Source organism: Arvicola amphibius, chromosome 3 (genome assembly GCF_903992535.2).
Source record: "Arvicola amphibius chromosome 3, mArvAmp1.2, whole genome shotgun sequence".
Taxonomy (NCBI): Eukaryota; Metazoa; Chordata; class Mammalia; order Rodentia; family Cricetidae; genus Arvicola; species Arvicola amphibius.
The window spans coordinates 148,989,775-149,061,863 of NC_052049.1; positions in this window are offsets into that span (position 1 = coordinate 148,989,775).

Here is a 72,089-nt window from a genome sequence, read left to right on the forward strand (position 1 = left end):
GGGTGGAGTCAGGAAGAGACACCATGGAGCCACCAGAATCAGATGCAGAGCATTGCTGGTAAGCCACTGCCATGTGGTGATATGTAGATTAATAGAAATGGGTTAAATTAATATGAGTTAGCCAATAAGAAGCTAGAGCTAATGGGCCAAGCAGTGTTTTAATGAATATGGTTTCTGTGTGATTATTTTGGGTGTAAGTCAGGAGGCTGGGAAGAACAAGCAGCCTTCCTGTTACATACACATACACATACATATGTATATGTATATATATATATTTCCTTAGAAATTTTATGTTTAAATAAAATATAATATACACCCCTGTTTCTCTCCCACTCCCTTGTATCTGAACCCTCTTCCTTATAACTTTGTTTTCTTCTGGTTTTCCTATTTTTCCTCTTTATAAGCCACTATGTCAAATTATTGCTGCCCATATTTACAAGACTGTGGGGCCCCCACAGGAATCTGGGAAATAGTAGTGGACAAAGTTATCAACTCCCAATTGCTCATCAGTGAGGCCCAGGCCTAGAGATCATCTCCTTCATCTCTGCAGGAATTCTGACTTGATATTATGTAAGTCTTGTATAGATAACATGGCATGCTGTGAGCCATGAGTGTCATAGACATCCCAGGCACAGAAGACAACATTTCACAGAATTTCTCTCATCTCCAGCTGCCTCCTCACCTGTTGTGTTCCTTGTGCTTTGATGTAGATGCAGTTAATGGAGATGCCCTGTTGAGAGACTGAACACTGACTCTTCAGAGCCCAGAACTCTGTCCAGTTATGTCTTTGCACTGACCATTACTCACTGCAAATAAAGATTCACTGACAAAAGTTGAGAGCTATCTATGGCTGTGAGTAGAAACTTAATATTTATTCATGAGTCTATTTGGCCATTTAGCAATATAACAATAACAAATTCTACACTATGATCTATAACCTCTCAGCTTTGGCATTTTGACCAAAGTTAATTCTTTCCTGTGGAATAGATCTCAAATTTCACTAGATTAGCTACTCTGTCTGAGACTAGCTACCATGTACCAGGGTAGAGACATGGGGATTATAAAAGTAAGTAAAAAGAATGAAGGCGTGATAAAAATAATAAAACAGTGAGTTTTATAAATAAAATAGAATAGTACCAGGAGGGAGTGCCAGTGAATATTGAAATCCACTGCATTTAATTTTCCATACACTTTTATACCTCAATACAACAAGGGGTAAGAAAAAGGACTTCCTTAACATGATTCTAAGGACAACTGGTACAGTTGCTTTCTTCAGTACTTGAGATATCAAGTCATTAATCCTTGAGAAAAGTATTCTGTTATTTAGGCAGTTAATTCACCTTAGACCAAGTAACCTGAAGGCAGCCACTCTAGGTTAAAACTCTTCATTCCAAAGAAGGAACAGAAGAATGCTAGAATTCCTTGACCTTTGGACAGGGTGGAGTGGATCTACCTGTATGGGCCATCTTAATGTTCAATACATCAAGTAACCACACCTTACTTATGGTGTGTAGCCATACCTGTTAACAACTTTGAGCAACCTCAAACTCTTTGGTCTTCAGAAAAGGTGGAAATAGGCTCACATTTTTGGGCCTCCACACTACTCCATGACAGTCATGGCACTATTACTCTAGTGGGTGTAACTTGCCTGTCAAATATATAGTCAAACATGCAAGGTCCAGCCTTAGGTAAGACAACTGATGTATTTTCTTCCCCAGTAGCATGTTTAGTACCTTCTGGTACCATGGAAGCTAGACAGAGTCATGGAAGTTTTCTTATTGCTTTGAGACTTATTTCTCTATGTCCTGAAGTTAAAATTTGGGATGATTCTAACTATAGAGTTTTACCATGTGTTTGAACATGAAAAATCTTGGTGTGTATTTTCACTTTTCTTTAAATGACTTTTAGATAAATTTCTTGGGTGTTTATTAACATCCTTAAGACTTCATTTGTTGGAATCATGTAAATGATGACTATGACATCATTGCCATGTTCCACAAACTTTACTTCAGCATTGTGAGATTGACTGACAGGATGCAAAAATCTTAAGTACCACATAGGGAAATTCCCAACCATGGTGGTCTAGAGAGAGGAGGGATGGTAAAATGGTATTTGGAAGTGGCTTTAGAATATAAAAATAATCAGGTCTGGGAGAAATGATGAGAAGTTTAATATAGAATGAAAGGATCCAATCTTTGATGTTTTTATTTTATGAATTTGGAAACAGAGCAGGCAAAGCCTGAGAGGAGGAATACAAGGCTCACATGGCAAAGGTCTTAGGTTTTACCTCGTATTCTCCGGAAGGCATCTGAGGCTCACACTGTTGACTACTTATGTAAAATTATTTCTCTTTTTAGTTGAGTCAGGATTATGAAATGGAGTGGTATATTATTTGTGTTTTGATAAATAAGTCTTTCCTGAAGACCAGAGGCAAAGCTAAAGCCACTAGCAGTTAGATAATGGTGACACACACCTTTAATCTCAGCATTTTGAAGGCACAGTCAGATAGATCTCTGTGAGTTCAAGGCTACTCTGAGGAACACAAGATCAGTGCAGATATAAATCCAGCTGGTGGAAGCCTACGCATTTAAGCACTAGAGAGAATATAGAATGAGAGGAGAGCGAGGCTCTCTGCTTAGTTTGTGGTCTCCCAACCTTGGTAGAGGTAAGACTTCTCTAGTTGCTTGGCCTTGCCTCTTATCTTCAGGCTAGATTTATTTGTCAAAATACAAATAATATGTCAGTACAATGATATTACTCATTACTGTCAACAAAAGGTTGAACACTTTTTAGTTCAGGCCAACTAAATGATTCCTCTGTTCTTTCCATTAACTTGTTTAGGAATAGATATTATATAAAACCCTGGTCAGCAGGTGTAAGGAGACATCCATGGAGACTTCTGGAAAAGGGAGCCAAGACAAGTTGACTTTTGATTCTGTAATGTGGTGTTATTTTCCAAATTGAAATATCCCTCCTGGAAAGAAGAGGGAGACTCAGGAGGCTGAAGAAGTAAACAACTTATAAGTCCTGGAGAGCTGAAATCTACTAGATCACAGAGCCCTTGCAAAAGGCCATAGACATAGCAAACAGTTGCTGTTGAGCTGCCCTCAGTATCTGCAGAGAGGTCACTAGGATTGCAAATTTCATGAGATGACGTCTAGGCAGGATGTTGTTACCTTTGGGACATCCTACTTCTCCACATAGCTGAAAGTCATTGGTTTGCATGATTGGCCTTTTAGAGAACCATAACTTTGGTCTATTGTTGGTTATCTATTTGTAATGAATAGATGTTTGTAGTATATCTCTCCAGAAAAAAATGTCTCATGCAGCATAGTGGATGAACATTATCCTGGGGAGGAGTTGCTTGGACAAATGGTCATTAATCTTTGTCTGAGTTGGCAGAGAAACCAATGTGAACATTTCTCTGCCCTGAGCTGGAGAGGTGGCAAACTTGAAATCATTTACCTGGATACCTGTAAGGGGAGATGACATTTATGTGTCCCTTATGGCTCTTCTCTTGACATCCTGACTTGTGATAGCATTGACTTGGAGTCAAAAACTGAGCTCTTCTTCTCTGACCTAATACTGACATATCCTTCAATACTCCGTAGGAAAGGAAATGCTTACACTTTTGTTTGATGCTCTGTGCAGAAAGCCTTTCCTTATTAATCAGAATTACCTTTCTAATAATATTCAGTGACATACTTCCTCCAACAAGGCCATACCCATTCTAACAAAGTCATTGCTCCTAATAGTTCTACTACCTATGGGGGCCATTTTCTTTCAAACTACCACAAATATATAAAAGCACCAATGATACAGAGTATAATTTTAATGATTTTTCAACTCAATGTAATTATGAGCAAATGATAGTCTTATATCCTTGGATAGTTTTACTTTAATACATGTTTAGCTAGGCCTTCAAGCTGGTTATGATGACTTTCTCTTTCAAACTTTTACATTCACTATATTGATCTGTAACTTACCTGAATCATTTTAAATGATAATGCCAGGTGGTGAGTTTTGTTTGTGCTTTTACAAATAAAGCTTGCCTTAAGATCAGAGGAAAGAACTAGCCATACTAGTTAGCCATACAGGCCAGGCAGTGATGGTGCACACTTTTCCTCCCAGCACTTGGGGGACAGAGACAGATGGAGCTCTGGCTCCGTAACTTTTTGCTTTTCCATGTTCTTCCGTTACTTTTTGTATCCTCTTTCTCCCAACCGTCTATGTCCCCTGCACACATTTTCTAAATTCTTGGCTAAACATACGGTGTTTATGTTGTAATGCCTATATGAATACGATTTAGCTGGTTGTATAGGATATGAAAATATTTTTTCTTACCTGAAATTCTGTTATGAAGTTTTATATTGTTTTAAAATTCATTGATCTTAACAAACTTTTACTAGTTCATATCAAGCCTTTTCAACATGATTGTAAGTTTTACAGTACATTTAGATGCTCATGAAACCATTTTATTCTATCCTTTCCCTCCTGGTGTTCCTATTGTTTGAATCCAGTGGAAGCTAGATCTCTTAGTATGTAACACGGTTATCTTTCTAGACTTGTCCTCCTTGCCTCTCTTTGAGGTTTCTTGTTTCCCAGTCTCACAGTTCTTTGTTTTGCCTACTCCCAGGTTCACCAAGACATGTACTCCCAGGAGTTAACTGAAAAAGAATATAGTGAACTCAGAGTTTGAGAGCTTGTGTATCTGAAAACGCTGTTGTCCTTCCTTCAACCCCAGTTGATAATCTGAATATACAGTGCTAGGCTGGAAATCACTTCACTTTAGAATCCAGAAACTTTGTTCTGTTCAGGTACCTCGCTGCTATGTACAAGTCTGACCAAGTCTGAGGTCTCTGCTCAGTACCTATGTGTGTCCTCATTGCTTTTCAAAGCATGTTCCCCTCTGGAATTCTTATCTCGTCATGATGTTCCATGGCAAAGTCTTGCTTGGCAGTTCCTTTCAATCTGTATGTTCACAAACAGTCTGGAAAACCTGTTTGTGTGATTTATTTCAGTGTTTATCCTGACAATTCTCTTCTCTCAGGCTAGAATTCCCCTTACTTGAAAGTTAAGCACCATTAACTGCCATCCATTTTCTTCTCTCTTTGATTTTACTTTTATCTGCTTTAAAAAATTTCTGAGTGATTTTACAAGCCTTTCAAAATAGACTCTGCAGTAATATTTTTAACACCAAACAACTCTTATTTTCTGGATGCTTTATAAAATAATGTTCTCTTGAAATTGATAAATTAGATAATCATAATTGTTCTTTTACTATTATATTTAATATATAATTGATGCATATATAGTAATCTGTGTGCATATGGAATATATGCATGTGTAAAATTTTATCTCTAGTATAATTATATATTAAGTAAAATATGATATACAGTGTGCTCAAAGGTGTCTTTTGCTTCCTGCACAGTCTCTATTTTAACTAGCTTATTTTAAAATCTAGATTTCATGTTATCGTCTTTTCAGCTGTCCAGAGATTCTTAGCTGTCATTTCATGTTTTGGAGTAATACTCTAAATTCTGGCTGTGCACTGTCTGGCAGGATCGAGGCATGCTGCACCCAGGCTTTTCTGATGAGTTGGGGAGTGGCCGTCTTATTACAGCCTCCGCAGAAGTCAACACCTTCTGACCTTCTCTCATAGTCTGCTTCTCCTAAGAGGTCATCATTGATCTCATACCTATAGATATAAACCAGATTCCCAGCAGCCCCAGGGGCTCTCCACTTTCATCTGTCATCCTTTCCTCAACCTCCCTGTTGCTAGGCGTAGAGCTTCTTCATGGCTCATATCATCAGCCCAGAGACAGTTTAGGTTCACTAAAGAGCAACTGTCACCGTCTTTAGTGGAAAAGAGTTACATGGCTATTACAAATGAGCCAAGAGTTCAACTGCACCCCATAAAGCTGTGCAGGCCGTCTTTTTGCTTTGAAACTACACAATATTTCTGGTTTCTGGAGGACTCTAACGCGTGTGTTCCTTGGATCACTGCCGGATTTGGAAACGCATATTTTCTAATTCTTGTTTGCAAACACACTTTAGCTCTTATGTAACATCTATTCTGCTTTACAGAGTCAGTTAGCCATGTACTATAACTTCTCATTTTTAAGAATGTTTTTGCCTTTGCGTGTGTGTGTGTGTGTGTGTGTGTGTGTGTGTGCGTGAGAGAGAGGGGGGAGGGAGAGATTATTTATTATTATTATTCTTGGCTTTATAGAGTGAGGTCTCATTAATTCTTTCACTGTAACTGTGGCAGGATTTAAGGGAAGGTAAGTGATAAATGTTTTTATCTAGACTATTGTTTCAACAGAAAAGCTTAGTCTTTATGACAGTATTTATTAAAACTAGGTCTATCTAGTCTTTCCACGTTTACCATAAAATAGAGAGAAACATCCTTGCACTTCTCTTTATGAGTATGTTAGCTATCCGCCATCATTCTCAGACCAATGTGAATCTATTAAATCTTAGAGTTTTGATGATAAATATTAAAAACAGCCTTTCTTTAATAATAGACAGCTATATATTACTGTTCACTAAAATACTGACTCTCACTGAAAGCTAATTGGCAAATTCTTTCAGTATGTTTGGATTTAAATGCTGTAGGAGGGGCGATGACACAAACATACAGAGAGAGGCAAAGCACCAGATTTCACCCCAACTACATTTACTTCTTTTTTATTAATAAAATTTACTTATTCTATGTGTTTTTCACATCATGTATCTTGATTCCATTCCCTGTCTCTTCGCATCCATGCTCCATCCCTGCACATTCCCCACAATAAAACAAAGTTTTTTAAAAATGAAGAAAACAAAATGATAAAAAATTAAAAAATGGAAAGAATTAAAAATCTCATCATTGAAGCTTCAGTGTGACCCAACAAGTCACACCATATACTCCTTGGTCCATACATCTCTACTTGTAAGTGTTCATTGCAAAGAGTCATTGGCCTGGGTTGGGGTCACTGGTTTCTATTACATGTCTGATGCTGGTGGCCTTGGGTTTGCGGGTCAGATCCCTTCACGTACTCCAGCAGACCATAGATGGGGTGGATGTTGAGGCAGGTGAAGTCATAACCCTGGGTCTGGGCCTGGGCAACTGTACGATTGATCTACCAGATGGTAACCAGGGACAATTGGCCCATACTTACGATTTGGGGAGTGGCTCACCCACAACTCGGCTAACAGGGTTGGATCTGTTGTGCTGCCCTGGTCGGGTGCAGAGCCTGTTCTCCCGAGTGTTGTAGTTGGTAGGGATCAGGGCCAGCCCTCCCACTCTTACAACCACAGGGCCAGTTCTTCCACTTCTTCCAGGTGTGGTTTCACATTTCTTACAACTGCTGTCTTGTTTGTCCTTAAGATCATTCATAGACTTTAACTTGGGTGGAAACTTTGCAGAACTTTATTAGTATTCATTTTATAACTTCACAGGAAAACTCAAATGTATTGGCTTTCATTCATAGCTACCGATTAGAGAATTTCACATTGTAATTTGGCCCTTGCACAGCAATGCTTAAGGATGATTTTAATGGCGAATTTTACTAGAAATAACCTGTGTTATCTCTTTTGCAAATCATTATTGATAAAAAGAAAAATACTTCATAAATATTTATGTTAGTAAGATCCTTGAACATTTCATAAATATGCAAATGTGAAAACAATCCCAGAGTCACTAAAATATGATAATTTATGTATATATTAACTACCCTATATGAATGATTAGTTCTGCTATCAAATAAGTGTGGCATGTTTTCATTTTATGCTTCCTAATAATTAATGACAGTGTTGACTTCTGTAAATCTGAAAAATAACTTTCAAATGTTTTAAATAACTGACTTTTTTATTAATATACTACCTTTAAGTTCTAATTGCTATTCACTTGTGTGTATATGTTTACATTGTTTGTGCACGTGTGTGCACATTTGTGTATATGTACACACAATTGTTTGTGCATGTAGAGGGGAGAAGTAGTTGATTTTGTCAACTAGACTGTGTCTGCCTCTCTAGCACTGGGGTCATGTGTTCATTTACCACATGAAGCTCTTTTATGTATCTTCTAAATTGAACTTAGGTCATCATACTTGCAAGACAAGGATGGACTGAGCTGTTTCCTAGCCTGCACCCTTGCAAAATGTATCATTTATACATTTAAGTACCTTACATTTTGAGTCTTGCCTTGCCTTGCCTTCCCTACCATTCCATTTCCCTTCCTTCCTTCCTTCCTTCCTTCCTTCCTTCCTTCCTTCCTTCCTTCTTCCCTTCCATCAATTGTTTGCTTACTTGTTTGTCTCCTTTTTGGTTGTTTTGAGACAGCTCCTCAACTATTGATAGCCTGGGTTCTTGAATACACTTTGAAGTCAAGCTGGTCTTGAACTTGCAGTTGTCTTCCTGCCTCAGCCTTCTTAGTACTGGGATTACAGGTGTGCATCTCAGTGCCTTGCTCTTTTTGATTACTTCTCATAAGAACAGACAAATCTCCTCACTCCGCTGCAGCTCTTTCTTGCAGTGTGACTAGGAAAACAGTAAGTATTTAGCTCTTCAAGGGTAGCGTCTTTATAAATTCAGACATCTTTATAGTAGTAAAGTGAATGCTTTGGAGGTATCTGGAAAGTAATCAGAATTCACAATCATTCTAGAATTTTGGAGATTTCCCTCAATATTTATGTGTTTCTTTTGTATTTAATTTCATGACATTTCTATTTTAATAACTTAACCAAAGAATTCAATTTAGTTTTTATAGGAACTGCTACATTTAGCACTTGTATTTATTCATGTCATGTTATAATTAGAATAATGTGTGTAACTGCCACAAGCTTGTTTGTGTGAAAACATAATCGGTTTCAAGAGTGGTGGAAATAGAAAAAAAGGGGCTGAAGAGATATGAGTATGTAATCTGCCACTGTGATCATCTGCTGCATTTACTGAAAGCACAGGGACTTTTGCCTGGGCTGATGAGTCCAGTGTTCAGAGATCTTCAGGCAGATCTGCCAATGGAAGTTTCTGTCCCACCTGGCCCCACAGCCATTCAGTCCCAAATAAACACACAGAAGTTTATATTAATTATAAATGGTTTGACCTACCACTCAGGCTTATTATTAACTAGCTCTTACAACTTAAATTATCCCATAATTCTTATCTTTGTTTAGTTATTTGGCTTGGTTCCTTTTCTCAGTAAGGCATTCTCATCTTACTTCCTTTCTGCCTGGCTTGCAACTCTGCCTTTCCTCTTGGCTGAATTCTCCTAGTCTGGTCATCCTGCCTGTACTTCCTGCTTGGCTACTGGCTAATCAATGTTTTTTTTTTTTTAACAAATATGAGTGACAAATCTTACAGTGTACAAGAGCATTATCCCAAAGCAGAGATCTGCTGCTGTGCCAGGACTCTTGAGCATCTTTTAAGAGCTGACAGAAGTAGAACTCTTGATTCTGCATAAGCAAGGATACTTTCATTCTTATGCAAATCTTACATAAATTTAGGCTTATGGATAATTTAAATTTTCCAATTAAAACAGGCTAGACAAAAATCATTTTATTTAAATTATGTCACATGCTACAATCACTTATAAAGTGTCATGAAGTCGAAGAATTTGAAAGGAATGTTTCCCGTGTGCTCACATGCACTGTGCAATCGCCTGTGTGTGCCTTTTGTCTGCTTAACTGTTGTAAGTGGGATTGCAACAGCTGAATGGAAACTTTCTGCACATTCAAATTGTGCTTATATCACAAATATATTGCTTACAAAATGATGTGGGAAAGGGGATATGAAAAAGGGATACTTTGTTCTTGGAGATTTACTATTCTTTTTGAAATTTGTCTTTATTTCCTCCCTAGTCTGGTCTTTACTGAGATATAGGATCTCTTTAGTGTCCTTAGTCCATTTGGTCCAGATTATCCATGGAAACAAAGGAAAGGGAAACCCAGAGGATAGAAACCCACCCTACCAATGTTCTTCTTAGTTAAGTGGCATTAGTAGCATTTTAATACATATTTATTAGAATGATTAACTGATGTACATATAAGCACCAAGAGCTATATCTTGCACATAGTAAACACTGTGTCTGCTGCCTTATCAAAAGTGTTCTTAATGATTATTACAGAATGTGCCATCCCTGTACTCACTGAGGCTCTGCTACTAGACCTGTTCTCGACAGACCAGGTCTGGAGAATGGACAGCACATCCTTTGGAGTCAGAGCTGACTGCGAATCTGGACTTCAGCTCTTGTGTTTATGTGCTTTTTGTAGAGCTATTGTAATTCTCTGTACTTAAAGGTCTTAGTCTGGAAAAGAACAGTCATTTAATAAGTACCTAAGTATCAACTGAGTTTTATGAAGATTGTATATGGTGGTCAGGAATACACAAGAGATCAGTAATGCTTGCTTCTCTCTCAGTAATGCTTGTTCCTCACACCTATTAGACTCAACATCATTTCCGGCTTTTCTCTACATGATTAATTAACCCAATTTTCCCTCTTCATTTCTTCATTGTCTCCCTTTCTTTTTTGTTTTTCCCCTTCTCTCTCTCTTTCTTTCTCTCTCCCTCCCTCCCTCCCTCCCTCCCTCCCCCCTCTCTCTCTCCCTCTCTCTTTTTCTCTCTCTCCCCTTCTTTCTCTTTCCCAGTTGGAGTCTAGATGTCACCCCTCAGCATTTGATTTGCATGATTCATTCTCAAATACATAACAAACACCTTAAACAACAGTTGTGATGAAATCCTCCATTGTGATCATTACGAAATCTGAGCTTCTAACTATAGAGAACAAACATCCAGAACTATTTCATTTTGTTCTTGCCTGATCTTTATAGATGCAAAATTAGAGCACGACTTTAATTATTCATTTCTGCTTTGATTGTTCTATTCATTTTTTATGATTTTTGGGGAATCATTTAGGAGAGCTAATTCACTTGTACCCAAACGAGATTTCTGTTGCTGTTATACCACTAACAACCTTCACTTGAGTGACACATCTCAGTGTTGTTTTCACTTGTGAAAATGCCTAGAATTCTTCATATTATCTAAATGTTTTTTGGCTTATTATTAAATAATATAAAAGATAACCTAAAATGGAATTTAGGAAAAATTGATACAATTAATAGAATTTTATATATAAGCTTCAGCTATCAACATGCCTAAACCAGATATGTCTACATTTTTTATCCCATGTAAAAGTCTTCTTAATATCAATGTCATGTGAATCTAATAATATCATGTATAGAGATGCCCCCAGTTTTTCATAGCTTGGCCTCAAATGTTATCTTATTTCACAGGTGGAAGGAGAGCCCAGCTTTGCCTTGCTTACGGAACATTTACTTGTTTAAGGCCTCTTAATAAAAGAAAATTTTAAATGCAAAATAAAAATATGATGCAAAGGTGAACTGATATAGACTAAGAAAGTAAAAATTTAAAATTAAATGACTTTCATATCATACAAATAGTTTAAAAACCCTAGAAAGTAATTTGCTACATCAAATAATTGTCTCACAACTTTCTCTTGCATGCGGTTCAATGACCTCAGTATAAGACAAATTGCTCTCCCATAGCCACTATACAGATTCCAGAGAGACAACCTAACTTTTCTCTGGTATGATGATTGAAACTTGTTTGTTAATAGCTAGAGTGTGTTCATGTGAGGTTTTGCTATAAGATATATCTATGGTTTTGTATGTGCTGAATAGTTTTATGTCAGTTGGACACAAACTAAAGTCATCTGACAGAAGGGAACCCCAATGAAGAACATGCCTCCCACAGTGTTGTAGGGATGGCTCAGGAGTGAAGAGCACTGGCTGCTCTTCCGGAGGTCCTAAGTTCCCTCTAAGGTGCCAGCACCCATCTGGCAGCACACAACTGTCTATAACTCTGTAGTCCCATGGGATCTGATTCACTCCTTGAGTGTGCTGATTATATGCAGACAAGACACACAAATGAATGAATATTTAAAGGAAACTAAAAGAAAACGCCTGCATAATATCAGGCTGTAGGCAAGCTTGCCTCTAGGACCTTTCCTTAATTAGTGATTGATGTGGGAGAGTCTTCTGTTTGAGTTGATTTCATTGGCTAATAAAGAAACTGCCTGGCCCATTTGATAGACTGCCCCTTAGGTGGGTGGAGTAGACAGAACAGGAAGAGGAAGTGAGGTAGAAGGATCAGTAAGATGCCACGCCTCTCCTAAGTTAGGCAGACCACTGTGCCTCTCCTCAGAGAAGACAGACGCGCAATGAAGGTCCAGCCCAAGATGGACATAAGCTAGAAACTTCCCGGTAAGGCACCACTTTGTGGTGCTACACAGATTATTAGATATGGGTTAGTCAAGACGTGAGTAAGAGGCTGGAAATAATGGGCCAGGCAGTCTTTAAAAGAATACAGTTTGTGTGTTGTTATTTCACGTGTAAAGCTAAGCATGCGGGAGCAGGGCAGCCGGAAGCCGGCCTGCAACCCCACACTACAAGTGATTACTGTTGAGAGGGCCCAACCAATTGTAGATGGAGCCATCCATGAACTTAAGTAGTCCTTGGTTTTATAAAAAAGAAGAACAAAGAAAAAAACAGGCTGAGTAAGTCAGAGTAGCAAGCCGGTAACCCCTCCATGTCCTCTGCATCAGCTCCTGCCTCTAGATTCCTGCCCTGTTTGAGTTTCTGTCCAGACTTCCTCCAGTGACAGACTGCAGATCTGGGTGTCTAAGTCAGACAAACCTTTTCTTCCCCAGTTTGCTTTTGTTCATGGTATTTTATCATAGTAATAGTATTACTAACTAAGATAGTGTACAAATACAGAAATTCTAATAAATTATACTTGGAAGGATTCTTATAAACTATTATGTTGTGATGATAATTATATGTATAAAATTGTAAAATATATTCCTGAGAGACAGATTGTGCATTTTAAGAAGACTTATTTGTATTATTATTTTTGGTTATGTATATTATGTATGTGCGTATGCATGTATGTGTGTGTGTATTATGTATGTGCACATCAGTGCATGTGCTGTGGAGGCTAGCACCATCTGATCCTGCTGGAGCTGGAGATGCTGACTAGTGTTTCCCACATGCTATAGGAACTGAACATCTTAAGGAACAGTGTGCACTCTGTGGAGCATCTCTAACCTGCACTGTAATTGGCATCAGTGAGAACAGAACTCTCAGCTTGTAGTTTTACATGTATGATAGCTAGCAGATTCCTCCATTGATCCGTTTCTCATTTCGTTCATTTCAAACCTTATTACCTCTCTGTTAGGAATGGTAAGGTCTGCACATCTTCTTTTTCACACCAGTGATGACAATTTAATAGATGTAAAAGATGAATCATAAATCTGTTATACCCAAAGTAATACATACCATAACAGCTTTCCTCTAACCAGATTCTGAAATGTCTATGGCCACTTCATTGCTCCCTAACTCCAGATGATTTGTGATCAGGGGGAAGTCAGAAAGGAAAGAGGCAGTAGCTTGCCTACTTAATTAACAATAATATACATTGTTTCTAAAAAAAATCGGGAAAAGGTATCTCCACTAATGCTTTGCAAGGGGGAAGACTAGATTACTACAGGGTCTGTCTGAGTAAGCACCCAAGAGTCAAGTTTCCAGCCAGTCAAGTTTCCTTCCATTAATTATAGTAACCTTTCAGGGTCACCTTTCCCTAAACTTGGAAGTTTCACAACTGACTGTGCTTGTATACATGTACACACTTAAATGCACACATCTAAACGTGAGCGTGTATGTGTATGTGCATTCTTCCTCTGCCTTTTCTTAAAATCAAGTAAGTTCTAAACTGTATTATTTGTGTCCTAAGGATTGTTGTATCTCTAAAGCATCAGTTCTTTGTGGAGTACTGAAATCTGAATGCTCTCAGTAATTTAGACAACAGGGGAGTTGAAAGAACATGCTTTGATCTAAGAAACAAAATGGTGAACTAGTCCAAACTGCTGAAGGAAGAAAACTGAGTGGTGCAAAGCCCAGGACAAGTATGCATGTGAATATCTTATCATTTTAACATGTTTTAATAAGAGGCCTTCTGTAAGTAAACAGTTGTACAGAATATTGATCTACTGGGTCAGGAGACATCTTGTTTCATAGTCACACGGGGTTGAATGGATGAAGCAATCAACTTATAATAACTAGAGTCTCAAGAGACTGAAATATAATTCTAAATGTTTTATGATCAACAACATAAAACAACACTCTTCAGCCAGAGTACTTGTGTTAGGATGGCAAGGCTTCTCTTCCTCTAGATGAGCATGAAGGGCAAGAAAGTGTGATTGTGAAGGGGCCTGGTGCGTGTGAATGAGAGCATGGAGCACAGTTTCTCAGCTGGTAGATGCTGAACTGTCCTTTGCCATGTCTGTTGCCTAAGGGTTGCTCTGCTGGATATAGTGATGCCTTTGTCATGTATTTTCCTTCTGATTAACACAGTTGTTCATGTATATTCACAACAAAGATATGGCTTAAAACACTGCACTAGGTTGGAAAAAAGCTTTTAATCCTTTAGATTATACAAAATACATACTTTATGTTTAAAATTTTAAATTGTTTTAATTAAATAGTAACACTATACAGTTGACCTGGCAGAAGACTTAGTCAAAAAGAACAGGCCACTGGATTCTTCATTTGCATTCTCAAGTCCTTTTACCCACATATCTATAAGTAGCAAAACTAGTGGGATTTCTTTTTTTTTCTGTTTGTTTGTTTTTTGAGACAGGGTTTCTCTGTGTAACAGCCCTGGCTGTCCTGAAATTCACTCTGTAGACCAGAAGCTAGCCTGAAACTCACAGAGATCCACCTGCCTCTGCCTCCTGAGTGCTGGGATTAAACATGTGTGCCACCACTGCCCAGCAGAATATCTTGATTATAGATATTTAGATATTTTCTATTACATTTTTACCAAGATAAAGATTTAGCTTGTCACTGCCCAGTGTTCCTCAATGTTCCTTTCTTCCTAACTAACATGCAATTCTGCTCCTAAAGACTTTTATTCAGAACATTAAATAGTAATCTTGCATCTTTTTGTTTTGCAAATTCTGAGTGAGAATTCTATTCCCTGATTTATACAATCAGATACTATTACTTCTTACTTCTCTTTTGAGCTCGTCTCTCTTCTAGCTCCTATTATTTTTGTAATAATTTTTACACTGCCAAGGTTGGGCAGTTATCTACTATGTAGTATATAGTAGAAAAATTCATTAAACCCTAGGTTAACAGTTTTCACATTTTGTTGTGGGTTGACTATTAAGAAGAGATCAGGGGGCTGGAGAGATGGATCAATGCTTAGAATCCCTTGCTGCTTTTGCAGAGGATCTTGATTCAGTTCTCAGAATTCACCTGACAAAGCACAACTGTCTGTCACTCCAATTCCCCAGAAATAGTAGTCCTTCTCTGGCCTCTGAGTATATTAGGCATGCAGTCAAAATACATAGATAAGATTGATTTCTTTTTTAAGATTAAAAGATAGACAAAAATAAAGTTTTGTGCCCAGAGACCATGACCTTTCGAAACCTGTATGTCTCTTTGTTCACAAACTCCTGGAAAGATTTCTCAAAATGTTCAATTTGAGATGTACTTAAGAACTATTTTACATATGCATTGCATCATTCAGCTTTGTGCACAAATGCAAAAGCCTGCTAGGTCAAGATAACCCATGCTACTGTGATTTTGGTGACAGTGTGATGTTATTATAGTTGAAAACACATCTTCACTGACTTCAGTATAGGCATAAATAATTCCATGCCAAAATGAAACTAGAGAAAAACATGATTTGGATAATGTTTTTTCTTTAACTGTGCAAATTATGAAATCTAACAAAAAAGTCACTATGGTTTTGTAATTACACTTCACTGAGTGCTGTCTTTTCCCCTTCCAGTTCAATGCTTTGTCTTCTTGCTGCGTCCCATTTTCCATGTGGTTTGTTCTTATCAATAACGTCTCTTTTTCCTTGCCTCATTTGTAAACTGTGATTGAGTTAACAAAGGAAGATGACTATAGGAATAAAACTTATTTCTGAGTGAGTCACAGGAACTCTAAGTCCAACATGTTAAAAGTTAAAGTCAGAAAGCATCCCAAGATCCTTCCTTTCCTCTCCTTCTTCTGCCCACTATAAAGTCATTCTCTGTTGGATACCTTAGAGAGCAGTGGGTTAGGGCGGTTTTCTCTGTCTTTGTGATGGCTGAGTTATTCTAAACCCTCTGATTGAGAAATTGCTGACATTTAACTGTGTAGGCCTAACAGAGTCCTATTTTGAGATAGAATAAACTTTTTTATATTCAGACTCGATTAAATAAGTTTTTGCTTATTTGTTTGCTTGTGTGTGTGTGTGTGTGTGTGTGTGTGTGTGTGTGTGTAAAGCCCTATTGCCTTTTCAGTTCATACTTGGAAATGTCTCAAATACCAGCCATTGATCTTTCATTGTATCATTGTATATAATTGTTTAACTCACCGTGGCACTGCCTTTATACTTACCTGTACTGGTCATTTTCCTGAACCAGGTACAAAACTGTGTCACATAGTAGGAAGAAACATACCTTGTCTCCTTCAGATTGGATTGCAAGCAATTCTGTTGGGCATATTCTTAATTAATGATTGATGTGGGAGGGCCTGGCTGACTGTGGGATGCATAAGAAATCATACTGAACAAGTCATGGGGAGAAAGCCAGTAAGTAACACTCCTCAATGGTCTCTGCTTCAGTTCCTGCCTCCAGGTTCTTGCCTTGATTCCTGCCCCAAATTCCCTGGATGATGGGCTCAAACTGTAAGATGAAGTCAACAATTTCCTCCTCTAAGTTGCTTTAGGTGAATATTTTATCACATCAACAGAAAACAAACTAGGGTAATACTTTTTGTTATTACTTTATTCTAGTCTTAGATTCCCCACACTGTGTGGCCATTGCTTGGAATCTGGGCTTTGGGTAAAGCTACTAGAAGTTCATTGTTCTAGATGGTTGGAGTGTGTGTAACAGCAAATAGAGCGTTAGGACATACAAATGCTACAAATGATGCTTTGACTTATGGCAGATTCTATCCTGTCTTAGTTAGGGTTTAAATTGCTGTGAGGAGACATCATGACCATAACATTTTTATAAAAGAAAACATTTAATTTGGATAGCATACAGTTTGAGAGATTTAGTTCATTATCATCATGGCTGGAAGCATGATGCTATGCAGGCATCATGCTTCTCATACTGGAGAAGGAGAAGGAGGAGAGAGTTCTACATCTTGACATTCAGGCATCAGGAAGTGAACTATTATCCACACTGGGCATAACTTGAACATAGGAGACCTCAAAGCCCACCTCCACAGTGGCACACTTCCTCCAACAAGACCAAATCTACTCCAACAAAGCTACACCTCCCAATAAATGCCATTTTCTTTCAAACCAACACATAGCTAGCTCCTCAACATAATTTGCAGAGTAATTTAATTATGGACAATTTAACTAGCTAACATGCCTTCAAACACTGATAATGCAATGATAAAACAACATAGTATGTCCATATGGGCAAATCCTGAGTAAATAAGACTAACCATGAATGTTATTGTACTATAAAGCAAAAGGAAATTATGAAGTTTGCAGGTAAGTAGATGAGCCTAGAAAAGATTATATTGATTGAGGTAATCTAGAGCCAGACAGACAACTACCTCATGTTCTCTTTTAACTGCTTTTCCTAACACCCAAATCTTCAGATATAAGTGTAGCTACCACCCCTCGTCAAAGAAACTTTTCTTTACACTAAATGGGATGATCACGTATAACCACATGTGGACATAGTGCAATTATAAGCATATCATGGGCTATCCAACCCCAGTGGGTATATCTATACCACAGCACCTGCATTTATGGATCAGTGAACATCGCAGAAGAGGGGATGGAAAGATTTTTAAGAAGCAGAATACCAGGAAGTCTGTTATGAAAGAGTTTCTCCTAGAAATGTGTGCATAAACAAGACCACAACAATGGGAATATCAATAGACATGCTAATGTGGAAAGGAAGAAACTTCTATGGTCCCACCCTTAGACTAGGAGCTATAAACAATGATTGTTGAGAGAGGAAGAATTAATCTCTTATAGGATTGAGTCCCATTGTTGGTTGTATAATATGACGTGGTCTGCCTTGAAACCTATACACATAACTAACAAATACGAATTCAGCAGGTTGTATTTGTATATTTGTACATGAATATACACATATGTAACAAATATAATAAAGGAAAGAAGCTATCAATTTGAGAGTTGGGGAGAGATGTGGGAGGTGTTGGATAGAGGAAAGTGATACAATTATATTTTAATTGAAAATGTATAACAATTTTAAAAAATAACATTTAAAATATGTTTTTAAATTACAGGACATCATACTGTAAAGAGCCAAGATTTAGGCACATATTCAGTCTCTTTAAGAGAAGCAAGACTATGCTGCTGCAGGTTCACATTACTGGGTACAGAAACACTGGATTTTAGTAGCATCAGTCAGTAGCTCATGAAGAAATTGGAGAACAAAATTTCCATTCAGAAAGTTTATTTTGTCTTGTGAATGAGTTTCAAGATACTCTTTATCTCAATACTTTTATACTCAAGTATCACTTGGAGAGAAAAATGAAATAAATTGTTAGATTTAAATTCAAAACATGGAACAAATTTATCACAATGTACTGTCCAAGAATACCTATGAAAATAATTATTTAGACTTTAAAATGCAAAAAATTACTTATTTCACACTGATACAATTAAGTAGTTAAAACTTATAGAAAAACAGCTTTCTTGGCCATATTTAAATTTCTAAACACCATGTATAATGCCTGATAGTTTGAAGGAGATTATAAAAACTGATTAAATAAAGTTTATTTCTGAATTTTCAAAGACAAAATATTTAGAATGCTCAAAATAGCAATTAGAAGAAAGTTGTTGCTTAATTTATTCATTACTTTTAAAGGAAAAATCTATTTAAACCCTCTCACCAGATAGTCATCTGTTTTATTGAAAATATATTCAGAGAATTGGGTGGGGACTCCATGAGAAAAGACATCTGTCCTTTCAGCAAACAGGTACCAGGGAATGTTGGCTTCTATATTGGGCACTAGGGTCTCACAGTGAATAAGATACTATGTCCATAAAAATGCACAATCCATTGGATAAAAAATTGAACCCCCCCTCCTCTATCTCTCTGTCTCTCTCTTTGTTTGTCTCTCTGAAGCCATACTTCTATGAAGAGAGAGAGGGTGAGTCTAATTGCTTCTCTTTTCTGCCATACACAAGCCAAAGAACATTTCTTTAGGCTGTTATATACTAGCTTCTGAGTAATTCTTCCCCCGAAAACATGAATACAGACTACTCCTTCAAACAATCTTCTTTTTTTAAAAAAAAAAAATCTGTCCTATGGCTGGGATAAGGTACAAATGGTGGCTATAACACAACACTGTGTTAAGAGCTATTTCTTTTGTGTAGTGATGATCTGTGGCCAGGCCTGCTTTTCATCCCTCCTAGCTCCCACATGGCTAGCTTTACACCCGAAATAACAACACACAAACTGTATTCATTTAAACACTGCCTGGCCCATTAGTTTCAGCCTCTGACTCACATCTTGACTAACCCATATCTAATAATCTGTGTAGCACCACAAAGTGGTGTCTTACTGGGAATGATTCAGCATGTCTGACCTGGTGGCTGGCTCCATGGCATCTGGCTCAGAGAGAAGAGGCATGATGATTGCCCGAGGCATCTGCCCCACTCCCAGCATCCTGTTCTGTCTACTCCACCCATCTATGTTCTAACCTATCAGGCTAAGCAGTTTCTTTATTAGTTAACCAATGAAACAGCAGATAAATAGAAACACTCCTACATCATTTCCCCTTTTTCTGTTTAAACAAAAATAGAAGGCTTCAACTTTAACATAGCAAAATTACATATAACAAAACAGTTATCAAGTAAGAATAACAGTTACAATATTTATATCTATTTTATCTTTTATCATAACAAAGGAAAACAAATATAACTATCTATTCTTCAACTCCATCAAAGACTCCAGAAGGATATAATATTACTTAAGTAAATGAGATGTAAGCAACTTACAAAACTTTAGAAATCACAGAGACAACTTGCTGCCTGGACAGTCACCCAAAGTTCCTCTGTACTGTTGGGGCATCCATGTTTGGTCTTCAGACCCATAGTATCCAGAGACATTTCCATGAAGCAGGAAATTTCGAAGGCCGTTCAGTCACTATCTGCTGTGTCCTTCAGAATGTCTCACAGACTCTTTCATGAGTCAGGAACCCGGAAAGACCATCTCACTTTTAGGCAAGTTCAGCAGTCCTCTTTCTGTGGGTTCTTTGTGTCCAGTCTATGAAACAGTCCAGGCAAGAGCAGTTTCTTGCCCAAATGGCTAACAAACTCCATAAGGAGCCTCTTTGATGCCCATCTTCCTCTTGAAGTAGATTGGTGCTGCCAGGAGCATACATGTCTCATTGTCATGAAAATCCTAAGTTATTAAAACATTTAAATGCCATATTCTGTAGTCTTTGAAAGATATTAGGAATGCCTATCTAACTGAAATATATCTCTATATATCTAGAAAATCTAACATGACTACAAGCTTTACTATTATTGATGACTCTCCATTAACAACCGATATACACTACATTTTTAAATGAACTACACAATCACAATACCTTAATCAGTATCAGAAATATATATACATATAACAAAATTGACCTTAAATTTATATCAATAGAATAAAATTTATACCAATGTAAATTATTCATATCTATATCATTTCCCCCTTTATATGTAAAAGAACATTTATAAACAATATTTGGGAACATGGGCACAGTTATTTCTCTCCAAACCGCTTCCTGCTGAATGGGGGCGCTATTAATCAGATCTTTCATGGTGTAACCTGTGTGATAGATTCATCTCAGTCAGCAGTTGAGCAAAGTAATTATTTGAGGGTGTTCACAGCAACCTTTCAGGAGGGCATGGTCTATCATACGATATTGGGATAGAAGCAATCTACAGGGTCTCATTTTCTGTAAAAACAAAAGAAGGACTTTTCCAAAGCATCATAACCTTAGATCCAAATTTTGAAGTGAAGGTATTTTCAAAATATCCATCTTGGATTAGTTCAGCAGCATTTATAAACAAATATCTTTTAGCAGCTGTTGCTCCTTCCTCAGCATTTGAACAATTCAAAGAGAGCATAATAGTATACAGCATCAAGATTCTCTGTGTATTTTCCATCTTTGTGCGGCTTTATTTTAATCTCTATTTTGTTTATTTTTACTTTTATTTTTTGAGCAGGTTCTCTGTATATCTTTGTCCTGGAATAACTCTGTTGACCAGGTTGTCCTTGAACTCATAGAGATCTGTCTGCCTCTGCCTCCCCAGTACAGGGATTAATGGTATGTGCTAGAACACCTTGAACTCACAGAGATCTGTCTGTCTCTGCCTCCCAGGCATTGGGATTAAAGGTGTGTACCACCACACCCAACTTCTCTCTCTCTCTCTCTCTCTCTCTCTCTCTCTCTCTCCTTGTAGGAACTTTAACGTTTAGGCTGCATATATTTTTAACACACTGTAAATCATTTAGACGTTTACCTCGACTTTGAATCTTCCTTTTACTGTATATCTTTCTTTTTGTGACCACATGAGTCTTTAATTTATCAAACAATATCGGTAGGACTAAAGCCATGACTTTGACAGCTAGATCCAGCCCATTCTTTAGCTTTCCAGCCTCATGGCAGAGGTACCACTGTAGCTATGTTTATTACCACAACTCTTTGGCGGTTAAAAGTCCCTGCCAGCAAGCAAGCTACAACAGTGTTAAACAACAATCAAAAGCTCCATAGTCAGGACCGCCTGTTTGAAAGAGTCAGAGTTTGCCCTGGCAGGATGGCCCAGATAGCTGGCATTTTAAAATGGTGCAGCTTTTTTCCTGCTAGGGCTGAAAACTGAAAAACATGCAGTCAGTTTTTCATCAACACCACTTAAGTGTCTGGTGGCAGGACCTCCTAAAGAGCTGCAGAGTTTTGCAGCTAAAGCTGAGTCAGGAAACCTCTCTTAGATGAGAGCACTTGCTTGTCTCTAGCAAGCAGAGCAGACCTGAGAAATTGCTGCTACCAAGAAAACATGGTTTACTCTAGTCTTTCCCAAGCTTTCTCAGGCTTTCTGTGGATCCAGTTATCCCCGTGTGGGTGCCATTCTGTAGTGAGGAGCTATGGGCAGGCCTGCTTTTCATCCCGCCTGGCTCCCACATGGCTAGCTTTACACCCGAAATAACAACACACAAACTGTATTCATTTAAACACTGCCTGGCCCATTAGTTTTGCCTCTTACTCAAATCTTGACTAACTTATATCTAATAATCTATGTAGCACCACGAAGTGGTGTCTTACTGGGAAAGATTCAACATGTCTGACCTGGTGGCTGGCTTCATGGCGATTGTCCCAGAGAGGAGAGGCAGGGCAATTTGCCCGAGGCATCTGCCCCACTCCCAGCATCCTGTTCTGTCTACTCCACCCACCTATGTTCTAACCTATCAGGCCAAGCAGTTTCTTTATTAATTAACCAATGAAACAGCAGATAGATAGAAATACTCCTACATCACGTTTGGGTCTGGTACTACCCTGTTTGGCTTGAGTATCTTGTTCACTCTGTCCACAGAGGGTTCCTGATCGACACTGTATTCTGCTGTGGCTCAGCACACTCAGGACATTCATAGGACAGTTCCATTGCTTATGACTCACATCAGCACTTGCTTTCCACTCTGTCTAGTAAGCAACTCTGAAACTTCTCTCCCACTTCCAGCAAAGGAGGACTGGATTCCTCATATTGAAACACATCCTCCCTTCCCCTTAAAAGGCCCTCAAATGGACATAGCATATGTTGATTCTGCCTCTGTTTTTTTTTGTTTTTTTTTGTTTTTTTTTTTTGTTTTTTTTTTTTTTCAATTTTAACTACCTAGAAAATTAAGTATCTAACATATGCAAAGGCAATGGGGAAGCGAGTCAGGGCATGTGGTCTTTTTAATTCATTCACAGCTCGCTTGCTGTTTGCAGAAGATGCTACTTTGTAGGTTTCTCTCTGACCACCATATCTCCCCCCTTCACATTAAAACTTTGATGTGGGGAAATGGTCTTCCTCCTCTCCAGGGAAAAGGAGTGTCAGTGCAAGCCCTGATACCTGGCTGAGCGGAGCCACTAGGTCCCACTAGCTGAGTGACATTGCTCTTTTGGGATTTATACTCTAGAGAGAAATAAGTTCTCTTCCCCCAGGCTCTGCTAAAGTGAGATGAGGTGAGCCCGGGTAATTGAATACTGTTCTTTGTTAGCAGTAGGACTCCTCAGTTTTTGTCTGTGTGACAGGAGGGATGATTTATACAGGCTCATGGTAATATTCTTAGAGTGTCAAGGAGTATATCTCCATGAGAGGAATGTTCTAGAATAACTTTACTTGGGAGAAAGATAGTTTCTACAAAGTAGAGAATTTCTGGTTTGGGGGTTTTCAAATTTATAATATTCCCATTTCCAGGTACTGTCATATCTTTTTGCTGCAGAGTAAGTTTAGAAACTAAAACTTAAGTTTCTGACATAGTTTTCTTCCCACAGAGCAACAACCGTTCTGCAGTTGAGATCAAAACAATCGTTTAGCAGTTTCTTCCTTTTCACACTTTTCTTTGTGATAATATTCTAAACGCATATTGTATTTTCTACATGAAACCCACAAAATACTCCCTGTAAAAGATATCCTTTTCCTATTGCATGCTGACCTGTGCTGGTAGCATGGGCCTATGCTGCACACCTCTGAAGTTAAGAGAAATGAAGCAAGGGTCTCTCTCAACTGTTTAGCTTGCTGTCTCCCTACTGCCTATTCCATGACAATGTGAGTAACTACTCTGATTCTCAGATTTATGTTTACTCATTATTATGAGTTGTTTTCTACCTTTCCAACCAACATGTACTCAATAGACTCTTTAGGAGGTAGAGAGTGGGAAGAACAAATTGCAACTAATTGTCTTATTGAAGTCACCTCCTATCTAGGTGAACCACAGATTTAAAAAAAAAAATGATCAACACGTAGGTCCTTATTTCTCACTTAACTGTGTCCCACCTCTCTTAGTCCTTAAAGAAATGTAGCATGACTGGCAGAGCTTGGGCCTGGGAATTTTGACTAGGGACAGCCAAGGAAAGAAGTAACGTTGGACAAATGAACACATGTACAAGAAGACTGATGTTAGAAGGCATGTGTTCACTCTGGTAAACTGGCATCTTACTCAAGACTTTGCTCACTCAATTCTTTGTCTGCTCCCTACAAGAGTGTATTTGTTGATAAAAGGTATAGTTTTAGCCCAAAGCAGTGTTTGATTCAGCAAATACCAATAAGTTTAAGTAGCAGAGATTAAAATATTACAATGTCTGAAAATGTTTATGAGTCATATACTGAAGACCCCAGTGCAGGCCTTTATTAATGTTTACTTACATAAGATCAAAAGAGATAGATTCAGAAACAAAGATACCAAGTGTAGGTAAAGGAAAAGCCAAGCCTTCATTGTAATAACAAGAGTTCTCATAAATAATATAAAGGATGAAAGGCAAATATTTAAACCATATCAGTATGTTTTAGTAAAAAATAGAAATTATGCATTATTTATAGGGTACAAATTATATTTTGATACCTGTATACCATGTAGTGATCAGATTATGTTTATTGGCATTGCTATCACCTTAGAATATTTTTTATTCTTTGCATAGATCGCATTCAGCTCTCTGTGAGCTGTTTTGAAATGTCGACTCAGTTGTGCCAGTCTCACCTCTTCTACAACAGAAGTTTTCCTCATAGGCACCTAAACTTCATACTGGTACACGCACTATCTCTATGCTCTTCTCCTCATTCTTTCCCATACTTTGATAACTGTGTATATTTTCAGCAGATGTAACAAATCCTATTTTTGTAACCCAAACAAGGAAATGAGGCTATTGCTACTAAGAGCTTAACTGTGGTATATATTTTGAAGTATTTACATGTTATTAAAATGTAAGGCCATGCAAAATCATTGATATGATTTGTAGTATAAATGAATGACAAGGTAATCCCCAAGGCTATATCTTGTTTTCAGGAGCAAAGAAGAATTGCAGATACTAATATTAGTTGTTTTTACCAACACTATTAATTGCTCCCTGGAAAACCACTTCAGGACTATAATTATCATTATGTTCAAATACATTGAGTTAATTATTGTATTATACATTCAATAATGTATAATTATTTTTAACTCCCTAGACAAACATACAAGGAAGCATTTAGAGTTGCATATGGAGGTTTCTTAAGTACACAAAACGCATTAAAATAGGGACAAATGCTGTACGTATTTTTAGCTTTATATAAAATGTTTGAAATAGTAGGAAAAGACAATAGTTTTAAAGCTCCCTATCTTTTTTTTCTGAAGTAAAACCATCTTTGTGTCTTAAATATGTATTACTCAGGCAAATCAGTTTTAGTGTTTGCATCCCGAGGAGGGAAAGTATGAAACAAAAAATTCTTCATAGCCCATTAGGCACACTGATAAATTTCCCACTTGTGATTACTCTTCATGAAGAGAAAAACATAGCATTTTTCACTAGTGAATTCAAAATTGGAAGTCTAGGTCAGGCTTTCTTTCTGCCTATTACTGACCATTGCAAGGAGGACAGCTTTATATCACCTTTGCCTAAGGAATAAGCCTCTGCAGAGGCGCTAGTTTGCTCTGTTCCTTCACATTCTCACTCCAAATTCCATTTCTAGTTTAGGGGATTTTGATGATCTTAAAGATGAAAATGGACATCTAAGTCCCCGTGTGAGGTCCTGAGATACTTTCACATATTTTCTGCCCAAAGTGAAACACCCATTTCTTCTTTAAAATTAAGTAAAACTCCATTGTGTGCCTATACCAGATTTTTGTCTGTTTCTCTGTTGAGGGACAGTTGGGCTGATTCCATCACTTGGCTAATGTGAATAGTGTTGCTATAATATGGATGTGCAAGTTTCTCTGTAGCATGTTAACTCAGCATTCTTTGGATATGTAACCATGATCATAGAGGTGTGTCATATTGTGTTTCTATTTCCCCTCTTTTGAAAAGCCTCCATAGTGTCTGTACCCTTTTCCGTTCCCACTAGCAGCATGGAAAGATGCCTGTTTCTCTGTATCTTGTTTGTTTGTTTGTTTGTTTGTTTTCTTTTTAAAGGTGGGCATTCTGACTAGGTTGATGTAAATGTGGTTTCAATTTAGGTTCCCTTGATGGCTAACAATGTTGAGAATGATATGTTATTTGCTGGAAATTAATGAACCTATAGATCATATTAAATTAAATAAGTTGAAGGCTGAAAGTCAAATACTGCAGATTTTCTGTTGTTTGTGAATACTGGAGTCTTTTGTAGATAGAGTTAAAAAATGTCTTTGATCCTTTAGCAGATTAGTAAGATGGCATGAAATCTGCTAAGATTAAGCATGTCAACATTCTTCCATGGAGGAGAGAGGACCCTAGAGATTCCCTCCCCCAAGAATTTATTTACAGATGAATAGGTAGAGAAATGGGTTTAATGAGGCCCACCCCTTCCTAAACATCTACAGTATTTAACAGTGGTTGGGGGGGTGAGAAACAGTGGTAAAGGAAATGATAAGTAGCCCTTGCTTCTCTAAACATCTCCCCCTGGGCCCTATAAGCAATCCTAATGAAACCCAATGGTCATGTTAAAAAAAAAAGCACAACAAATAGACATGGAAGTAGAAGGGGGCTGTGTGGGAAAGGGAGGAGAGTCAGTGGGAACAGGAGAGAAGCACTGAAGGCCAATGAGAGATAAAGATGATAACAATTAATATTTGTAGTTATGAAAATGTCACCATGATAGGAAGGAAACAGGGAACTTTGCATGTGGGGGAAAGGCTAATGAGGGAAAGCAATAGAGGTTTTTAATAGAGTTTTTAGGGAAGGAATGAGACAGGGAAGAAAATGGGCAATTTAAGGCATGTTGGAAAGATACTGTTTTAGAGAGCCCAACACTATTCACCCTCAACAGCAAACCCCCATTTATCGGTGTGTTGAATTTTATGGGCTAGAGAGAAAAGGTAATGATTAAGTATGAGTGTTTGAAAGACGGACATTTGTTTTCAGTGTATAAAAATATGTGTAATTTATCTCTAAATGTAAAAGAAGTATTCATTTGAATGAGAAGGATAAGGGCTTCATGGTCAAGTGAGGCTTCAAGCTTCAATGAGTATAGAAAGCGTTCAGTCTTTCTTGCTATTTACATATCCATATAAAATGGGAACAACTCAGTATAACCTTTAGAAGGTTTATGGTACTTTGCTTTAAGACAACTGTGTTTAAATATCACTTCAGAGGGAACACAGATGTTCAACATAGATGCTCAACTTCCAGAAACTGAGATAGGAAGGTTTCCCTTTGGAACGATAAGGGTACAGCCAGTAATGACTTAAAAAATAATAGCATTTATTTACTTACTAACTATTGTGGTTTGAAAGAAAATGATCCCCCAAAAGAGAATGAGACTCATGGGAGGTGAGGTATGTTCTTGTTGGAGTAGGTGTGGTCTTGGAGGGAATATGGCACTGTGGAGGTGGGCTCTGAGGTCTCATACATGTTGAAGTTATGTCAGTGAGTTAGTCTACTTCCTGTTGCCTTCTTTTAACATGTAGCAACTACCTTGTCACCAGCATGTCTGCCTGCATGCCACCATGTTGCACCATAATGATAATGGAGTGAACCTCTGAACTGTAAGTGAGCCACCACAATTAAAGGTTTTCTTTGTAAGAGTTGCTGTGGTCATGGTGTCTCTTCACAGTAACATAAACCCTAAACTTACTTATTGTGTGTGTGTGTGTGTGTGTGTGTGTGTGTGTGTGTGAATGAGTTATAAGTGTGTGACATGGCATATTTGTGTTAGTCAGAGGATGACTTGTAGAAATGGATGCTCTCCTTCCACCATGTGGATCACAAGTATGAAAGCGAGATTGGCAGCAGGCTTTTACCCCCCTGAGACGTCTTGCTGATTCCTGTAATGACTTTTCATCTTAGTTGTTTTCTCCCATTTGCTTTCTTTCCATTAATAAAATTCCAAAGTCAGATTTAAGCAGTTATTCCCATAACTGAGAATGCTGTAATAGTTCTTCCTTAAGTATGAGATTCCAGCTTTTATATTTTCTCAACCATTTTTACAATGAGGTTGTTGTAATTAGTTATATAATGATAAGAAAGATAATTTCCATTAGAATAAAATGCAGTTGGTGTAATATTTATAAAGAGAGTTGGTCTAACTTTCAACTAAGATATTCCTGTACATGAGTCATTAGAATTTAGTCAGAATATGTCTTGACATGTCTCAGTTGAAGAGCTGTCTTTTGAGACAGGCCATGTAATTCATGAGACTCTTCTATGAGTTAACCTAAAGAAGTTGAGAAATTATTCACACTCAAAAAAAGTTAAGGACCAAATGATAGAGAAGAATCAGAAATAGAAGTTTTAGGCGTGCCTCTAGGCTTCTTTTTAATGCTTATTTTAAATTTGCCAACGGAATAAAGTGGTTAATCAGTGAAGTTTCCTCAGGCTTTGGGAATATTTGAGCATTTGATACTGACTGGAATATCCCTGGAAATTACAGATCTAGGTGAGTGGTGCATATTGACTGAGCCCCGGTGCTTTATTCCCCATGTAAGTCTTGGGCAATGAAAATCTAGTTTACTGAGGAGAAGTAGCTCCAGGAGGGAGTAAATGTTAGTCATGGGTCCTGGGGGCACAATGACTGGCAATTCACGGATGTGAGGTACAATTCTACATCCTACAAGAGTCTGGAGTGATCTGTGTAAAACCCGGGCTTTTTGCAGCCCAGCAGATGCATTTGAGTGTGTAGCCACAGAACTTCCATTCTGATGTGGACCTCTGTTCAGTGTGGGCCACACTGGCTTTTTCCTAACATTAACCAGTTGGTATGGGGGAAGCCTGTGTAGTCTTATGATTGATTACTAATCCTCATCACTGCTTCACACCGACCAATGGGTGCTATCATCCAAGCAAAAAAAATCCATGTCCTAAGATGCTTTTTAGCTTTGAAAACAAATACTGTGTGTGTGTGTGTGTGTGTGTGTGTGTTATTCAGAAAAGGTCTGACCTTAACTTTGTGACATTCTATTTACCTCAGTCTCTTGACTTCTGGGATTGCAGTCTCAAAACTTCTGGAAGTTTTGAGAAAAAAATGGTGTGTGGTGTGGGGGGAATGCTGTTGACATAGTTTAATGGCTAAAGGCACTGTGTGCTGAAGACCCCAGGTTGATCCCTACCAAAAGACAAAAAAAAAGTTCTGACTGCATTTGTCAAACTGGAAACATTTTTAATGGTTCTTACCATGGATGCCTATAAAATAGAGAGTCTTCTTTAAAAGGGAAATCTGTTTCTATATCATCCAGATTCTCAGAAGGAGCCGAAATGTGTGCAGTTTGCATATGGCATTGTCTCTTCACATAGGATTTATAAAGAGAATGATGAGGTATTTCCATGGAAGCTTTGAATATAATAGGATAAAGTTGCTTAGATGAGTTTTTATTTTTATTTTTTTTCAATTCTGCAGCTCTATGTTAAATGATAAACTAGTGCCAGAAACCACATCTTCACTGAAGAGGTTCATGTATCTTATAACTGCTGTTGCTCATCTGTGTATAACTTAGGCAGGAAAACTGAAAGGTTTTTTTTTTTTTTTTTTTTTTTTTTTTTTTTGGCTAGAGTGGGTTCAAGATTAGCCTGAGTTGCTTAGCAAGACAACACCTCCAAAGCAAAAGTAAAGAAAGGTCTGCAGGATAGCTCAGCAGTGGTGTGCCTGCGGAGTACCAGTGATGCTCTGGGTTCAGGACCTAGTGAGAGAGGCAGGAGAAAGAAGACAGGCTTTCTGAACACATTGCTCAAAACTGCATCCAAACACACTGCAGTTGTCTACGTACCAAACAAGCACTGGAAGCTGAGAGAAGCCTGGAAGAGTTCTTTTCATATCTACGGAAACGGAACAATCTGGAAGAGTTTTCCTAGCTACAGAAACAGAACTACGAAAGCACTGCAGCATTGAAGAGCAGACTTTCTCCCATCCCCCTAAATACATTGTCTCAGATTTAAAAACACAATGTTATTGATAAAGATATTAAAAATTTTAATGAATGTGCCCAGCTAGGGATTATTCAAAGTTGCTTAAAATCTATCGGAAATCATTAATCAAAACAGTCAATGTGTAAAATGACTTTTGAGCATTCCTAGCAAGCTGAACAATTATTGAACAAAAATCTTTTAAGCAGAAAACTTGATTTATAAAGTCAAGGGGAAAACTCAGCTAATAAATAATGAGCACATAGAAGTAGATGAGGTGATTTTTAAGTATTAAAAATGTGTTTTGTACAGTTGTGGAACTTGGTAATATTTAGATCTCAATAAAAGCTCCGAAGGCAGCTTTCTTGCTGGGTCATCCCTCTTAGAGGACAAGTACAAAGGAGGGAGTTGTTTGCCTTTTTGTAAGTATGCCTCCCGGTCTTACATGATCAGTCCATTTAGGACATGCTCAGACTCCCAGCGTCTAGTGCCCTTAGCTGTCTTCCCTCACACTGTTATGATGGTAATTAAACTACACCGTAAGTTTGGAACGGACAAGCTGTCAATGCACAGTGGTCCTATCTAAATGAAATCAGAAAAATCTGTGCTTGCCTACTAGGTAACTAAATTTGGTTTTGTGTCATAAACCGAATGAAAATTTTAGAAAATTTATTAAATAGATTTGCTAAAAAGAGATATTTAGAGTAGAGGAAAAACAAGATTAAAATACTTGGGGACTTGATGGAGGAGTGTCTATGTGTTACTTTCATTATTAATAAAGATACTGCCTTGGCCCTTTAAGAAACAGAAAATTAGGTAGGCAGAGTAGACAGAACAGAATTGTGGGAACAAGGAAGCAGAGTTGGAGAGACGCTTCAGGCAGTCGCCATAGTGAGCAGTAGCCATGCTTCTCCTCTCTGAGATGGACGCAGGTTAAGATCTCTCCTGGTAAGCCACACCTCGTGGTGCTACACAGATTATTAAATATGGGTTAAAGAAAGATGTAAAAATTAGCCAATAAGAGGCTAAAACTATGGGCCAGGCAGTATTTAAAAGAATACAGTTTCCGTGTAATTATTTCGGGTGTAAAGCTAGCTGGCGGCCGGGTGGTGGGACGCAGCCTCTACAGATTTGGGTAACGCTAGCCGGGTGGTGGGACACAGTCTGCCATTCCTTCTACAGGGACTGATATATTTACATGTTTTGAAATAAAAATACATTTTAAAATATTTTTATTTAGTAAAATTTTATAGAATTTTCAAGTGCATTGTTACTTACAGAAAGTTTTTTTTAAGTCTCATCAAAAATACGACTTGCCTGGCCTTGCAGTGGTGGCACACTCCTTTAATCCCATCACTAGGAAAGCAGAAGCAGCATAATCTCCATGAGTTCAAGGCCAGACTACTGAGTTCCAGAACAGTCAGGATGACAACATAGAGAAACCCTGTCTCAAAAAACAAAATGACATACCAACGTGTGTGTTGGCACACACCTTTAATCTCAGCACTTGAGAGGCTTAAGGAGACAGATCTCTGTGAGTTCAAGGCCAACCTGGTATACATAGAGAGTCCAGGCCAGGGAGGGCTATATAGCAGACCTTGTGTCAAGACAAAACAACAAGAACAAAATGATATGCCAAGAAGAGTCAACTGAGAATATCAACATTTGTAACATTAATCATATAATTCAACTCTGACCAGGAGTGTAGATAAATGTGTGAGAATATTAAAATAATAAAATCTTGCTTACAACTGCATTCTTCTGCAAAGTTCATGTAACATGATATTGGCGATATATGAGATTAGGAATCTGATTAAAGAATATAAATGTATGAAAAGTTATCACTGTCCTCTTAATTTCTTACCATCAATACATACACTATCTTTTTGTTAGCATATAGACACATATAGATTTGTAATGTTATGATTTTTATGCCTAAAGACATTTTTTATTTTATTTTGCAAATAAAGCCATTACTTTTCTGAGTGGAACTATTGTTACCTTAAAGAACCACTAGACTTTTAATAATAGCATTGTAGATATGTATACCAAGAAACAAATCGCTGTGCATGTGGATATGTGTGTGTACATTTTTGGTACATATGTTTTATAATTTAGTTATTTTGTGCCTCTTTTTACCTTTAAAATATTCTATGTTGGACATTATGTAGTTAGCTGTAGCCTGTTTGAAAGAGGTACAGCCTTGATTGCTGTAATGTTTTTCTTAGAGAAGATATTAAATTCCTTGCAATTATCATGACCTCATTACCATGGCAATTTTACAATCAAGCTTCTATTTTGCCAAATTCACTTTTATTGAACTACATGTGCAGGGATTATCATTTTTTTGGTTGGATTTGTCTATATCATCTCCAGCCTTTGATTCCTGAACACGTTTCTTCAGTTAAAATGTGGGAGATGTCAATAAAAGCTATAGACTACAAAGCAGTAATTCTCTATTTACTTCTCTTTTAAATATTCTTGAGAATCAAAATTAATCTCAGAACAGCCATTTACCCTTAGTAAGTAAAGTAAAACATCATGTTAAACCTCAGCAGTGTGTGGCTCCTCAGAGGAAACTGGACTCTTAAAGTAGCTGCCGCTGGGATTAAATAAAATGCCACTCATTGCAGGTTTGGGTCTGGAATAAATCTCCTAGATTTTCCTTTGCAACCATTTAATCTTCTCATTAGGCCAAAACTATGCATCAACAAGACAGGAAGTGACATGGGAATGATTGGTGCTTTATGCTAACAACATAGATAATATATGTCCTTAAAGAAAAGAATGAGGTTTTTCTTGTGTTCATTACCTGCTGTAAAATATTACAGATGATGCAATAGTCTGGGAACCCCCAAATCTGAAGAAAGTCTTCCACCAGTTTCCCAAAATAAAGGATAGCAGCCCACTTCCTATTTGTAAGTTGCTCTCACAATCTGATTATTGAAGGGCTTTTTCCCCATAATACCTTTTGTATAGTTGGAAGTAGAACAAGCAAGGCACATTGCAGAAGGAAAATAAGATGGCAGGTGATAACAAATAGAACGTTGGATATTTATTTAGTAACCTGGCACTGAGAGGATAAGGATGAAAACATAAAACTCAGATGAAATAATTTTAAAGTATTTTGTTGGTTGTTTAATTTTTTTTTAACTCTGCAGTCTCATCCCTAAGACTTGCACTGTTTCATTTATTGATGTTCTAGGGGTGAAAATGAATCACTAAGAAAAGGTTAAATTGTTCACAATGTTTGGGAGGGAATATGTAAAACTCATGTTATAGATCTGCACATGAAAGTGGCATCTATCTCCAAGTGTAACAAGCTAATTTATTTTGAAACCTTCATAATGTCTTGGTACCAGATATATGTGGCACTATTAAAGTATGTATATGGAACAGAGATTGTAAATAAGAAGCTTACTGTTGAGGAAACAGATAAGAGATGGCTTTGCAAGTATCTCAACCTGTCAAGTGCTAGCATTACAGACATGCACCACCAAGTTCAGCTTTGAGAATGACTTTAAAATTAGCTGTTGGATAAATGTACGTAGGCTTGAAAGAGAGAAGAAAAGAGTATAAAGAGCCATAAAATAAAGTTAATGCTTTAAAAAGAAAGGAAAAAGTCTTTAAAGAGACAGAGGACAGATAGTCATAGATTAAAAGGAGTAAAGAAAAATAAGCCATGTAAAGATGGATTATACACAGAAGGTCTGGATCATGTATATCATTGTGTTTTCTTTGAATTTTTTGACTGTAAAGGAGCTAAGTACAGAGATACATTTTATTGTGTGGACTGCTAAGTTAAACAAACATAAAAGTATCTTGATTCCAAAATTTGAGTCTATGGATATGTTGCTTTGGAAAAGAGGTTCTTTTTTTCCTTTTCTCAGAAGATGAGAACCTGTGGATTGCTTCCAGACCAACATGGTTTGATGAACCAAAACTTAGGTGGGCTGGAGGATTGGACTGAATGCTGGGAGAAAGAAGGGCAGAGTAGGGAGAAGCCATGGATCTGCTGGAGATAGATGTGCTGTAACTTTGCTGGTAGGCCATGACCTCATGGTGATATACAGATTAATAGAAATGGGTGAAATTAAGATGTAAGAGTTAGCCATTAAGAAGTTGGAGCTAGTGGGCCAAACAGTGATTTAATTAATATAGTTCCTCTGTGATTATTTCTGAGTTCCGGGCGGCTGGGAAACGAACAAGCAGCTAAGCTCCCTCCTCCTACAAATAGCTGGTAACATCTCAATATCAAAGTTTTTATTTTTTTCCTGATGTTGAATAGCTTGGTCACTGCAATTTTGTTTAGGAATTGAAATGAAGGAAGTTATGGTCTATTTTAAAGATATGGCATTTGGTAAGGTTATCAGACAGTTCCTTTTTTTTTTTTTTAAAGAAGAGAACTTAAGACCTATAATACAGCTAGAGTGATGTTGTGATGCTTTTTTTAAAGAACCTGGGAGAGAGACAGCTGAGTGATAATACTAGCATTGGCCCTAGACTTTGAAGCTGCAGTTGACCACCCTCAGCGTTCAAAATGATTTGTCAAGTGTGTCTTCAGCTGTCTTGAGGCTGGCAAGAAGCCTTCATTTTTATCAGCCTGATACCCCCCAAACTGTCAAGTATCAGAAACTAGAATAATTTCAATCTGTTCTTTTAGTGTCTCAGCAAAAGGAGCATTAAGATTCGCTGTTGGGAAATACCTCATTTATGAGTTGTGTTTTATATGTCCTGGCAGGGTTGTCAGCCATGAAAACATCATCTTCGTTTTTTGGTGAGGGGCTGAAACAAAATTGCTTTGATTTTCTAATGTCATATTTGCTTTTGATGCTAAAGCTGCCTATCAATTAATGGGTTAAAATTGAGTATAGCCCTTAGGGGAAGCATGTGAAAATATGACAGGCCTTCATTTGTAAAAGTTAAGTGGTGGAAAATAGAATTGGACTATTTAATAAATTATAATTTAGGCAATGAGAAAGCAAAGAGATTTATCAATGCACAGAAAAATACATTTCATATGTTTAAGCCATAGTTTTTCTGAACAGTCTTGAGTCATTAAATATGTAAACCTTTCCATTTTGCAAGGACTTTAAAGTGATAAAATCAAACAGTTTGAAAAATAGTAAAAAACGAATTACAAATGTCAAATATATTGAAGTCACTCATTTGACTATTCCCCTTGTCTATTCTCATTTTCAAATCTTAACCCCATTACTATTCTCAGGCCAGAGTCTTTGTAAATGACATGCAGCTCCCATTACAGGCCCCACAGGTTTTGAGCATAGGTTAACTACAGCATGTGGTTCAATGGATGCAGATTTTTTAACTGTATACCAGTGGATACCTAAGCTACTCAATTTATTCTGTACCTATGCATTTCTCTTTCCATTTACACTGATAAATTTGATGGACTAGAATCACCATGAGCCTGAATATTTTTGTGCAGTATACCATGACCAGTTATTCTGCTATATAATTAATGAAGCCAGTCCTACATATTTTTTTTTTAATCTTGAGCCCACAGGACTATCCAGATGACTGGAGATGTTCTGTATGTATGTCAACATCTCTCCACTGCTCAGTTTTGCCTTATTTTTTTGGATGACAGTCCTGTTTCTTGAGTTCAGATCATCCTGATAATGTTTTTATTATCATGGCAGTATACCTGTCTCACTTTATTGGTTTATTTCTTTTTAGTTAAATGTAATTTCCATTTTTGCTTATATTATTAGGCATACATCTTCTTTACTGAGAGCTGAGTAGGAACAGAGTGAGGGCAGGTGAGAGGCATGTCCATCCTGTGGTTTCTGTGCTCTAGGCATCCCAGGACAGCTAGCTGGTGAATGTGACCTAAGACATTAGTAGATGATGACATTGTGTTGAAATGTCAAAAAGTTAAACACACATTATGCTAGTTAGTTAGCTCTCAATTTAATACAATGTAGAATTTTCCAGGAAGAGTCTAAATAAGGAATTATCTAGATCACATTGATCTATGGTCATATCTGAGAGGGAAAGTCTTGATAGTTAATGGAAGTGTGAAGATCTCCCTGAGTGTGGGCAGGACCATTTCATGAGCTGTGCCCTGTTCTATGTAAGAGTGAAGAAACTCCAGGCAAGCCATGTTGGTACATTCTTTTCTTTTTGTGTTTGACTGTGACTGATACTTGAGTTCCTGTCTTGATTTGCACAAAATGATGGACTATACCCTGGAATTGCAAACTGAATAAACCCTTTCTTTCCCAAGTTGCTTTTTGTCAAGATATTTAACACAGAAACAGAAATGAAACTAAGACACTGTCTCAGGGTTTTCTATTGCTATGAAGAGACGCCAGAACCATGACAACTCCTATAAAGGAAACCTTTAATTGGAGTGGCTTGCTTATAATTTCAGAGGTTCAATCCATTATCAACATGTTGGGGAGCATGGTGGCAAGCGGGCAGATATGGTGCTTATAGAATAGCTGACAGTCCTCCATCTTGTAGGCAACAGTAAGTTGACTGATTGTCACATCGAGGGAAGCTTGAATAAAAGAGACCTCAAAACCAACCCCCACAGTGACACACTACTTTCAACCAGGCCCCACCTCCTAATAGTGCCACTCCTTTTGGGGGGCATTTTCTTTCAAACCACCATAGATACCCTTACAAGGTAGTGTGAAAATAATTTATTTCAGACTTTTTATTATCCTAAATGACTGTCTGTTCTCTACCCAATACTATTAATAAAAGTTCAGGTATGCTCATGTTTAAGGGGTTTCCTGGGATCTAGGACTTTAGAAATTGCTAGAACTAGAATGGCCTTGGCAAGATATTGGCTCTTATTACAGAGCTTGTTTTGATCTCATTCCCTGTGAACAAAGTTCTAAAATACCTTTATATGTGGGAAAGTAACTTTCAGTGACAAATTTTGACACATTGATTGCATGCCTATGTCTTCTGTAAGTGTGCCCCTGAGGACTTTTATTCTGCTATTAATGTGATTAAAACACTTCAAAGTGTATGTTATGAAGTTCAAATGACATTTTTTTTGAAATAATTATAATTGAACTACTTTCAATTAAGCTGGTGAGTGTTCTAGGATGTGTAAAGGACCTATTAAGGATCCAAGTAGTCATTTTTAGGGATAGTGTCATTATTCTGTTCTGTATAAGTGAATATTATACTCTCAAGCATATTTAACTTGGTAAGCAAGAGTAGTTAATCTGAAAGTGTGTGATTCATCCAATTTGCTTCCAAAGAGAATCTGAGTGGAGCACCGGGTGAAGGATTTGAGTAGGCCTGGTCTTTGGCTTTTTCGAATGCCCGTTTGAAGTGTTCACATTTCTAACAGTTCAGTGGTCTATAAATGACTTTCCGTTCCAAGGTGATCTATCTTTGCTAACAGGCTCTACATTTAACGTTGTGTGAGCTACCATGTAGTGATTGCTGTTAAATGCTTTTATAATTAAATCTATAGTAAATGGATTTCTTTATCTTTCCGAGGCAGTTTCCTGCTGTGTGTTTAAACTTGTGGCAATTTGGAGTATTATCATAGAAAATGTGAAGCATGTGGCTGAAATGAGATTGCAAGTACTTCCCTCGGGGGGCCATCTTCCTTTTGTTAAAGAAGTAGGCATGAGGTGTCATTTGTGTACTTAGTTATGTAATCTGCCTCATCATTTATAGCTTTGAAAAGCTTGTACCTTTTATGAAATCTATGAAAAGTATAAATAGAAAATATCCTGACATATAATACAGAGATGTGTGTTGTGCTCACTTTTTTCATGGGAATTGTTGCTCTCTGATGGAGGAGAGTTATCTGTCTATGTTACTTTCATTGGTTAATTAATAAAGAAAACTGCCTTGGCCCTTTAAGAGAACAGAAAATCATGTAGGCGGAATAGACAGAACAGAATTCTGGGAGAGTTGGGGAGACGCTTCAGGCAGTCGCCATAGTGAGTCACCATGATTCTCCTCTCTGAGATGGATGCAGGTTAAGATCTCTCCTGGTAAGCCACAACTCGTGGTGCTACACAGATTACTAAATATGGGTTAAAGGAAGATGTGAGAATTAGCCAATAGGAAGCTTGGTTAGTGGAGGTTGGACATACCAACTCAGGAGTTAGCTTGAGTCATGGGAACTGTTACTCTCTCTATAGGAAGCTTGGTTAGTGGAGGTTGGACATACCAACTCAGGAGTTAGCTTGAGTTAGAGCTCTAACGGTTTATCTACTTTCAGTACCACTGGAGTCATTTATCAATTGTTGATAAGCCTATAAGATACCCTAGAAACCAAACCAATGGCATAGAGCTAGTGCAATTTAATGTGCAAACGCATGTTCTACTCAGCATGGTAGTTAGTGCCTACTCAGTGCCTCTCATTATAGTATTACCAGTATCCCGACAGAAAGCTGAATTGCCTTCCTACCTAAGAAAACTACATGGGTGAATAACATTTCAAATTTAGCCTTCAAAACAGGGAGTAAGTGCTGAGTAAAAGATGTTCTTTAATTATAAAATCCTTTATGTATTCTGTCTCACACCGATCTATTTCATTGCCAAAAACTGAGCTGGTATAAATCTTAATTTTCTTTAAAAAAATTATAGGATGAATAAAACCTGTGAAATTGTTACTGGGGAAAACTGAGAATCCTTTTTGGGTTCTTTTTAAAGGGTAGGAGAAAAATAACATAGCAACCAAATTGCAAATCCTGGCAGTTTCCTGGAGGAAGGAAATATGTGAAAGAGAAAATCTGGCCCTTTGTACTGAAAGTGAACAAGCATCCACATGGAAGAAAAGGAGAGGAGACTTCAGATAAAAATTGAGAAATCCTGGAATATCAAGGAACTTATATGTCTATGTCTGTGGCTGCTAGCAGAAGTGATAATGAAAAGAAATGGTTAACATTGAACCATAGCATCTAATTCTAGGCACTGTGAGTCAGTGTAAATGATTGTACCAGAACCCATGGTTAGAAACATAAATGAGAGACAGATTATTAAAAAGAAAAAAGACAGGGCTAAGCATTGTAGTACATGCCATTAATCTCAGTACTGAGGAGGCAGAGGCAGTAAGAACTCTTTGAGTTCAAGGCTAGCTTGGTTTACAGGGTAAGTTTCAAGATAGTCAGGACTGCACAAAGAAACCCTGTCTCAAAAGACAAAACAAAACAGGATGAAAACTGTCCCAAAAATAGAAGTGAATTTATTGCTCAATATATAAATAGATGACGAAGACATAAAGAATTACATCTTGAATTGACCAATACCTGCTGACTAGCTTTCATAGTGCTGGGGAAGAAAGATATCAACAGTTTATCTGACATTGGTCCTTGCATGATACAATACTGACTGCCAAGTAAAATGTGCCCATTGGTACTATAGTGGCATGGTGTTTATGGAGACAATCAACAGGTCTATTGTTTCAATTTTATTTCTGCTCCACAAGAGAGAATTCATGCATGACCAATATCCATGACTAGAGAAGTTATAAATTACAAAGAAACCTTACTGATGTTTTTTCAAATGGTCATGCCTTCTAAACATCTATGTTTATATGTGCTGTTTCTAAACTTGGTTAGAAAGCATCTTATTGCAGTGGGTAGTAGTTAACGTGCTAAGAGAAAGTGACTGTTAGAGCTCAGCCATAGATAGGACAGCTCTAGCATACCCCTGAAAAGCTTAGGGAACATCATGGAAGAAGGTTCTGAAAAAGTATAAGATGCAGTGATGGACAGGAGTGCTGTGGACATAATGTGGCTGTTGCATACATGAACTCATAGTATCTTGAGTTACCTGCACAAAATCAAACTAGTCAAAAATTCGAGCTCAAGGATTGAAAAGATATTCAGTGGTTATGACCATATACTGCACTTAGACCTAAGTTTAATTCCCACCATACATGGTAGATTGCTCACAATTAAGTATAACTTTTAGCTGAGGATGGTGATGGGAGAATCTAATGCCTCTTGCCTCCTGGAGCTGAAAATCTATGAATATATACCTATGTCAATATACAGGTAATATAGAAATATAACTTTTTAAAAAAATTCACGAAAAGGAAATTTTAACATGAATATTGGCAATTGACAGTTGCTAGGAAGATCAATTTTTCTTTGGTAATGTGGCCACTGATAGGTTCCCTATTCCTCTTTGGATGAACTTGACCTATGTGCAAATGGGCAGCACTTATTGAATTTAGTAGGTAAAATAAATGAATGAATAAAAATTAGGAGGACATGAAGTTGGGAGGGAGGCATGGTAGGGAAGCCTAGGGAGAGTTGGGGTAAAGTGAGGAGTGGATGTGATCAAGATACGTTATATAAATGTATGAAAATTTCAAATAATCATAAAAAATTCCCACATATTCTGAAGCTAATGAATGGAAGAAGTGCCCTTCCCCCAAAGTGCTAGGTTCTGTGGCCCATGAACCTTTATAGTACATTTCTATATCTCACACTACTCACACTTATATTTTGCAAGCTTTTCTCATACATGTTTTGTTGTTAATGAAGTTCAAATGAGGAAGGATTGATGTGTGATGTCCTTCTGTATATGTGTTGCTTTATTGGTTGATAAACAAAGCTGCTTTGGCCTATGTCAGTGCAGAATAAAGCCAGGCAGGAAATCCTATCACAGATATATAGAGAGAATAGAGAAATGCCATGTAGCTGTCTCAAAAAATACCAAACCAAACCAAAACAACAACAAAACAAACAACAATAACAACAACAAAACAAATATAATGCCAAGGAAGGGCAACTACATCCACAAAATAACTGAGAGAGCTTGGGAAGGAATTCTAGACACAAAATTAAGCACGGCTTCTTGGAGTTGCATTTTTTTTTCAGATAGACTCTTTTTTTGCTGGCAGTTAGCAGAGGTGAGGCTTCTTTAAAAGCAGCCAGCAAAAAATTAAGATCTAGCTTCCTGGTTCATACTGACAGAATGAACTCTGGTTCTTTTGGGAGGTCCTGCACTTAAATTGGGTCTGTGTGCAGCATGTTACAAATTGCTTAATGCCACAACATAGACCCACTATGTACATGGAACTGGGATGGTGTGCATGGCTCACAGAGGCTTAAAACATGTTTCTGCTATGTTGGACTGGGCAAAACAAACATTTGTTCTAGCATATATTAAAAAATAGCACTCCTGGTCAGAAAATGATTACAGATACACAATAAAGATTCAGATTCAGATTTTTAAAAAAAGACCTCTGAATGGGTCACTGCATTGGATAAATGTACATAGACTTGGAAGAGAGAAGAAAAAGAGTATAGACAGTTAAAAAAATAAATTAAAGTCTTTACAGAGATAGCAAAAGTAATATAAAAGAGTATAGATAGGCATAGACTAAAGGATAAAAGTAATTTTAAAAACACGTAAAGATGGAAAATAACAAAAATCTGGTTTATGTATACTATTGTGATTTAATTGAATTTATTTTAATTTGAATTTTGACTGCAGAGAGACATTTGATTGTAGGGGCTGCTAAGCTAAACCAACATATACATTTTTAAGCCATCTTGACTTCAAAATTTGAGTCTAATGATATGTTCTTTGGAAAAGATGTCCTCCTTTTATTTCCACAGAAGATGAGAACTTGTAAGTTCCTTCCAGGCTAATAAGAATTGATCAAATAAGACCCCCTGAAATTATGGCCTAGGTGGTCCAACATCCACAACAGCTTCAGAACTTGTGGCTAAGATGGATTAATCATTCAGGATACTCTATGAAAGACCTGATTAATGGCACCCTCATTCAGCAGGAAGTAGTCTAAAATACTACACCCAAATTCCCAAATATTGTTTATAAATTATTGTTTTCATTTAAAGGGCGTTGATTGTAAGTGATTAATGATCACAGTCAATTTCTATAAAAAATGAGGAGGATATGATATAGAGATGCATACTTTGCATTGGTAATGATCTTGGTCCATTGATGCAAATTTAAGGTTGATGATGTTACACTGTGTATATGTATTTCTGCTCTTGTTTAAGGTATTGTGTTTTTGCAGCTCATTTAATAATGTAATGTATAGTTAGGTAATACAGATTAATAGATAGTGATCTATAAGAGTCAAACATTTAGTCATGTTAGATTTTCTAGATGTCCAGAGATTTATTTCAGATGGCTAGATATTCTTCAATTCTTTCAAAGACCTACAGAATATGGCATTTAAAATGTTTTAAGAACTTAAAATTTTCTTGACAGTGAGACATGTCTGCTTCTGGCAGCACCAGTAACTTCAGAGAAGTTGATGGGCATTGAAGAAACTCGTTATGGAATTTCCTTCAATGTGACAAGGCTAGTCATCTGGGTAAGAAACTGTTTGTGCCTGGGCTTCTTGATGGTATGTTGTATGAAATAGACATACAGGGCCCACAGAAAAATGACTGCTGAACTTTTCAAAAGATGAGATGGTCCTTCAGGGTTCCTGTATCAAAGAAAAAACCTGCCAGACATTCTGCAGGATACAGAAGAAAGCAACTGATGAGCTCTTCCATTACAAGGTGGAACAGATCTTCAAATATCCTGCTTCATGGAAAAGTCTGCTGGACACTCTGGGCCTACAGTCTGAAGATAGATGTCCCAACATTACATAAGAACTTTGGGTAATTGTCCAGGCAGCAGGATGTGTCTGTCAATTCTAAAGTTTTGGAAGTTGCCTACAATGCACTTCCTGTTTATTTAAGTAATATTATATCATTCTGAGGTTTTTGAAGAGTTGAAGGCAAATATTTATAGTTTTTCTTAGTTATAATAAAGAATAAATTAGATATAAGGCTCACAGTATTAGACTCACAAAGATAGGATGGATGACAGAGTATCTTCCTTAATTTGTTAAATGTAAATAGACTAAATATTGTAAATATGATTCTTGCTTGATAGCTGTCTTGTATATATAATCTTTCTATGTTAAAGTTAAAACCTTCCTTTTTAATTAGACAGATAAAGGGAAATGATGTGGTATGTCCTTTTGTATATGTGTTGCTTTATTAGTTGATGAACAAAGTTGTTTCAGCCTCTGGCAAGGCAGAATAAAGCTAGGTGGGAAATTCAAACAGAGATATATAGAGAGAGTAGACAGAGCAAGGGAGATACCATGTAGCTGCTGATGGCAGCAGATGCTTGGGAACATTTATTGGTAGACCACAGCCTTATGGTGATACACAAATTAATAGAAGTGGGTTAATTTAAGTTATAAGAATTATAATAAGAATCTTGAGCTAATAGGCCAAACAGTGTTGTAATTAATATAGTTTCTGTGTGATTTTTCATGTCTGAGCGGCTGGGAAGTGAGCGAGCAGTCTCGGCTTACAGAGGACTTCCAACATTTCTTTGAAAAATGATTTATTTTATATAATCTTAATATTTTAGTATCTAGTCCCTACTCTTAGACCACAAGATGGCTCATCTGGTAAAATCCCTAATGGTGTTTGCCTTGTAAACCTGAAGATCTGAGGTCAATCCCTAGAACTAATGACAGAAACAGAGCGCCCACTTCAGGAAATTGTCTTCAGACCTCCATTCACACCTTAGTGTGCACATAGCTACACTTTCATATATATATGTGTACATGATATAATAAAAAATAAAGTGCAAAAGTTATAGGTAAGTCTTATTGACTTTAGAAAGTTAATATGAATATTTTAATGGATATCTATGACTTTAGTAAGATGTTTCCTTCTACAGAACAATTTAGTACAATTTATAGCAGTATTTTATAGTCATACATATATACATGTTTCTAATTTTCATACAAAACAAGTAGTTATGTAATATTTGAGTGTTCAAACAACATGTTTCTAGCAGACTATTAGGATATAATGTGTAAAGAGTTAGCTGTAATTAGCTTATTCTTCACCTTGTGTCGGTAAATGCTACTTTAGTGTCCTCGCTTCCTGACAAAGTCACATTAGTCCTAGAAAAAAAGTGTGATAGAAAGAAATGGCCGTAAGTACCTACAGCCTGGTTTGAATGGTGTGCCCACAGTGAAAGAGGAATGTAACTTCTCAGGGTCATGGTTTTCCTTTTAGTAAAATGAAAATAGCAGTTCTTTTTTGTCTCATAAGATGTTATGAAAACGAAATCTGAGATTACTTGAAAAATGCCTTTTAAGTTAAAAAACAGCCTGTGGATGAAACTGAGCCTTTTATCAAGTGTTTTTCAAGTTTTCAATTTTGTGGAATGATTGAATATTGGTTACATTTTTTTTGTCTTCTTAGATTATTTTTTTTTGTAGTCATCCAGTGTTTTTTTTTTTTTTATTTAAATGTCTGGCTGCAGTTAGGAGGGCAGTCTGTTGCCTAGCAACAGTGTCTACTGCATGCCCTCTACAGCTATATAGCTTTTGGACACAGATATGCACTCTTAAACTATGCTCTCCATTCTCTAAATAAACCTGTGTGAATTCTGCAGCTAATCACATGAAGGATCATTTGGTGACCATTACTGAGTACCATATCTGAGCTAAGAAATCAAACAATTCTTTTTAGAAATTGGATTTTACCTGTTTGCTAAGTGTTATTATTCTTCTGACACTCTTATAACAACCTTCACTCCTTATTACTAAGAAGAAATGGCCTTGAATTTCACAAGTGTTGGGAAACACACATTGTATGTTCTATGTAATTGATACGAATCTGTTTTGCTGTTGTTTCCCCTTGGGAGCTGACCAAATGCTTTGGGGTTGTTTCTTGTTCTTTTCCAGAGTTTCCAAGACAATCATAGTATCCATTTGCAGAACCCATCATAACAGCAGTAGTCAAAGCACAGAATTTTTATTACAGTCAGCAAATAATTATCGTTCACAGAAGACCTTTCAACAGGCTGTTCACTTACCATTTTGCTACTGGCTGCTGCTAATGAAAAGAATTTCACATTGGCTTTGGGTTTACTAAATGCCATATTGAACTGCTCTGTTCACATATAATTTGTTTAGTCCTCTCAGAATTTGGGGGAGGGGTCGTAAAAATTTGTAGTTCTTAGATCCTACTGAAGTAAAAATATCAGAAGATATGCAAGCATTAAAAGGAATCAGATGTGTCTCAGTCTGCAGCCGAAAAGTAGTTCTGACAGTTCATATTAGAGCTAATTAGTTTGTGACTGTGTTAACTCCTGCAGAGCTATCTGATTGTTGCTTTGGGATCTCTTTCCTTTTTTCTCCCCAAATTTATGCAAAAATCATGATTATAATTTGCAGGACCTGATGTAAAACTAGAGGTAAGAAAACCTTGAATTTTGGCATTTGCATCTTATCCTGTAGTGTTTACAAGATGTATGGTTCTTGGAGGCCTAAAATCCAGAATATTAACTTTAATTTCTAAGAGAAAACTAGTTAAGAACAAACTTGTCTAAGTTTGTTTTTTCTTTTCACGTAAGTCCTCATGACTTTTTAAAAATGAGCTCTGATTATGTGTGGAGTCTTGATTTTCACACAGCACTTGACCATATGTGTACAAGTAATTTTTTCCTACCACCTACTGTGACATTCCCTGGTGCAGTTTCAAAAACAAAACTGTTAAGAGGACTATAGCTTGGTGGCATAGGAGAGGACTGGGAATGATGCGTCTTAGTATTCTTAAATATTTAATAACTGTCACAAAGTAAAAAATTTTGACATTGCTACTTTTGTAAGACAAGCACATCTCTTTCTGGCCAGTAATTCCAGGCATGAATTTTCCTAGGAACATCAGTAGAAACCAAAACACTGTTCCGCTAATACTAAATAGATCTTTTTATTTTTAAATATGAACAAGATGTATGCAAACAATTTATGCTTATATGCTTTTGAAAAGTGTTTTAAGTTTCTGTGATTAGAAACATACAAACAAAACCAGTTATGCAGTGATTTTGTAACCCACAAGTTTGGCAAAAATATAAAATTCTGACAGTATCAAGGATTGATGGGGTTTTTCTAAAAGGAGCAGCAACAACTGAGTTTTCACATTTTTATTGCAAAGGAGGTGCATACAATCACGTCAGCATGTACATATGGGAAATGTTTCTATTTGGGCTAGAGCTGGATATCTGAAAAAAGACCTTCGCAATCTGCCTAAGTAATCATGTAACCTGGGAACAAAGTAAATGCCTATCAAGAGGGGAAAAGACACATAAACTGCAACTCAGTTATATAAAGAAATAACCAGTTATTAACAAGATACTGTAGAAATAGCAGACTATATAACCAGATCTCTATTAGAGGAAAAGGAAGGATAAGATGACCCATATAAAATGAGGGTACTGTGTTTAAACAATAAAAGGTAGAACTGAAAGCATGCTCAGGTGATAAGATCCTGCCACAATTCACCAGGATGACTGACTTACTTTGATTAAAAAGAAATGTTAGAGGTTTTCATAGGTCAAAATAGTCATACTTATCAATTAAAACAAAAACAGAGTTATAGGTGTAATTAAAATTAAAGAGAGAATGGAGGATATTATTCAGAATGAAGCAATGAGAGGCAAAAGGAGAAAAAGTTTCCAAGTGTGATTGCAGTATACAATGCTCACAGCAGACAGTTCAGTCTTGTCTAAAAGGATACTGGAGCAGACAGTCAAAGGTAGGAAATTTGTGGCATTATGTATTGTTTACCATAGAAATTATAAAACAAGTACTTAGGTCAAGAAGGACATGCTTTTCTCAAATAGGCGCATCAAAGAAACTTTCACATTTACACAAACTATAGTCAATGAACACAAAAGATATAAAATATGTTAAAACCCTCTGGAGGTGGTTATTCCCAGTTGCCCAGACCCAAATAATCACACAGAAACTATATTAATTACAACATTGTTTGGTCTACTAGCTCAGGCTTCTTATTAACCAATTCTTATATCTTAAATTAACCCATTTCTTTTAATCTGTGTATTACCATGAGGCTGAAGCCTACTGATAAGTTTCAGACATCCTCCTTTGGCAGCTACAAGGGGTCTCCTTGACTCTGCCTACTCTCTCTCTATATCTCTGTTCTGATTTCTTGCCTGGCTATGTTCTGCCCTTCCATAGGTCAAAGCAGCTTTTTTATTAAACAACATAATAAAAAATATTCACAGCATAGAGAGGGGAATCCTACTGCATCTGCTTCAGAGAAGGAACGCTGATTACTTTAAAATTATTAACTGAAGAAGCTAAAAGACAATGATGACAATATCTCTCATGTGCCGAGAAGATATTCAGCCCATAAATAAACTTCAATTGTGACATCAAATAAAAGCAACAAATGAAATAAATTCAACAAATAAGTGTTGAATATCAATAGACTGTCATAAAAGCAAATTTTGTACAAATATTATTGACCTAGAAACAAGATATTTATTTCTTGGGGATTAAAACCAAACTAGAATTGAAATACTGGAAAAGAAGTTGGGAGGGTAGTAGGGCTGGTTAAAATATTCTAAGTAACTTACATTGTTTGTCAAGAAAACAAAGACACTGATTACTTTTTAAATTTATACAGTCTAAAATATATCTTTGAACACAAGTAGGATAACCTAAAGGAAAATAGAACAATGGAATGTGAAAAAGCAAATTCCATCCACATAAGGTAGGAAGATCATCTATGAATAAAGGAAATAACAAATCAAAGAGAAATCCCAAAATGAGATGCTAGGATGAATACAAATCCCAACTCACCTAACAAAGGGCTTTCTTTGTCAAAAATCAATTAAAACTCCTTTACACAAGAGGCAGAGTGGAACTATAAGGACACAGATGGGAAAGGGGCACAAATGGATGGGAAAACCTGTCAGGAATACACCAACTAAGATAATGCATTGAATAAAACCAATGTTTATGAAACGGACTTGAAAGTACAAGCCTAAAAGAAAAGAAAAAGAGAGAGACATTGTATTTATTCATGAAAGGTTCAATACAACCAGAAAATGTAGGTTTCAATTAACACATGCCTAATGATAGAGCTTTTAAATGCATAAAGTAAAATTCTGTATCACTTGAAGAACAAAGACTCTTCATTATAATTTTTAAATCAAAAATAGATTTTAAATTCAATATATTTTTATGGTTTCTCTTTCTCCATCTTCTCCAAGATCCTCCCACTTTCCCACTCACCAAAATCCATTCCTTTTCTTTTTCTCACTGAGCTAGAAACTGGCATTAAAACATAAACAAAAACAGAATTGGATAAAATAAAAACAAACAAACCAGAATAGGACAAACTAAACAAACAGAAGAAAAATGCCCCCAAAAGTTCAAGAGATATATATGCAGAAAAATCCCGTTGCACATATAGAAATCTCATAAAAACATAAGACCAGGGAATCATTGGAAGAGGAGGCTGAAAGACTGTAAGAGCCAGAGGGGATGAAGACATCAAGAAAACAAGGTCTTCTACCTACAGGAGGAGTGACTCACATATGAACTCACAGAGACTGGCAGCATACACAGGTCTAGGCCTGATGGGGTCTCAACAGTGAGATAAGTGGATACAAATTATTTCCAAGTGATAATCACTCACAAATGAAAATTAGCTTTTTCCAATGTAATCTCACTTTATACAAACCACCTCCCATCATTCTTACAAAGAAAAACCTTCTCCAAAAATTAGGGAGAATTTAACATAATAACATTTGCATGAAGACATTGATCTATGGTTACTTAGGCAAACACACATTTTTTAAAAATACTTATTCATTTTTTCTCATATATCCCAACCACTTTCCCCCTCCTCCTCTCTTCCCAGACATCTGTTCCTCCCTTCTCCAAATCCACTCCTCCCATTTCTCTTTAGAAAAGAGCAGGCCTTACAGGAATATCAATTGAACATGGCATAACAATACAATAAGACTAGGCCCAAACCCTCATTTCAAAGATAAAAGAAAGGCAAAAAAATGTTCTCATGTACTTCAAAACTGAATAATCAATACACTTTATATGTTTTGTAAAATATTTATAAAAGTAACCATCTAAAATTATTTGTGCCATTGCTTAGTACAAAAAAATGTTGAGAACTGTAATATCCTCTTGATGGACAGTTCCCTGAATCAATATATAGCTGTTTCCTTTTCCCCAAATTTGGTATGAAGTCAGTTTTGTGGGAAAGTAGAGTTGCCATAAATAATTCCTTTATATTTCTAGTAGCCTGGATTATTTTGGCTAATCCTTTCAGCCCAAGGCTAGTTGTCTTTGGCACTGAAAGTAGACTTTCTGTAGTCAACAAATAGAAGGGTCTTGGATTTTCTAAAATCTAGTCTGCTTTTCTGTCTTTTGATTAAGAACCTGGACTGTTAATGTTCAGAGGTATTAATAAAAGTTAGTCACTGGTTGCTATAGTTTTCTTGGTTTTGAAACATTTGCTTTTCTAATCCTCATTTGCTTATTTAATGTCCTCATGTTGCTCACTCTTCTCTGTGGCCTCTTGAATGTGTTTATATTCACTTGAGTATATAGAGTTCTTACCAGTATCTTCTGTAGTTCTGGCTTAGTGGTCATGAACTATTAGAGAAGGCATTTCTTCCCCTTTATTTATTGAAGGACAAACAGCTTTGATGAGTACAGTAATCTGTACCAACAGTGATTAATGGTGTGGGAGTCCCTTCTGTCTATGTGTTGGTTTCATTGGTTAATGAATAAAGAAACTGCCTTGGCCTGTTGAAAGGGCAGAACTTAGGTAGGTGGGGAAAACTAAATGGCATGCTGGAAGAAAGGAGTCAGAGTTAGGAAGAAGCCATGGATCCTCCACATGAGATGGACGCCGGTTAGAATCTTGCTGGTAAGCTACAGCCGTGTGACAATACACAGATTGATGGAGATGGGTTAAATTAAAATGTAAGAGTTAGCCAATAAGAAGTTAGAGCTAATGGGCCAAGCAGTGATTTAATTAATACAGCCTCTGTGTTATTTTGGTTCTGGGCTGCTGGGCCAAACAAGCAGGAACTCCTTGCTACAAATCATGTTTCAGTATTTGAATTCAATGGCTTTCCCCAACTATTTAGAGTTTAGGTTGAGAAATTTAATATCATTCTTTAAAGTGTCTACCTTTTAAAGTGACTTGGTATTTCTCTTTTCCAGCTTTCAATATAATAGTCTCTAAATTGAGCAAATTATAAAATATTAGTCATCCACATTCTAACAAAAAGCAGTTATCGATTGAACTATATGCCATCACTTTTCTACTAACAGTTTAGCTATAAAATGGAAATAAATAAGTATACATGAGAATGTTATAAAATAACTTTATAAAACCATATTTTCAGATATTTAAAAGTCATATCTGATACTCATGGATCAAAGAAAAGTAAAATAGAAAAATATTGAAAAAAATTTTACTTATCAAAACATACATAGATAAATAATTTAAGTAATTGGGGTTTTACATGAGTTATATTACATTATTTACTTATGAGGAAAATGTCAACACTGGCAAAAGCTAGAGACCAGATGACTAATTTAAGAATCTAGAAAAGGAAGACCAGAATAAATGCAACATAATAAGAAAGAAAATTCAAGCATAATAAAAACTAGTAATCAGAGACATTTTCCTTGAAAGGATCAATAAAGCTATGGTAAGGTATTCTTTAGAGAATCAATATAAGTCAGACTAATTTCTTTTAGAATGAATAATATTATCTTCTGCTAAGAGCAATCAATTAAAAAATAAGAGAGAAAAATAGTGTTAGAAATTTAAAAATGACATTTACAGTAACAGCAAAATGTTACTTAGGGTTTCTGTTGGTTTTAATAAAACACCACAGTCAAAGGCAACATGCAGAGGAAATGGTTTATTTCTTCTTACAATTCTCAAGTCACACTCCATTACTGAGGGAATCTAGGGCAGGAAGTTAAACAAAGACCATGGAGGAGTGCTACTTTCTACCTTGCTCCTCATTGCTTGCTCATCTTCCTTTCTGACACAAGCCAGAACCACCTGCCCGGGGGTGATACCACACCATTTTCACATTAATTGTTAATTAAGAAAAGGCTCCACAGACTTGTCTACAAATAATCTGATAAAGGCATTTTCTCATTTAAGTTTCCTTTTCTTAGGGGACTCTCACGTGTGTCAGGTTGACAAAAAACCCCAACAAGGACAAACAGATATTTATTTTTTTTTTTTTTTTTTTTTTATTTTTTTTTATTTTTTTTTTTTTTTTTACTTTTTTTTTATTATTTTTGTCAAATCCCTGATGGTCTAATAAAGAGATGAATGGCCAATAGCGAAGTAAGAGCAAGGATAGATGGGGTTGGCTAGCAGAGAGTATAAAAAGAAGGAGAAATCTGGGAGGAGCAAGAACAAGAAGAAGAGGATATCAGGGGCCAGCCACCCAACCACTGCCTCCCAAGTGCTGGGATTAAAGGCATGCACCACCATCGCCCGGCGTTTCTAGAGATTTTAAAGTCATTTACAGTGTACTTTTTGTTTATTTAAATAACATTATCCTTCTGGTGCCTTTGATGGAGTTGAAGACTAGAAATTTATAGTTACAGTTCTCCTTAGATATGATAGAAAGTAAGTTAGGTATAAAATTTTTGGATTTACTGTGGAGGCCCAAAGATGTGAGTGAGCCTACTTCCACCTTGTCTGAAGGTCACAGAGTTTTAACTTGTTCAAAGTTGTTGACAAGATGTGTTGTCACACTTCCTGACCTAGGGTGTGATTACTTTGTGGTTTTGACATTAAGATGGCCCATATAGGTAAATCCACTCCACCCTGACCAATGGTCAGGATATTCAAGGGTACTTCTACTCCTTCTTTTTTTTTTTTTTTTTTTTTTTTTTTTTGGTTTTTCGAGACAGGGTTTCTCTGTGGCTTTGGAGTCTGTCCTGGAATTAGCTCTTGTAGACTAGGCTGATATGACAAAGCTGGAGTTTACTGTAGCCATGACAGTACCATGCTGGCTGGTAGAATGGTGGTATTCTGCCACTCAGCCTATATCATGTAGTTCCTTTAATCCACATTCATAAAATTTGAAAAGGTGGATATTAAGGGCAATCACTGGGCAACTGAGCACTGTATTCAGGCAAAGAAAGAATCTGGTGTTTTTCTATCGTCTCCACCCGCTTATCATTTTATTCATACCAGTAAGCAAACACTGCTGCCTCTAAGCCCATGTATTAAGTAACCATATACATGATCAGATTTTTGTTATTTTGTTTGTTTGTTTTTGTTTTAGATAACACAGGATAATTATTGTCTTATTCAGTCTCTGATCTTTATAGTTCTTATTGGAGAAGTTGGAATGTTATCAACTCCCTGTTCCAAATTTTCTAGCACCTACTTCATTTTGATTTAGTTTCTTCCTCTGGGTCATTCATGTGCTCTTAGGAAGGCAGAAGGAGGTGTGGATTACATCTAGACACCAGGACACTGCTGCTGACCACCTGACTCTGGGTCATTCATGTGCTCTTAGGAAGGCAGAAGGAGGTGTGGATTACATCTAGACACCAAGACACTGCTGGACTCCAGCTTTCACATGTCAGAAAGCAGTCTTTACAATCCTGAAACATTTGCTCTTAATTCATAAATCTGGACCCTAATTTCAAAGTTTCCTTTTAATTTCAAATTTTATATTTTTCTTCAAGCATGAAAGGTATTGGTGGATGGTTTGGACTTCAATTTCTCTTTGACAGAGACATCAGGCCAGTGTCACATAGGTTTGGTAGTCTTTAAAGAGGTTCACCCAAAATCTGTTCCTCCCAATATCTAGGCTCCCAATTCCCTCGTTAAGTTTCCTTGTTTTACAACATAACACTTGTTACCTTATCCTAAACCTTTAAATATACCCAGATGCTATATATGTATGTGTATATATATATATATATATATATATATATATATATATTCATATAGAGATTACCAAAGAACCCTGTGCTTTTTTAGCCAGAGTTGACAATGGAGTCACTAACAACTTAATCAGTGTTGATTCATGATTGTCACATGGACCTATAGGTATTATCACAGAGACAGTTAATCATAAAGGTCAACAAATAGCAATGATTTGGATTTGACAAATCTCCTTGTCACTGTGAGTCCTGATACATTATTCTGTAACACTGTTTCCATCTGGATTTCTCCGAGTCAGGTCTGTGTAGTGTAGATGATAGCCACAGCCCCAGAAAGAGGCCAGTGTCAATATTTGCCCCCTCAATTAGTCATAAGTAATACAAAGAACAATTTCCATGGCCGTTCCCTAATAGAAACCTAACTGATGTGTTAAAAAAAATCAGTGGATATAATTAATCAATATTTACTCATGTTCATAAATATATACTTTCTAATTTAGTCAATTTATTTGTTGCATCAATGAACTACCTTTTCACTTTTAAGAGTCAAGTTTTACCCTGGGGAATGCTTAGATACATCGACAAACCCTTGACCTTAAGCCTTATCTTATTCCTTGGGAGAATCAATGGGTGACAGGCAGTCTATTATCAAAATCTATATACCTGTCAATTGTTTTTTCCCCAATAGTTTTTGGATCTTCATTTTTAAAACAAACTCATTATTAAACAATCCCAGAGGCTTTGACTAGTCAAGTCCTAGGGCACAGTATTTCCTTTTAGCTACTCTCTCTACATAGAAAACATTATCACATTTTTCATTGTTAAAATGAATGAAATAATACAGATTTGTGTTTTACTACTTTATGTAATGTCTTCTACTTAAATAAACTGCAAGTTGAACTCTGCTTTATTTACAAAATATCTATAAATAGTTTTCCACTCTGAAAATGAATTTGTAGTGGTAACAGTATAACATTTGAATTAGTGAGCAGTCCAATAGCTATGATATCTGGACTCAAGAATAAAGTAATGTCAAATGGCCTACAATATTTGATAAAAATTGGATTCACAATAATCAGAGATCTTACTCAGTAACAAAATTAAGAATACGTTATAGGTTCTAAGCAATTGAAACAAAGGTGAAGCGGGAGACTCCAGGAAATCCTTGTAGCTCCAAGGGTCTTTTGGCATCAGGCATATCAGCCTAGAGAAGAAGGTGAAGTTTCCAATTAGGTTTGCTGGTCACAGGGAGTTTTTAGGGCATATGCTTCTACTTTTTGACTTTATACAACACTAGGATGTATATGTCATTCTTCTGGAAGTTATAACCCTGGAGCTAGCAAAATGATGTACATAAGGATTTCTAAGCCAGAAACAGAAACCTTCTGTTAAAAGTATTTTCTAGATAAAGGATACTCTCCCTGGTAGATATCATTTTTTCACTTACTACTTACTATGAGAATAAGAGGACACATTATTTTAAAATCGATCAGACATTAATTGTCTCCATATTTTTTCCCTGTTATTCTGATTATTGTGACTCATGGGGATTTATCACAGGACAGGTGCGAATGGAATGACTCCTTCCATTACTTCACTTAATAACTCACATGAAAGGCTTTTGATTCCTGCCACCATAACCATAACCCTTGGCTGATTAGACAGTCTTAACTTAAGAAAAATATAGCCCCTTCTGGGGATATACACTCATCCCCTCTCACATTTGAAAAATCAGAGATGGCAGCTGTCTGCTTCAGGAAGTTATCACATCACCTGAGGTGTTAGCTTCAAATATTATTGGAATTCATGTTATTGCTACACAATGGATGAGTCGTACTGTATCCCAAACTGGGGCATCCGTCTAGGCTGCTAGATTTGTTAATGAATGCCAGTGGAAAACTGCAGCAACTCAAAGTGGGTAGGCAGAATCGCTGAACTTTCAGATGCTTCAGAAATAACAAAGGGAAGATTCCAAAAGGCAGCAGACAGCTTCAGAGGGAAGAGAGATGGTCTTTGGTAGAGGGGAGTGGCAAGCACCAGCTAGAGTTGGATAGCTAGCTATTGAGATTTATAAACAAAGAGAAACAAAACAAAAAACACTGTAGCTATAGCTGTACCCATTTCCTTCCTTACCATGTGCAAACATATGTAATAGAAATTTTCTTTTATTTTTACAGTTTTATGTAAGAATGGCTTCGAATATTTAGCTTTACAACTTAGTGTTTGAATTAATGAGTTCAGTTGAGTTGGTTCATGGATTTGAGGAAAACCGATATTGCCCAGAGTTGCCCCTGATGGGATCATTCAGAAATGAAAGGTATGGTCAGCCAGTGGAGCCAGCCTTATGCAACAATCCCTTGTACTTGGGAGGTGGGAAAAGAGGACTGTAAATCTGAGGTAAGTCTTGGGGGCTACAAATTTGGAAAAGTTTACAAAACAAAACAAAATGTGTGTGTGTGTGTGTGTGTGTGTGTAGAGATAAGAAAATGAATGACAGTTGAGAGTCTGTGTCTCTTTTGTGAGACACAAAATGAAATGAATTGGAATATAGTTTCCTTCATTCTTGAAGGCAGACACATGACGTTGCTTTATAAAGTGTAAAGCTGATGTTGTATGGATCAAGTCATTCTGTAGCCAAAGAAATTCACTGCTAATTGTTAATAGCTGAATTTCAGTTCCAAATGACCATGCTGCACTCTGTGATGCTGAGCCTGGGCTTTAGGGAATGCATTCTCTCAGTTCTTAGCTGAATTCCTGCTAGATTTGCCAATAGTGGTCTATGAGGGAGTCTGGAAAACACAGATGAAATAAGTCATTGGAGTTAGCAATGTTTTCAAAAACAATGTACTCTAGATATCTGTTTGAAAATGCTAAAAATCTCTTCAATTCTCCATCTAAGTCCCTATGCAAAGAGTAAAGGGGGCAGAAGAGATGCTTCAGCAGTTGAGAGCACTTTGTTCCTGCAGAAAACCCAGGTACAATACTCATCATCCAGTTGGCAGCTCATAACCATCAATAACTCTATTTCCAAGGAACCTGGTATCTTCTGACCTCCATGAATGCCAGACATGCACTTATGCAGTACCTAGACACTCATGTGAGCAAAACACTCATATTAATAAATTAATATAAGCAAATCTTTAAAAAAAGAATCAAAAGATAAAAACTAGTGTTTTCACTGCAAAGTTGGACTGTATCATACAATAGTCAGAACTAGAATAATTTTTATACTAATTTGGAGATTTATGAGTGAAATGCGGGGCAGTTGGTGGTTTAGTCCTGCTGTGAATGGAAAAAAAACACCCTATACTACTGAACTCTGGAATCATGACTTTGATTTCTTTCTTCACAATACTAATATTCAATGATGCTTATAAACTAATATTAGTGGGTGTGGTGTTCTGAAAGAAAACGGCCTCCAAAGCGAGTGGCATGATTGGGAGGCATGGCCTTTTTGGAGGAGTTGTGCTACTGTGGGGTGGGGTCTTTCCTCAAGCTTCATTCAATGTCACAGTCATTCAATGTCTTGTTACCCCTGAGGCAAAATATAGGCCTCTCAGCTCCAACACCACATCTGCCCGCACACCGCCATGATCCCCACTGTACTGATAATGGACAGAACCTTTGATATTGTAATCAAGCCAGCTCCATTAAATGTTTTATTTATAAGAGTTTCTGTGGTCATGGTGTCCCTTCATAGCAATAACCGCCCTAAGATAGTGGGGGCAACCTCTGGTCCTACATCCTTCAGGTGAAATTCCCCTCTGCTATCAGAGTGTTCTACCTCAATCTTAAATACTAATATGGCACAATAGCATCACAAAATTCTCTTCTACACACAATTAGATGCAAATTCATAATCAAGAGTCTTTAAAAAAATTCCTTTCCCAACATGATTATTCTTAACACTGTTTCATTTGCAATCCTTTATAAAACATCTGTCTTTACTCTTAAAAGCATTTGAACTTTTTGTTTATCTGATACCTTGAAATATTACCACAATTTAGCTAATCTACTCATATCCGAAGACTATATACATTTGCAGAAGACAAGTTTTCTTTCCTGTCAATTCTCGAAATTTTCTCCCTTTTTCTCCGATACTCCTATTAGCTGGTTATGCACTCCTTAGTGGGTCTTATTTTTATTTTAGAGAGCAATACATGTTGGGTGCTACTCGCTGGTCTACTCATTTTGTTCTTCCTCCCAGAGTGGTAAGTAGTTGCCACATTGCCTTTTATACCTTAGAGTGAAAGATCAATTGTTCTGTATTTGTTTTTCAGTTACTTATTTCAAATAACATACTTACACTCTTTCTCACTGTTTCTCCAAAGTATCAATGAAGTTTTCCCAAAGTCTGTTCATGCAGATCAATTGCTTTTTCCTTTTTCTCTGTTTTAAGAGATGAAATTCTTAGACTAGATATAACCACCAATTTTCTATGTACTACATATACATTAGCAACTGTTGGTTACTGCCAAGCATAATGTACACACATGCACAATTGTTCTCTCAGAGTTATTGTTCCATGCTGGCCTTTGTTGTACAATGGTGTCACACTGGGTAAGACTGCTGCTTCCCTCCTTTGTGCGTTTCCATGGTGCTTTTGGGTATCATAAAAGCTAGCCCTCAGGGAAGAGGCTCTCAGGTAAGTTCCAGCTCAGAGTCCTTTGGGCTCCATGACTGAAGTTCATGGTGTCTTTAGTAATAGGCACTTGGCTTCCACTTCTGGGTAGCAACCAAGAACAATGCAATAATCTAGAACGTTTGGGAAGTCTCTTGAGCAGCCCTGACCAACAGTTCAGAAAATCGTTCCTCATGCCTAGTGCTGTTCTGTTTTGCTTTTCTTCTTCCTTTTTTTTTAAAAAAAATTAGGTGGTCTTTGGCTCTTGAAGGAAATGTTCTCAGCCCAGATGCAAAAAGTTTATTTAACCTTTATATGTGTATTTATAGGCAGACTTTTGCATATTATAGCTTTTTTTAGGTAGAAAATGGTAATAAGCTTCTTCATGACTTTTAGAGATGTTATTTTCCTCTCCTCCTTCTGTATTTGTCTTTTCCCCTCCTGAATTAGAGCCTTTCCTCTTCCATTTTCCAGATTAGATCATTTGTACCCTGTTATTCCCCTCTCTATTGATCTCCCACCCCTAACAATAATACTCTTATTTAAAAAATCCTTTCTTTCTGTATTTATTCCAGGATATGTACTCAGATCTAAAAATTTGGGGCTAAGAGAGCCTCCAATGAGAAAGAATATGCAATGTTTGTCTTTCTATGTCTGGTTTGCCTCACATTATTTGATCTTTTCTAGTTTTGTCCATTTACCTTCAAAATACATTATTTTTTTACAACTGAATTGTATTCTAGAATATATATATATATATATATATATCACATTTTCATTATTCATTAATTGCTTGAAGGACATGTAGGTTATTATTTATTACATAATTAACGGACCAAATATTCTTCTTTTAAACAGGGAATTATTCCAGTCATTTAGAATCAGTTCATTGTCCAGTGTTCCATGCCATCTTTGATTTAGTAAAACACAGCAGCATAAGCTTACAAATCATGTCAGGGAAAAGTTGCTTTGATCCATCAGGCAGTTGGTGCTTAAAGAAACACTGCATTCACTGATATGATTGACTTGGATTGCCTCTGCAGGGTATTTTAGAAGTTTGATTTTATGATAGCATATTGATGTAACTGAACTAAAAAGGTTTTCAAAGTTTGACTGGGAAAGAACATGTCCTAAAAGATGCATCAAAGAAGCAAATGTAACGTAAAAGCTTAGTACATTCAGGCAATATAATAATAAAGAAATTGATGAAAGACTATTTGAAATAAAAGGAAAAGCTGCACTTTATTTTCTGCCTAAACATTTTATCCCATCCTTCATTATTAAAGAAAGGCAGACTAGATGAAATGGTGTATTGTTAAACTTTTGCTCTAAATAATTTGAGAGGAAGGTTAGGAATTAATGTTCTGATAGGTCTCTAAGTAGGTTTGTAAGTAAAGCAATATTCTCCTCCCATGCAACACAGCAGGAGGAAGCTACCTGTATAGTGCTTATCTGAGATACATGTTTCCTGGGGCAGCAGAGAGGAAACAGACTTAGCAGACAGAGGGAAAAGGAAGAGATAATGGGTGACTGATCAACAGGCGACACTCATCCCATTTCCAGTTTATACAAGTGTAACATGATGTAGCACCCATAATTTTAGATAATAGCAGGAAAAAAAGATGTATTATTGATATTTCACCCAAGAAATATTGCTTATCGAAAGGCATGTTTCACACTTTATTGTGATATATTAAATGATAGTCCAATCTGTTAAAGTTGTCAATGTCTAATCATACACCGAGTTATTTGCTACAAAAATAATGTCTAAAAACTTACTGGTTTTTAACAGGAAACATTTATTTAACTCATGATTTTGTTGGTTGGCAATCGAGGCTAGGTTTGTTTGGGTAGTGGCAGACAAGAGACAGATGAGAAGATTCACTTCTTCTTGGGGCATTGGACAGGTGTTCAATACTGTCAAACTCCTTTATTTATTTATTTATTTATTTATTTATTTATTCATTCACTTGGACAGGGCTTCTTTGTAGTTTTGGAGCCTATCCTGGAACTTGCTCTTAGACCAACTTAGCTTTAAACTCACAGAGATTAACCCGAACCTGCCTCCTGAGTGCTGGGATTAAAGGCATGTGCCACCATCATCCAGCTCAAAATCCTTTTAAAGTCTTCTAAATCTGCTAATATTGTTAAGGATAATTTCCCTAAGTTTTTTTTTAAGTTTGCTTCTGGTGTTTATTTCCTTGTGAATAACAAAGACAGTATAAATGGAGGAAAGAGGGACAATGTGATTCCCAATTGGACAATAGTTGGATTCTCCTTGCTGTCTTAGTTGCCTTGTGCAAAAAGGACTGTCTCTCAAATAGCCAGTAGAGTTGTCCTTATGCTTTCTAGAACATTCCTCAGACACTTTGAGAAAATTATAGTGATTTTCCTCTCTCCTGAAAGTGTTTCCTCAGGTAGACAGTGTGTACTTGGTTTCTTTGTTATCAGAACCCTCAGTGAACTGTAACCATCTCCACCGAGAGCAAAGGAAAGCATTACCCTTGTGGTCTAGACGGGGAATGGCTTTGATTGGTGCTAGGATTCCAAGTTACAAGGCTCTGATTGGTTCGAGAAGAAAGGTATGGCTGTGATTACTCCAAAATAAGAGGCTCTAATAGGTCTAAAATACCAGCCTAAAAGACTGATTTGTGCTCCAAGGCAAACATGTGGTTGACTCAATTAAGAGGCTGAATGTGTCTAAATAAATGGCATTGATTGATACAAATACCCCCTTTCTCCAGCTATATAAGCAGGCCACTGAGTAAGTTGACTGAAAGACATTCTTTCTACTCCCTTGCTTGGCCTTGTAGCATTAGATTCAATAAAAGACTTGTAGGGTGATGGTCTTGAGAGTTCAGTTCTGTAGGAAACTCTAACACTAGTGGGCACCACTTTCTGATGCTCTTACCTAAGGACATGGCTTCCTGCCACACTGAGGGAAATGGCAACTGCCAGAGAGCAGTGGTTGAAGAGCTTCTTGCCCACTCATGGCTTGTATTTGGCTAAAGAGAAAGAACCTTAACCAGTTAACTTAAACTGAGACAGATTTTCTGATTTTGCCTGAGCATCATACACTACCTTGTATTGCCTTGCCACCTAGCCCTGTCTTGGTAGTGCCAATAGTGAAGGATGCTTTTAAGACTTCTGGTGGTTTAGTATTGGGCATGTTATGCTGCCACTTTTACATATATGAAAATTTAACTTAGTAAAGAGACCTCTGGCAAGGAAAAGCAGATTGCAAAAGATGTGGAAATGATTGATGAGTGTGCTTACTGATGGACTCTGTCACACGAATAAACAATAAACACAAAATAGACATTGTTAAATTTTGCTAGTGAAGAATTTCCTTAAAAATCAATAAAAAGCTATTTATAAGTGACTAGTAATATGATTAACACAGAGACCCACCACTGGCCAAGCTTCAGAGAGTAAGAGACTGTATAATGCTCAATCTTAAATGGAACATGTATCACTGCATCCTTTCCTCCCAAGGTTTGGGGATCATGCAGGATAATGGGGTAAGAAGAGTTCAAGAGACTGAGATTGTAGATGACTACAAAGAAACAGTGTCTTTGGGACATAGCATGCCAGCTGCATATATGATCAAAACAGTGTTACTCCACACATTGTATGAAACATCCCCTTGTTTGGGAACATGGATTAACTATTGCTTTATTTTCAAAGTTCCTCAAGTTTAATACCTTATCAAAAACAGAGTTAGAACATATTGATATTGTTTGCTATCCACATATTACCTTATGAATAGTACTAGAAGAATATTGTCCAAAACTCTGATTCATAGAGTTGTAAACAATAAGACAGAGAACGTCATGTTAAGCTTTTCAGACTTCGTCGAATACACCATTCCAGGTGATGACTGCAGTGGGTAGAAAGTTTAAACACTCTGGATATTTTCTTAAGGTCACACAATTATATCAATTTCCTATTAAAGTTACAAATACTAATTCATGTGAAAGACAAAGAGAATTTTCCATTTTTGTAACTGTTTTGCAATCTTTATATTTTATGTAGTATGTAAAGTCACTGAATTTCTCAAGAAGTTCTGTGCCAGTTCCTGTACACATTTAGAGACTCCTTTTTAGTCATGGAAACTAAACCAGTTAGGCTAACATTGCTCTGAGGACTGACAGGGTCACACAGAGCAGCCAGTCATGCGATGGGTACTGAATGGTTTCTCTTTAGATGATTTCATCTGGCCAATCAAGGCATTTGATGGAATTTCATCCTTGTCAGCTGTCAACATAACAGGGGCTGATTTAAAACAGAAGAATTCATAAATCTCCCAGTTTAAAGGTTCATCATCTTCTTAAGTAAATATTCTTTCTCATATGCCAATGAAAACCCAGTATTTTATTTTCTTTACTCAATGTTTGCTGAGGAAGAGGTAACAAGGGAAAATGAAGTCTGTTATTAATAGAGTAGGTAATGACTGTCTGTGTCCACTCACACCCGTGGGCTACTTCAGCTTGTCTGGCTAGTCCATGGTCTGCTGAGCTGGGGGCAGGAATCCTTAGCTTAAAAACATGACAGATGATGGGTAAATTAGATAGGGTTCAGTGTTCTTAGAAACAAAACTAGCTAGGGATAAACTTTTCACAAAAGAAATTTATCTGAGGGCTGGGGAACCAAGTTTAATGGAGAATGTTTATTGGGTACTTAATAGGCGTAATGAGCTTGCCTCAGCACTGAGATTGCCTCAATTAATCCTTATCATAGTCCTGTGAGGTATGTAATTATTGCCTTGTTTTATAGCTAAGGAAACAAGGGTATAGAGAATTGAGTAAATTGCCAAGGTTACACAGCTAGTGCAGTAGAGACCTCAGGATATGAACCAGGGCTGCTCTGGGGTACTGTATATCATACCAATATAATCAACCACCCAACTCAGCAGACCCGCTAGGTTAAATGCACACAAGACATTTTCAAATGTGAAAGTCTTCATTCAAAACTTAATATATTATGAGAGTGACCCATTGCCTTAAGTGCAGCCCCAGCTAACGAGAGCAATGACTTTGATAGGAGTCTTACCTTAATGCAAAACATAAGAGATGCTCAACTCTCCAATATAGAATGGGAAAGGTGTTAGGAAGAGAAACTGATGCAGGACAGTTTAGTCTATTAGGGATGTAGTAACACAATATTATAAATAGAATATCATCTATACAACAAAAATTTATTTTATTTCTAGTGGTTGGGAAGTCTACCATGAAGGTAGATTGATGCCTAGTGGGAACCTCTACCCATTCATGGTACCTTCTTACTTCCTCAGATTGTTTTTGGAACACTAGTTTAAGATGTCTTACTTTTTATGCTGTGGAGTATTTGTTTAATGATGAAAAAATGTGCTGCACTTTTTTATGTTGCATTTGTTTAACTCTGTAAAGCTGTGTTAATTTGCCTGTCTAAAACACATGATTGGTTTAATAAAGAGCTGAATGGCCAATAGCTAGGCAGGAGAAAGTATAGGCAGAGCTGCCAGGCAGAGAGGATAAATAGGAGGAGAAATGCAGTCTCTACAAAAGAGAGGAATGAGAAAAGGAGGAGAGGAGGATGCCAGGGGACAGCCACTGGGCTACCGAGCCACCCAGTCACATGTCAGCCATGGAGCAGGAAGAAAAGAAAGAAATATAGAGTAAGGAAAGGTAGAAAGGTGAGAGGCACAAAAGAGAAGCAGGATAATTTAAATTAGAGAATCTGGTTAGAAACAAGCCGGGCTAAGGCCACGCATTGGAAAGTAATAAGTTTCTGTGTATTTATTTGGCAGCTGGGTGGTGGGTCCCCAAAGGGAATAAAGAAACAAGCCACAACCAACTACATCAGATGGTGGGAGAAGCACTGAGTGTCTTTGGTCCCCTTCATGGGGCTGATAAGTTCATGTTTGAAGGCCACCCTTTGCCCTGGTTATTTCTGAAAAGCCCACTGAACGTTTTTTTCTTGGGGAATTAGGGTTACATCATGTGAATTTGGGGAAAATACACATATTCAGGGCCTAGAACTGGGTGAACTTCTAAGACTCAGTTTGCTCTTTGGCCATAAGCATAGATAGGTAAACTTAAAGTCAAATCTCTCTTACAAAGCTGAAGAGTCCAGAACGCTGTCACTTCCAGATGAAGCAAAAGAAGGCAATGAAGTGAAGGTGAAGGCATCCAATAAAGAGTTACCCAAAGCATCGGTGGACATTTATGAAGCTATCAGAAATAAATCCACATTACAGACTGAGGCAGTGCAGCGTTTGCTCTCCAGCTAAGTCAAGTGGATAGCCAGTTATGACCCATATGACCAACATAGAGGCAGAGAAACAGCAGTAAATTTATAGGTCGTTCATTTAAAAGAATGCAGTCCTTAGCAAATACAAGCTTTGTTTGTTTGTGTTTTCTGTTTTTTTATTTTTGTTTTAGGTTTTTAGGTTCTGTGATATAGCCCCATAGACAGACTTGCTTATTTATTGAACCAAAATGAAAATCCCACCTGCTCTTAGGCACACTATTAATTAATGAATATCTATTACAATGAATGTCCTGCACTTGAGGATGAGTATAACCATCCCATCATTTTTTGGTGAGGTTTAACCATGCTTGTGTTATCTATGGGTGTGAGATCTAGCCCCTGTTCTTAACCCTCTTTGACCCTTCCAGTTTGATTTTGTAGAGCTGCCTGGGAGAGAATGACAGGCTGAGGAGGCCCAAGGGACTAGACTGCAGGGAGCCCTGGGAGAAAACCATCATAAATGACTCTTCAAAGAAAAATGCACATATCAGTGTAGTTGTAATCAATAGCATAAGTTCTGGTAAATTTTGTTTATGAATTCATTTGTTGCGGTAATTTTATGGATTTTCATTTCCTAGTGTTTATAGCCTGAAGGATAAATTTTAGCTAAAACTATTACTAGGATGATCTTTTCTATTCTAGATCTATTCTCTAAGCCGTCCCTGTTTTTGAACAGATGATATCAGACTTTTGTTCATTTTCTGCTGCTGTTTTTTCTTTCTGGAACAGGGCCTCATAGTGCATTTTAGGTTTCCCTCAAAACTGTGGTCTGCCTGCCTCCGTTTTCTAATTAATCATGTTACCATTGTGTGCTACCAAACCCAACTCTAGATTTTTTAATTAAAAGAAAAATGCAGTATGATTTTTTGATAATAGATGGACACTACTAATTATTAATTTTATTTCTCACAACAAAGATCCAGTAACTTTTGTCCTATGGTGCCTGAAGTCCTTTGTTCACTTCCAGTGAGGAAAGCAAATTGTGATTGAACCTTCAATGACTACTCTGTAGTATATTTCCTTAAATAAATTATTTAAGTGATATTTATTTATGCATACATTATCCAAGATATGAGTGGCTTACTTGGCTAAGCAAAGTTTCATCCAGCATAATATACTCTGGACAACCCTGAGTTTCCAACATTTCCTAAACCAATTTACAGAAGACTATAGTTTTATGTTCAGGTTAAGTAATTATAAAACTTAGATCAAGATTTCTAATACTGCAGTTTTTATATAAAATAGTATTAACTCTTCCATCCAATCTATTGAAAAAAATAAATCACAAAAGCTAGAAAGGAGGGTTAGGAAAAGAAGCTATTTTGCCTGGAGGGCAAACGGGAAGGAGCGGTGAAGCCATATGCAGACCCTCCGGAAGATACAGTGATGTCATGTGCTGACTCACCGGAAGGAACAGTGATGCCATGTGTAGGCTGACCGGAAGAAACGGTGAAGCCATGTGCCAACCGTCTGGAAGGTACAGTGATGTCATGTGATAATGGGAAGAACAGTGAAATCATGTGTTGGAATTGAGGAGACAGGCTTTATCGGCACCCTGTGTAAGACTGCCCTTTTAAATTGGTGAGGATACTTTAGGATGCCTAAAAAAACAGAAGCAATCTCTTTCTCCTACAGTCGCAAGTGAATTTACCTGCTGTCCTTTCCCTTTTCAGTCAGGCTGCATAGAGGAGCTAGCAGTCTTGTCTGCATTTACTACCATCCAGCGTTTGCGGCACCCCAGTGACAGGGCTGCCCGTAAGGCTAGCAATGAGTTTCTGTGACTTCAACAACCCCATCAGGACTGCTCAGCATGCTCACTTCTAGAATATGTTCAATTCTATTGGTTTCTGAGTCTTTGTTTAAAAAAAAAATCACTCATAAACGTTAATTTTAAAAACTTATTCTATTATTTTATTTTATTATTATTTTGGGGGGGGGCATGATGGGTCAGACTTGGATACGGTTTCTCTGCATGGCTCAGGCTTTTTTGGAACTTACACTGTCTGTAGACCAGGCTGGCCTCGAATTCACAGAGATCTCCGCCTGCCTCTGTCTCCTGAGTCCTGGGATTAGAGCATGTGCCAGCACCGCCTGTAGTGATGAAGCTGCAGGCCGCTTCCCAGATCCTGGCTCCGGCTATCTTTACCCAAAATAATTATACGGAAACTGTATTCTTTTAAACACTGCTTGGCCCATTAGCTCTAGCCTCTTATTGGCTAACTCTTACATCTTGCTTTAACCCATATTTAGTAATCCGTGTAGTACCACGAGGTGGTGTTTTACCAGGAGAGATCTTAACCTGCATCCATCTCGGAGAGGAGAGCTATGGCATCTGTCTGAAGCGTCTGCCTGACTCTGCTTTCTTTCTCCCACAATTCTGTTTTGTCTACTCTACCTACCTAATTTTCTGTCCTATTAAAGGGCCAAGGCAGTTTCTTTATTAACCAATGAAAGTAACACATAGACAGATGACCCTCCTCCATCAACTGCCTAGCTTATTCTACTATTTTAATGGTGTATATATGTCTTCCCCTGTGAGTGAGTATGTACATGTGAATCTAGGTACCCCCAGAGGCCACATTAGGGTCTCAGATCCTTGAAACTTAAGTTTCAGGCTGTTGTGAGCTGCCTGATGTAGGTGCTGGGAACTGAACTGAGGTCCTCTGCAAAAGAAGTAGATGCATTTAAATTGATGAACTATTTCTCCAGCTCTCACAATTAATTTATTTTAAACCATTTCCTTAAAATGTCATTGTGTTGTAGAGACATAATTTAACAAATAGCATTTCTGGTCAGCACCCACGATCAGAACTCCCCAGAGGCAACAATGTCCATATTTTCAGAGTTTGTGTGCACGCAGTGTCATAGTTGTAAGTGGTATACCGGGATGTTGTTTGATGACTTAGCAACTTTAAGTTTTAGTTCCTCCCCCCTCTTTTTAAATTTCATCATTCTAGGAATATTTTAGCTCACAGCTCACCTGGCAACCACATCATTTCAATCTCATTACACATATTGTTGGATAAAAACTTACTTAGTGTCTCCACTACTAAGAAATTAATATGAATTTCTGTGACAAAGAGTGCCTGTAACTTTATTTTCTTTCTTGTGAGCTCTTAAAAATAATACAATTATTTTATTATGCTATTTACCCACTTCTGTAGAAATATTTCCAGTTACAATTTTCCCTCTGGGTAAGCTTGTTAAATAATTGATCAGTTCAATTACTTTTTCTTCTGGAGTTTTTATCTTGAGCTCTTCAACCTGCCCTTCCAGTATAAAAAGCATTCTTCTTTGAATACTATGAAGCATTTGCTTTAGGAGTTCTTGCGTTTGCCTTCTGTGGTAATCATAATAATTCTATAATTCTTTTTTTCTTTTATCATGTATATTTTCTAAAATTTTCTGAAAATAGAAAGACAGCTCGCCAATTCAGGAGTAGTTGTCCAGTAAAGATGTCTATTTTCTTTATCACTGTCAACCCTTGAAGAGAATACACAAATTGATTAAGAAATTATTTATTTGGACTCAGAGTTGTTTTGATTTGCATTCCTCTGGTGGCTAAGGATATTGAGCATTTCCTCAAGAGTCTTTCAGCCATTTTAGATTCCTCTGTTGAGAGTTCTCTGTTTAGGTCTGTACTCCATTTTATAACCCTGAGATTCCATCTTACACCTGTAAGAATGGCCAAGATCAAAAACACTGATGACAACGTATGCTGGAGAGGTTGTAGGGTAAACGGAACACTCCCCCATTGCTGGCAGGAGTGCAAGCTGGTACAACCCCTTTGGTTATCAGTATGGCGATTTCTCAGAAAATAAAGAAACAACCTTCCTCAAGACCCAGCAATACCACATATATACTCAATGTAGGCTCAATCGTACCACAAGGACATGTGTTTGGTTGGATCTAGAAAATATCATACTGAGTGAGGTAACCCAGACCCAGAAAGACAAATATCGTATATACGCACTTATAAGTGGTTTTGACATAAATCAAAGAAAACCAGCCTACAAATCACAAATCCAGAGAACCTAAACAACAGTGAGGACCTGAAGAGAGATACACATGGATCTAATGTTCATGGGAAGTAGAAAAAGACAATATCTCCTGTTTAAATTGGGAGCATGAAGACCATGGGAGAGGGTTGAAGGGGAGGGGAGATAAAGGGAGGATAGCAGAAAAAAGTATAGCTCAATAAAATCAATTTAAAAAAGTAAAAAGGGGGAGTTCTGTGGGACAATGGTCTTCTACTTTGTAAAGATTTGTTGCTTGTATTGCTTTAATAAAATGCTGATTGGCCAGTAGCCAGGAAGTAAGCATAGGTTCGTTGATCAGGCAGGAAGTATAGGTGGGGTGACCAGAACAGAAGAATTCTGGGAAGAGGAAAGGCTCAGTATACAGTTGTCACCCAAATGCAGAGGAAGCAAAATGAGAATGCCTCACTAATTAAAGATACCAAGCTATGTGGCTGACACAGACAAGAATTATGGGTTAATGAAGGATGTAAGAGTTAATAAAAAGCCTAAGCTAATAGGCCAACCAGTTTATGATTAATAAAAAAAGAAATTATTTATTTGGGCTCATTGGGGTTTCACTTGGAAGATACAAATTCATATATATTGAATGTATATTCAGAATTACATATTTCAAATAGATTTTAGAGCAAAAGAATTGTGAACCATGGCATGCCTCCTCAAAATAAAGAAATGTTTAAATGTAACCTTATTTAGGTAGAATACACCTCACTATTCCATTGATAGGCACATACAGCACTTTCAGACTGGATGGGCTAAAAGAGAAAATGATGACAGATGACACAAAGTTCTATGGGTATCAAATGGAGAGGTGGATCTGGGAGGAGTTAGAGAAGGGGAGGAACATGATCAAATTCAATGTATCAATTCCTTAAAGAATATATATATATATATGTATATATTTATACATATATATATATATATTAAAATGAGAAACTACTAACATGACTCAATGGAAAAAGATGCTTGCCATGAAGTCTGATATCCTGACCTGAAAGTTTTCCTCTGATCTTCATGTTTGGTGTGTGAGGTGCTTCTGTATATGTGCTACTTTTATTGGTTAATAAATAAAGAAACTTCTTTGGCCTGTGATAGGGCTGAATAGAACTAGGCAGGTCAAACTATACTGAATGCTGGGAGAAAGAAGGTGGAGTCAAGAGATGACATATAGCAGAGGAGAAAGACGTGAGCGGCCAGCTGGGATTTTGCCAGTAGGCCACGAGCCTAATGGTAAAATACAAAATACTGGAAATGGGTTAACCTAGATGTAAGAGCTAGCTAGCAATACACTTAAGTGATTGTTCAAGAAGTGATTGATTCATTTAACATAGTTTCTGTGTGGTTATTTCAGGCTTCCGGGCAGTTGGGAAACAAACAAGTGGCCTTCTACAACACATGTAGACTGTGGTATCTGTGCTATTCTCCACAAAACATGCACAGGGACTGGTAATTCAGACACTCAGCACCATTCTCAGAAGGGGGACAGTGGGTAAAAGGAATGAAATTTAAGGGAAAAGGATCTGGAGACAAAATGACCCTGGTGGGTATTTACAGGACTGGAATTTTATGCTCAAATAAAAACCATATCTTTTAGTTTGCCAACTGCAAGATGTAGCAAGTTTGGCCTGAAGGGGTTTCCAGGAAAAGGATGTGTGCTTTCATAAATGTGAAATTTGATTTTGAGGTGATGCGACTGAAGTCTGGTCTCTCATGTCCTCCTGGCCTAGTATCCTGGGAGGCTTCAACTGTCTTCATCTGCTTTGTTTTCACTTGTCAACATCAGGGAAGGGCTGCACTCAGCTTCACTGTCACTCAGAGTCTTGAAAGCACGCTTGTCCCGTTTTTCACAGCCAGTAGCGCTTTTGAAAAGATAAAGTTGCATCTTTGTATTTTATTTTATTTTTTGTCTGATGACCTTGGTTCTTTCTTTGGATGCTTTCAGGGTTTCCTTTTATCATTTTATTTTGAGATTTTCTAATAATATATCTCAGCATAGGGTCATCTTGTGTTGGATTTTTTTTTCCTCACAGCCATTTGGGCCCTCTAGTAGAATGGCCTTTTCTTAGAGCCCGGAGGGCATTCGTGCTTGAGAATATATTCTCACTTTTCCAACACTTCCTCATCTTTTCACCTTTGCTTTGTGCAGGAATCACCCAGTGTTTGGCTGCTTTACATTCTTGATTAGTGTTCTTTCTTCCCTAGTTTTATCTCTCTCCAATATATATCAAACCCTACATAAAGTATATATGCTTGTCAGTTTCCATAGTTTTCAAATAGATTTCTTGTTTTAAAATTTGTTTGAGAATCTTATATATAAATGTAAATACATTTTTAAAAATCAAATCCACCTTTAGTCCTCCTGCACCCCAACTCCTTCTACACCCTCATACCTTTTTTGTCTTCCATCTTTGTGTATTGCTTTAAACCCCACTGAGTACATACAGTATACTTGGGTGTAGGGCAGACAGAGAATCAGGGGAACAAGTTCCTGAAGAAAACTGACTCTCCCACTCCCCAGCAGTCACCAATTGCCAATAATTCCTCAGCTAAGAGCAAGACTTCATGAGTTCCTCCCCCAGTAACAATGGAATTTTGGCTTGATCTCGTACAAATCTTTTGCATGTAGTTACACCCTCGGTGAGTTTATGCGTACAATATCCCAGGCATGTCCTGAAAACACTACGCTGCTGTAATCCTTCATTGCCTCTGACTCTTAAAGTCTTTTCTTACTTTCTTCTGCAATGACCCCTGCACCCAGAACAGAGAGGGGGTTAAGACTTGAGAACTGTATTAATTTCTAGGCATAAACATAAGAATTTAGGAGACAGTTATTTAATGTCAGTTATTTAGCAGAATAATAGTGCTAGGTTCTCCCCTAGGGCCTATGACCTATCCAACCTCAGAATTTTTAGTGTAGGTAACCAGGTATGGATTTCATCTTGTGAAGTGGAATTAATTGTTATAACTCACAGATTCACAGCTGAGTGAGATGGTTGATTCATTATTTTCTTGTAGTAAGTAGCACCTTCCAGGAATATCAAAGCTAGCCAGAGGTAAAGAAGTTTCCAGGTTGTTATCAGCCTGAGTTCATCATGTGTTATAATTCAGTTGTGTGGTATTCTCACCAATAGGATATTAACATCAATTTATGGAATATAATCAAGAACAATGGTGATAATAATCTATGCCATTATTGAAACCTGTGGGGCCCACCAACCAACAACTCTAAGGGAGATAACTCACACCTGGGACCAGGATTCTCATTTGAAGCTGATAGAAGCATTATATTTCCCTTACATAGGTTATTCCATTTAAGCTCTTTTTATATGTATGTATTTATTTTTTTTACTTCAGTACTCTTCCTGAAGTACGTTCCCATATGATTTTTTCAAAGATCTTTATGTTATCCTCCCTAATAACTTTTCTTCTTTTCTGCTTTCTCATGTCCAAACCCTTGATTTTTATTTCAGTTTTTATTTTTATGCTGTAGTCTCTGCTTCTGCTGAGTTGTAGTGTCATTCCCTGTATCACCTTTCTTATACATTCTTCCCTTTACCCTTCTCTCCACAGCATTCTTATTCTTCTGTCTTTCACGAACAAATGGTTTGCAAACTTTTGGCAGGGCCTGGAGGACACTGAGATTTTTGCTCTTGGCGAAGGGGTCCTAGCTCTCTGTTGGGAGCCCCTGATGTCATCATGTGCAGGTAGCTAGCTCTCTGAGTGGGTCAGTGTTCAGAGATGAGAATCTTTTCATTGTTTTCTGAAGGTGGAGGGGAGAGGGGAGAGTGTGCAATGAATAACCATATCCACTGGTGTTGTGGAACAGGGAGAGGAGAGAGGGCGAGCTGGATGTTCATTTTCCAAAGAAAAGATAGATGTCAGTCTCTGAGTTTTCAGTGTGTTTACTTTTGTTTTGTCGTTCAGATCCAGGGTGTCACTGAATATCTTTGATGGAATTTGGGAGTCATTGATGACTTCGAACATTCTCTTCATTTGAGGGACAACTTATAAGCTGGTTCAAATTTTCTGTTCCAGTGTTCCATGGATCTGGCCCTTCCAGGAACACATTTTAGACAGTTAGGATTCACGTCTGTGTGCTCTGGAGTCTCTTGACTTGAAGTCTTTGCAACACAGCTAGAGTCACAGCATACTAGTGAACCTCAGGAACCACAGCCAAGCCCTATAGTAAAATGTGCCACAATTTCAGCCTTCCGTGAGAATGGCTCAGCTGTGACCGATGTGCTGCTGAAACACACATGCTGCCTGGACGTTAACTCACGACCCCACAGGGCTCAGAACACAGGCATCATCTA